The sequence below is a fragment of the Capricornis sumatraensis genome, unplaced genomic scaffold (genome assembly GCF_032405125.1).
Source record: "Capricornis sumatraensis isolate serow.1 unplaced genomic scaffold, serow.2 scaffold13, whole genome shotgun sequence".
NCBI lineage: Eukaryota > Metazoa > Chordata > Mammalia > Artiodactyla > Bovidae > Capricornis > Capricornis sumatraensis.
This window is the reverse complement of record NW_027184624.1, coordinates 1,579,764-1,648,613: the sequence shown is the minus strand read 5'-3', so window position 1 is coordinate 1,648,613 and position 68,850 is coordinate 1,579,764. Positions and strand designations below refer to the sequence as shown.

The 68,850-nt window shown below is 39.4% G+C and overlaps 1 protein-coding gene across 1 annotated transcript; it reads left to right on the top strand.

Moving 5' to 3' along the window:
- Window positions 1–8,535: 8,535 nt before the first annotated feature.
- LOC138072371 (ubiquitin-conjugating enzyme E2 D1) lies at window positions 8,536–45,956 on the top strand. The gene is made up of 7 exons (XM_068963467.1): window positions 8,536–8,586; window positions 35,969–36,032; window positions 36,127–36,158; window positions 38,235–38,312; window positions 39,731–39,836; window positions 44,409–44,502; window positions 45,244–45,956. The coding sequence occupies exons 1-7, from the start codon at window positions 8,563–8,565 to the stop codon at window positions 45,287–45,289; spliced, it is 444 nt and encodes a 147-aa protein (XP_068819568.1). The 5' UTR covers window positions 8,536–8,562; the 3' UTR covers window positions 45,290–45,956.
- Window positions 45,957–68,850: the final 22,894 nt, after the last annotated feature.

The following is a 68,850-nucleotide window of genomic DNA, read 5'->3' as shown; positions in this document are numbered from 1 at the left end:
CAACCACCAAACTCCCTTAGGAAGTCAGAAGTAATCCCCTTTCTGCCTTTCAGAAGGCAGAAATATATATTTATATATAGAAAGGTCTTCCAGGCCAGACTGATTTTTGGAGTCCTTGCAGTTTTGAATTGATTATGCAGTTGGGTTTGCATTAACTGTGCATAATTAGATCCTATTAGACTTTGCAGAAAAGCACATCCTGCCATGATTCAGGGCACCTGGAAATGACTTTGTTTGTTAAAGGGCTATATCATGTAGACTTGTTTAACAACTATTTAAAAATTCATTATTTATTCATTTAGTTAATTTTGGCTGGCTGGGTCTTCATTGCCACGTGCCAGCTTTCTCTAGTTGTGAGCGGGGGCAACTCTCTAGTTGTGGCACATGGGCTTCTCATTGCAGCGGCTTCTCTTGTTGCAGAACTCCAGCAATGGGTGGAGTTCTCTCACAAGTAAAAGTCTCGGTTTTTTTCTCCTGGACAAATATGTTTTCCCTTCACTGTTTGCCAAGCAGCTGACTTCTTTTTACTTTTAAATTTTGCAATAGTTGCAGCTCTAGGCACACGGGCTTCAGTAGTTGCAGCACTTGGGCTCAGTAGTTGTGGCACATGGGCTTAGTTGCCCCGTGGCATGTGAAATCTTCCTGGACCAGGGATCAAACTGGTGTCTCCTGCAATGGCAGATGGATTCTGAACCACTGGACCACCAGGGAAGTCCATGTTAAATAGCTTTTATAGCATTGACATGCTTAATATTGTTTAAACTGGGGAGAAAAGTTACTAGCATCCCTTTCTCAGTAAATTGTCATTAATTGTCCTGGATTACTTGGAGAATTTACAGTGGGGCAGTCATATATTGCCTCTAAAGAATAATCTTTACCACCACATGGCAATATAAAATGGAAAAGGAACAACTGTTGTAAAATAGAACGAAAATTCTCAGAGCAATGAAATGTGGGGGTGAAGATGAAAGGCTGCATCCATAATATTTATATCATAGCCTAATATAACAAGTTGTATCAAAGAATGAAAAAAACTAAGTTAATGAAAATACTTGTGGAGAGGCAAGAGATGTCCTGGCATAGGGAGAGAATTGGTAAATGGAATTGCAAAAAAGAGAGAGAGATCTGAGAAGGAAGAATTCTTCAAAAGAGTAGACCACGTCTAATCAGGGAATAAAATTCTCTCTACATATAGCTTTCCACTCTAGGACTATCACTGCCTTAATCTGTTTTACATTAAAAATTTGAACTGAGTTAATTCATGACATTTTCTTACAGAGATTTTTTTTTTTTCCCCCTCATTTTAGAGAAGAAAACATGAGGGGAGACTGCTGTATGGTCATTGTTGCTTCTTTAAAAAAATTTATACAAATGAATTCATGTACTAGTTATATAATTTATCAAAACAGTTTTTTAATGAGGGCCACATCAATGAGTCCCAAACCCATTTTTCAAGTACATAGAAGCTAACCTTCTAACCAAGTCTAAAGTAGAATCCAAACACAATAGCAGTTAACATTTTTCTGAAAAGTGCCATGATCCCCTCACTGTGCTTGCGCATCACATGCATTACCTCATTTTACTATATGAGGTAGGTGCTATTAAACCCATGTTTATATGAGGAAACTTACCCACGTCCACTAAGATAGTTTAGAAAAACAGCTACATACTGAACTGCTCCAGTTCCTTTTGAGGTTGAGAGAAGCCAGGCCTAGAGCCTCATCTACTCATCTGCCCTCTCCCCTGTTTTGTCCTGCCTTCCACAATCCTAGTCCTAGCTTCGGGGACTTCAGTGAAACACTGCTCTGCCTCAGAGAAAACAGTCTGTAGCCTGTTTGCTGGACACTGTGCTAAAGAATGAGGTGACTCAGCTGCTCTGTTTAAGAAGAGTTCTAGCTACCCAGATGTGCTTAACTTTATGTGTCCACTTGATTGAACTAATGGATGTCAAGACAGCTGGGGCAGTGTGAGACAGTGACCACTAGACTGAGTAAATAAGAGCCACCCTCACATATATACACTGTGTGTGTGTGTATGCTCAGTTACTCAGTCATGTCTGACTCTTTCAGTTCAGTTCAGTTCAGTCGCTCAGTCGTGTCCGACTCTTTGCAACCCCATGAATCGCAGCACGCCAGGCTTCCCTGTCAATCACCAACTCCTGGAGTTCACTCAGACTCACGTCCATCCAGTCAGTGATGCCATCCAGACATCTCATCCTCTGTCATGCCCTTCTCCTCCTGCTCCCAATCCCTCCCAGCAACAGAGCCTTTTCCAGTGAGTCAACACTTCACATGAGGTGGCCAAAGTACTGGAATTTCAGCTTTAGCATCATTCCTTCCAAAGAAATCCCAGGGCTGATCTCCTTCAGAATGGACTGGTTGGATCTCCCTGCAGTCCAAGGGACTCTCAAGAGTCTTCTCTAACACCACAGTTCAAAAGCATCAATTTTTCCGTGCTCAGCCTTCTTCACAGTCCAACTCTCACATGCATACGTGACCACAGGAAAAACCATAGCCTTGACTAGATGGACCTTTGTTGGCAAAGTTATGTCTCTGCTTTTCAATATGCTATCTAGGTTGGTCATAACTTTCCTTCCAAGGAGTAAGTGTCTTTTAATTTCATGGCTGCAGTCACCATCTGCAGTGATTTTGGAGCCCGAAAAAATAAAGTCTGACACTGTTTCCACTGTTTCCCCATCTATTTGCCATGAAGTGATGAGACCAGATGCCATGATCTTCGTTTTCTGAATGTTGAGCTTTAAGCCAACTTTTTCACTCTCCACTTTCACTTTCATCAAGAGGCTTTTTAGTTCCTCTTCACTTTCTGCCATAAGGGTGGTGTCATCTGCATATCTGAGGTTATTGATATTTCTCCCAGGAATCTTGATTCCAGCTTGTGCTTCTTCCAGCCCAGCGTTTCTTATGATGTACTCTGCGTAAAGGTTAAATAAGCAGGGTGACAATATACAGCCTTGACGTACTCCTTTTCCTGTTTGGAACCAGTCTGTTATTCCATGGCCAGTTCTAACTGCAATGACCCCATAGACTATAGCCCACCAGGCTCCTCTGTCCATGGGATTTTCCAGACAGAATACTGGCGTGGGTTGCTATTTCTTTCTCTGGAGAAGCTTCCTGACCCAGGGGATCAAACCCATATCTCTTGCATCTCCTGCATTAGCAGGAGGGTTCTTTACCACTGTACCACCTGGGAAGTCCTGTATATATACACTACTATGTATAAAATAGATAACTAATGAGAACTGGGGTGGGGAGGGGGGAGCTTTCCTGATAGCTCAGTTGGTTAAGAAGCCACCTGCAAAGCAGGAGATCATGGTTCGATTCCTGGGTCTGGAACATCCCCTGGAGAAAGGATAGGCTACCCACTCCAGTATTCTTGGGGTTCTCTTGTGGCTCTGCTGGTAAAGAATCCACGGGCAATGTGGGAGACCTGGGTTCCATCCCTGGGTTGGGAAGATCCCCTAGAGAAGGATACAGCTATCCACTCCAATATTCTGGCCTGGAGAATTCCATGGACTGTATAGTCCATGGGGTAACAAAGAGTCAGTCGGACACAACTGAGCTAGTTCCACTTTCACTTTTCACTTAATGAGAGCTGACTGGACAGCACAGAGAACTCCACCCAGTGCTCTGCAGTGACCTAAGTGGAAAGCAAATCCATAAAAGAGGGGATATATATATATATATATATATATATGCAAAGCTGATTCATTTTGCTGTACAGAAGAAACTAACAGAGCATTGTAAAGCAATTATACTCCAATAAAATAAAATATAGAAGATCCACCCTCACCAATGTGAGCAGGTGTCATCTAATCCTTTGAGGGGTGAATAGAAGAAAAAAAACTGAGAAAGGGCAAATTGTCTCTCTCTCTTCTTGAATTCAGACATCCATTTCCTCCTGCCCTTGGACATAGGAGGACACAAGAGTCCCTGATGTGGGACTTTTAGACTCCAGAGTTTACACCAATACCCCTCTCTTTTCTTCCTCAGTCTCAGGCATTTGGCCTAAGTTTGAAAATTACATTATAGGCTACTTTGATTTTTAGACCTTCAGACTTGGACACCACTGGATTTCCTGGTTCTATAACTTACAGACAGCATATCATGGCATATCTCAGCCCCCATAATCATGTAAGAAAATCCCTATGAAAAATCTCCTCTTATATATTTATGTACCATATACCCTATTGGTTCTGTTTCTCCTGAGAGTCCTGCCTAATACACAGGGCTGATTCAAACTTTATTAAAATAGATTATGACTGGAACCACAGAACATTTTCCTTCTCAGACGTCATCAAACAGAAAACAAAAAATACTTAAACATTCTTGTGCTTGCTGTTCAGCACTCAGTTGGTTTTAATTAACCATTTAAAAAATATGTTAAAAAATGGACAAAAACAGTTTTGAAGGACACATAGGCCCTAGAAGGTTACACGTAACAGAAAATACCCAAGGAAGTACCTGCCTGTCACTCCTGAAAAGTTTACGGTTGACCTCACAACTTTTGAGGCTGTCTGCACGGTGCCCTTCTTAATACCCTTCTAGGTTCTGGCCTAGTTTCAAGCAGACACTCAGACAACACTGGGTTCTGACCCTATGGAGATTTACTTGCGCACAAGGAAGTTCATGCTTCAAGCCCAAGCCCCAGCTGGGGAATGGTCGCCTTGAATCTTCTGGCCTATAGCTAGAGAGAGTTAGTGAGGGGGGTGTAAGGATAGAATCTGTGAGTGAACAAGCAGACAGATATTCTGGAAATACTTTTAAAGGTATTCAAGAGAGAATGCTTGAATTATATGTGTGCCAAACACCTGTTCTGAGCCATCCCAACTCTCCTGACTGAGTTTCGCCTCCTGATAACTCTGGTTTTCAGTTATGGGACAATAGACTCATAAGGGAAAAAGGTCCTGCTGTGTCTGAAGACCATACCGTGGGTTGACTGTTCTAGGACAAATGAGAGGTCTCATCAGCCGAAAAGAGCATGCAGAGGTCAAAAGAAAGGGGAGCACTTGAGTGGGGAGGTCTTTCACGCAGACTTTTATTTATTCACTTATTGTTGGCTGCACTGCTGCATGGGCTTTTCTCTGCAGACAGCTGAGGCTACTCTTCATTGCAGTGCTTCAGCTTCTCATCCTGGTGGCTTCTCCTGTTGCAGAGCACAGGCTCTAGGTGCTCCAGATTCAGTAATTGTGGTGTGTGGGCTCAGTAGTTTTGGTGCACAGGCTTCATTGCTCCACAGCATGTGGGATCTTCCCACACCAGGGACTGAAACCATGTCCCCTGCATTGGCAGATGGATTCTTAACCATTAGTCCACCAGAGAAGCCCTACAAAGACTTTTGAAAGCACAGCCACAAAGAGGCACAAAGAAGAAACCAAAAGGAGCTCTTATATTTGCAGAGACAAATGTGTTTTCATGGAGAACAGGTGGAAGAGAAGCAAAATTGGCAATCAGTAACTGCTCCCAGAAGTACCTAGGAAACAAGTAACTTCTGTTCCAAAGAGGCAGAGCTGGTGGTGGTATTCCTAGCAGGGCAGACACTCTGCTTGCCCCAGTTATCCATGGTTAAGTTCAGAAACTATGGACTCTGGACTCCTGACTCATGCCCTGTTCCATCATGCCACAGTCATCAGGAACGCCTGAATCTTTTCATCAAACCCTTCCTTTTCACTCTACTCTGAAAATTTCTGATGAGAACAATGTGTTAGTTTCTCTAGGGTCTTCATTAAACTGCCCAGATTGTTGCTTTGATTCTATCAAAGAGTCAGCACTCTCCTCCTGGTCCCAAGAAGCTCTTTTACTCAATGAGCAAACCTCTCCAGAAACTTCTCCAAATGGTTTAATTCCTTATTTCAGTTTCTTCCCCAGGATCATGCTTTTCCCCAATAAACAGCATTTGGCAACCATTCCATATTCCAAGTGCTAAGAATGACTGTTTCATATCCTGAAATATGAGCTTCTGAAAGTGAGCACAATCCCTCTTATAAAGTCTGTATCATTTGAGTTGGGTCATGAAGGATGTGTTTGTCAGGTGCATGGTGGGAGGTCATTCTATGCAAAGAGACTATATTGTGCATAGATACATGACCATGTGTGAGCTAAAAGATGAAAATGAGGCCTCTAAGGACAAATTGGGATAAGTGTTTTTCAGTACACAGAGGCATTGAACTTCTAATAGAAATTTTTAAGCAGTGGAGTGATATGAATCGTATGTCTTTTAGTAGTATGTATAGTAACCTAGAAACCAACTCTGGAAAAGACCCTGATGCTGGGAAAGATTGAAGGGAAAAGGAGAAGGGGGCAGCAAAGGATGAGATGGTTAGATAGCATCACCAACTCAATGGTAATGAATTTGAGCAAATTCTGGGAGACAGTGAAGGACAGGGAAGCTTGGCATGCTGAAGTTCATGGGGTTGCAATGAGTCAGATATGACTTAGCAACTGAACACACACACACACACAATAGCCTTGAAAAGGGAGAAATTAATGCCAGTGTCTTAGACTCTCAGTGTCTTTTGAATGAAACTGCCCTGATTGTCATCTCTGACTGTTTGTTTTTATCTATAGAGTGGTGACAGACTGACTTATCAGGACTGTCCATTTAACAACACTGGAAGTTTTTTTCCTGGGCTTCCTGGTAATGAGCACTTACTTGGAATTAGTGCTTCCCCATAGTGCGAGTGGCTGGGGATGGCCTCACTTGCTGCATTATATCCAGATACTATCAGTTTGGGAATGTAACTCTCCAACGCAGCTGGTGCCCAAACCCAGACTGTTTCTCCCCTATTTACAAGGACACTCTCACACTTGCCCTATGAAAAGGAAGAGCAATGTTTTGTAGGGTCCCACTTTCAGGAGCCCAAAGATGGCGCATCAAGCTAGCCCCAGTACACCTCTCTGCAGGATCATACGACCTTGCTGGTGTGTTTCAGAAACCTATTTGCCCCAAAGTACTTCAAATTTCCCACAGCTGATTGGACCATGGTTGGCAAACTAATCCAAGAGTAGTCAATCTATTCTTTGCTCACTAACTGAAAATGTATAGCCTGAAGTAAAAAGATGAATTGTGTCAAAGGGATTCTTCCCTTTAGGGAGATAAATAGGGAGTACCAAAAGGCTTGGCCATTTAGCAGCAGAAACAGTAGCTTGAAGAGTGTCAGAAAGTGGAGTAAGGATGGTGGGAGCTCATACCCTGTACAAGAGAAGTTAAGGGGGAGCTGGAAAAATGAGGGTGGGCCAGCATGCAGAGAGAACCAAGATCTCAGGAAAAGGAAAATAAGAGAGTACTCAGACTCCAGACTGGTTTTAGTTTTTATGTTTATTTTGGATGTAGAGGGTGGTGAGAAGGTAGAATGAGAGGCTTCTAAATTAAATTTCAGATTCTATTAATATTTCTATCATTCTTTCACTATCTTATTTCCCTGAACATTTTCTTTTAAGTTACCTGAGTGGATTTTTGTTCCTTGCTCTTTGTAAGCATTTAGAATGGTATGGTGGCTATTGTTTAGGGTTTCCAGGAAAGCTTTCTTCCAACCCTCACCTTGTAACACAATCTGATTCCTGGCCACAGGGAAGAAGGCTGGACATGTCCAGGAAGTTTTTGGACATGAAATGCTGAAACTGGGGTGAGAGTTTGGCTGGAAAGAGAGATCTTAAAATCATCATCATATACATAAAAACAAGGAAATAATTTTTATAGAGCATTTTCAACATATTAGGTAGTGTGTTTGGCACATTATATTAATATCAGTTAATTCTTACAATAATATATGGAGATTATTTTTCTTTGGACACGCAGAAACTGAGGCTTAGAGAATTTAAGTGCTACAAGGTCATACAGTGGATAGGGATCAGAGCTTGGATTCCATCCCAAGAGAGGGGTCAGTCCACAAAGCCCACGCTTCTCCGGCTATGTTGGGTGGCCTTCCAGTTTACGGGAGGACAGTAGGTCTGTCGTCTAGGACGATATTAATGGCGAGAGGTCTGAGATTGGAACTCTAGGGCACTCTAACTCTTGATAAGAGGATTTGGTAACAGAAAAAGGGAAGATGAAAAAAAAAATTACAAGATGTAGCACACATTAGAATCCGGTACATGTTTTTCGAGCTAATTTGTTATTCTCATTTTAGAGGTTGGGAACTCCAGTTTCAGTTACTTGATCGAAATCCATCTGCAGAGACTAACCCAGACCTGGCAGTGGGTGAAGGTCTCCGAACCGGGCAGCGGCCGAGTAGGATGCAGGAACTACATTTCCCAGTACGCTTGGCGGGAGGGGGCGGGGCCGGGCGGCCGCAGATTCCTTCCCAGAAGCAAAAGCGGAAACAAAAGAGTCTCGCCGGCGTCCCCGCCCGCACACTCGCACACTAGCGCTCGGGCTCACTCAGAGCAGGCACCCGCGCCCAGAGCTAGCCAGACAGCCAGCGACCCGGGAACCCACCCGGCTGAGCCAGCCGAACAGCCGGCGATCCGAGCCCGCACTACCCCACACCCCCGAGCCCTGCAGCCGTCCCCCGCCTGCCAGTGTCCCAGCCGCCCTCCGTGACCGATGGCGCTGAAGCGGATTCAGAAAGTGAGTGCCGGGGCCGGGCCTGGGGCAGCGGGGCGGGCTTCGGCTCGCTGCCCACGCTGACCCCAGTGGTGGTCCCGAGAGACGCGCCGGGAGGGAGCGTGCAGGGAAGATGGGCTAGGGCGGGGACCGGGGGCCAGAGACGCCGGCGGGCCAGCGGGCACCCGACAGGTGAGGTGGGAGCAGCGACAGGTCCCGGGTGCTGGAGGTGCTTGGAGGCAGGGGGCCCGATGTGGTTTCACGCTGGAGCTGCGCCTGGGGATCCCTGGCAGGAGAGCTTCTTCTGTCTCCAGACCTCCAGACCTATGTGGCGCTGGGTCACTGGATTTTGCCTTACACCCGGCTAGCTTTGGCCCTTGTCATGCTGCTTTCTTCATGCTGTTTCTGAAACCTGTCCTCTTTTATGATTTTGCCTTCCCGTGCTCCCGGGAGGGCATGGAAGGTGTGATGGGCCTGCAACCTTCCTCCGCGGAGCTGTTGGGTTTGTTCTTTCTCTCCTCTGCGGTTGGCTCTTGCTCAGATGCCCGAATGGGCTGGAAAAGCCCATCTGGGGCCGAGAAACCAGGAGAAGCCTCCTGCCCCTTCTATTTTGGTGCCTCTGCTGCTGCCACTTGAGGTCACATAGCTGTAGTGAAAACATAGTTGCTGATACACAGCAAGATGACCTCCTGGCTGTGATTCATGGTGAGTCAAGCCAAGCAAGTTTTTTTTTTTTTTCTCGCCATGATAAACTTATATGTAAAGTTTGAGACACAACAGAAACTGTCACAAATTAAATAGTTACATGCTTTGACACATGGGTATAGAATGAGGAAGAAATGTGTATATACATTAAACAAATATGTTTCCGTCCCAACTCAGTGTAAGGAATTGTTTTCTCATGAATGTTTTTTGCTACCGTCTCTAATGTGAACATGTTACAGACCTGAGATTGGGGCGTTTTCTTTCTGTTCACTTTTGTTTCTTGTTGGGTTATTTAGTCTGTTCCCTTTCACAAGTTTTAGGCTTTACTGTTATGGTTCATGTGGAGAACATTGAGAATTTGTTTTTTTTAATGAGAAATGCTTTCAGCAAGTTAAGCCAGAGATGGACAGCATGTTTTGTAAAGGATTTCAGAAGAAATACTACCGAAAAAAATGTTTATCAACTTTTTCTGGCACGAATCAATAGGGCAGTGATAGGGAAGTATACATTGTATTCTCAGTTACCATTGATGTCATCTTCTGGTACAGAGGACAGCAACTTTCTGACCCAGCCAATTTGGTGGTGGTGGTGATGGGGAGGGCTCAAATGATCTGAGATCTGAGAAATAGTGTTATTTTTGTGCCTGTTAAGGTTACTCTCACTGTAAAGCACATAGCTAAAATCAGCATGTGTTGATTAATATGTTTTCTGATTTGAAGATAATGCAGTTACACACTTTTTTTCATATACATGATTCTAATTTTGAAACCCCACTCAGCATCTTTGCCATGCCTTGTGTACTTTTAAATGATGATGTAATGTTGGCTCACATTTGAGGTAAACACACATTTTCCAAGGAAGTCTTAAAATTCCATTTCCTTCTTCCCTAGTTGTGAGAGTTTTTTGCAAGACTACATGTATAGTAGCTTCAAATAGTGTAAAATATGTTGACAGTAAGTGAACATTCAAAGAAAATGGACACTGTTAAGTGTCCTGGGCAGTTTATCAGTCTTCTTGCTGAGCCAATGTATTTGGCTTATATTTATAATATGGCATATACCCAAATCATATTTTTAGTCATTATTAGTTATTATTAGTTTATAACAGTGTTGTCTGGTTAAAAAAAAATTGGATATGACATAGCATCCCATCTCTGTATGTCAATCTTTGGCTCCCCTTCTCTGTTACCAAAAAAAAGTGATTTGTACAGATCTCTTTTCCATTAATCACTTGTTCAGACCAGTCTCAACTTTAGGAAGTATTTTGTTTGATTCTCCACATTTTCTCTTTCTTTACTACCTTCTTGATGAGAAGTGAATTCCAGGGGAGGTATGCTATTTGCCATATGAACAGTTAAGTTACAGAGCCCTCTTTGATATCATCAGTATATAAATTCTTTTTGAATCTTCCATGCTTCAACGAAAGAATCCATGTTATTAACTTTTGGCCTCTCTTTTAAAATGTGTTAAAGTAACACTGTCAGATAAGGTCATTGGGTTGCGATTTTCCTGGGCCTACAGTGGCAGGCTTTGGAACTGTGCAGAACCTTAAAGTACTTTCAGGAGTGAAAAGCAGGGGAACAGCTTCTAGGGTAGTACATCAGAATCAACCATGGGACATTTCAGACCATCCCCACTGCTGTAGTCCATGGGGTTGCAAAGAGTTGGACACGATTGAGCCACTGAACTGAATGAACCATTGCTGTAAACGGAGAGATGCTGGTGAGTCCCTCAGATGGGCTGCTGTGGAAAAAAGGTCGTGAACCGCTGACTGACATTCTAGTCTACTCACTGTTGTTCAGAGAAGGAGCTTGAGGTTTGGAGTGGAGTGCTTTGTCCAAATTAATCTCTTAAGAAGTGATTTGGCATGTTTTAAAAAGGTCATGACTTCACAGTTTTTCACTTCATAGGAAAAGGTGAAAGATGGTTGAATTCAATGTTTATTTGTATGAATATACAAAGCATGCGGATATGAGTGCTTAAAATATATTTCTATGCTAAGAGTATGCTAAGTTATTTAATACTCTAATTTAGACATCCAGTGCCAGTTTTGCATGTCAGCTTATAAATTCACACACTCTTTCTCTATTTTTAGATACAGTGGAAGATGTCACAGTCACTTAAATCACTAAAGGGAAAAAATTCGAACAAAGTCTGAGGAAAGATACCCTCAAACATGTCTGAAAAAAGAGTATAGTTTTTCAGGTGGACATTTATTATTTTCTAGAATTAATTCTGAAGTGTTTCTTCTTCTTTTTTGTTTTGTTTTCTTTTTTTTGAAGTATTTCTTCTATCAGTGGGGCTTCCCTGGTGGCTCAGATGGTAAAACGGCTGCTTGCAATGCGAGAGACCAGAGTTCGGTCCCTGGGTTGGGAAGATCCCCTGGAGAAGGAAATGGCCACCCACTCCAGTACTCTTGCCTGGAAAACCCATGGACAGAGGAGCCTGGCAGGGTACATTCCATGGGGTCACAAAGAATTGGACACAACTGAGTGACTTCACTCTCTCTATGAATACCAACTTCTGTAAACATATTTTGGAAATCATTTTTTAAATTGCAAATATCATAGTCCTAAATGTCTTGAAAACCAGAAAAAAAAAAAAAAAGGAAATTCTAACACAGTTATCATCTTAGTATTTTCCTTCTAGATTTGAGTTTTGCTTTGCAAATATAGCAACACAGATGACTGTTCCTCAGTTTATACTTCTGTCAACAAAATGGAATATTTATATTTTTAATTTAATTTCAGTTTAACTTAAAATGTATATATATAATATAGATTAAAATACAACTTTGTAAGTGTTTTGAGCTGTTGAATTTTTTGATTTGTACAATTTCACATTACACTACTTTTTGTCAGTCTGGAAAACCTTCTGATACTTCAAAATTGCAACAACAACAAAACCCCAACAACAGCAAAACCCCAGCCTTTTGTGGATGAAACATCAAATGGGAGAAGAAGCTATGGTTTCTATTCCTGGCTCTGTGACTTACTAGCTTGTTTCCCTATCCATACAATTATGCTGCTGATAAGTAAAATTGGCATGTATGACATACAACGGTTACTCTTTGCTAAACACTGGATTAAGTGCTTGACATATATTATTTGATTTAATCATTAGTGGACCCACGAAGTAGAAATGATTATTATCCCTATTTTACAGATGATGAAACTAAGGCCCAAAGATTTTGAGTAATGTACTCAAAATCACATTCTGTAATTGTAAGTGGCAGCTCTAGGAGTCCAAACCAGGCAGTTGGCTCCAGAATCCCTGCTCTTAACTATTTCGGTATATCCAGATGGACTCACATCTTCTATCTGTTGTACTTAAATTGAAGGACATAGAGTCAAATGAATTTATGGGCATGTTTTGCAAACTGAAACATTCTATACAAATGTAAAGTGGTATTATAATTAATACCTTGGCATATTTAATCATCTTCATAGACACATCATTCAGTGTGTTGACTATGCATTGTAAATTTCTGCTTTAAAGTGATGTGCACTAGATCAGTTAACATGGTAAAAGAATAATAAAACTTTGTTTATCTTTGTTCTATCACTTTAAATTTTTCCCCTCTGAAAGGATTTAGGAAAAAATGGTTGTAATTCATAAATGTTCTGTCAAAAGAAAATTTCTTTGTGAAGTTTTTTTTGAGAAAATAGTTTATGAATTAATCTAGCTATTAGTTCCTGTAATGACTTTTAAAAGTAGTCAACAGTTCAGATATGTTAGAAAGATTTTCAGATTATAAGATTAAGACTCCAGGTTTTTTCCATTAAAAAGGATATGACTGAAAAAGTTTTAAAAAGAAGGAACACATTATTTGTGCTTGTTGGTAGATAAATGCTTTGCCTTGAGAAGAAAGGAAGAAAATGTTCTTTTTCTAAAAGGACACTATGAATTTTTCTGCTTTTAAATCTTTGTAATTAAGTTCAGTCTTTCTTTTGCCTCCAGGATCATGTATTTTTCTTCTTATATCACAACAAACGTGTAAAAAGATTAGATAACCTATCCTACTTTAAAAGTTCTGAGGTTCCTTCTCTGTGGAAATAAATAGCATAGATCTAAATATGGCAGTTTATGCCTATTTTAGGAAGCCAGGCCCATATAAAAACTAAACCTAGCAGGATGTGGGATTGCCTCCAGCAAAGCAAAGTAGCCTCCTTATTCATTTTAGTTCCCTGAAATACATGTAGAAAACATATTTAATGAACCCCACTAATCAGAATGATCAGTTAGTAATACTTTCCATCAAACTGAGCTAATGGTTGTCTATAATGAATTGGCTCCTCCTCCCCCTTTTTAAACACTGGATAAATTGAGAATATGTTTAATTAAAAATAAGTATTTAAATACTTATCCTGTCTCCTCTTAACCCTGTATGCTGGCTTCAACAATACTGAAATAGGGTTTCCCTGGTGGCCCAGTGATTAAGAATCTGTCTAGTCCAGGAAGATCCCACATGCCTTGGAGCAACTAAGCCCATTTGCCACAACTACTGAAGCCCATGCACCTAGAGCCAGTGCCCGCAACAGAAGAAACCACCATAATGAGAAGCCCATGCACCACAATGAAGAGTAGCTCCTACTCACTGCCACTGGAGAAAGCCCACTCACAACAACAAAGACCCACCACAGCCAAAATAAATAAATCTTAAAAAAAAAAAAAAAAACTGGAATATTTAATATAATCCAGATTTGTAGGTTTGGGTATTGAGGGACCCTCAGGGCACCTCAGAACAATTGACGGCAAGACAGTTTCTATTTTTGTTGGTCTTTATGGCCTCTGAGAAGCTGAGGGTTTTCCCCCCAAATTTAACTTGGTTCTGGGCAGAATCTGAAGGTTCAGTTACTTACATTAGACAGTAGTGATAGATAGGCTCCTGTGTTCCAGGAGCTGTCCTCGGTATGGGGAGGAAACCACCATGACACACTTCATCTACCACTGTGGGTCGGATCACCACCATGCTCTGGAGCTTCCTGTCTTGCCTTTTCCTGGATGTTGTCCCCACTCTTCTGTATTCATATTATCCTGTTTGCATGGTTCTTCTCCTTCACTGACAGCTTATTAGATTCCTACTTTCTTTTCAGATTTAGGAAAGCCTTTCTATCTGGGGCGAGGTGGGGGTTGATTCCTTCTCCTTTGTTAGCAGTGAAATTAACCCAATGGTTTTCCCTCCAGGTTGCCACCCTCCTTCTGTGAGCAGTTTGGATTGCTCTAGGGCATCACTGACTCAGTGGACATGAGTTTGAGTAAGCTCGGGAGCTGGTGATGGACAGGGAAGCCTGGCATGCCGCAGTCCATGGGGTCACAAAGAGTCAGACACGACTGAGCGACTGAACTGAACTGAGAGGGAACCCAGCTGAGGTGGTGACCTGGGCCTGTTCTTCTCTAAACCCGTAAAACTCTTGAGGGTGTTTTTTTGCTTCCCCCAAGTTTTAATGTGTTGTATTTTCATTTAGTAAAAAATACTTTCTAATTTACCTTTTGATTTCCTTTTTGGTCCTTGAGTTATTTGAAAAACATGATTTATTTTCCAAATAATTGGAATGTTACAGAGCTTTCTGTTACTGATTTCTAACTTAATTCCATTGTGATCATAATATGTGTTATTATTTGATGCCTTTAAAATTTTTGACCTGTTTCATGGTCAAGAATACGGTCTTTAATTTTTACTTACACAGTAATAACATCCTTCTGGCATTCAACATAGATTTTGGAATGAATAGTGTTTAGTGATTTCTAGTCTTAATTTTGCCCATCTCTGGTTGGCATCTTTTGTTTAGTTGCTCAGTTGTGTCTGACTCTGTGACCCTATGGACTATAGCCCACTAGGTTCCTCTGTCCATGGGATTCTCCAGGCAAGAATACTGGAGTGGGGTGTTGCTATTTCCTTCTCCAGGGAATCTTCCTGATGACCCAGGGATTGAACCCCTGTCTCCTGCATTGCAGACGGGCTCTTTACTGTCTGAGCTACCAGGGATTTCTAGTCTTCATTTTGCCAGTGTCTGGTTGGCTTCTAGGCTATGGTCTAAGGATTGAATGCACCTTGCTGATATTTTACTGTTTTCTTGCACTTTTATGAGCTTTCAGAACAGGGATGACAAAATCAGTTTAGTGGATCACAAACAGCAGTTTTAAAAATAGGATAGATAATATTAGTGCTTTGGATATAGTAATGGTGTTTCATGAGACCTTAGTTTTAGTTATTTATATGTGTTCCTGTGCATGTGTGTTATGTGTACTAGCTTGTGGTGTATAATCCTTTTTTTTTTAATAAGTAATTGCTGTAATGAAAGTTTCAAAATCACTGTCCCATAGCATAAGATCTTTAGGTAAGATCACTGTTGTCAGAAATACATGCCATATATTTATGCATGCATGCATGCTCAGTTGCTCAGTCTTTGTGACCCCTTGGACTTTAGCCTGTCAGACTCCTCTGTCCATGGCATTATGCAGGTGAGAATAATGGCGTGGATTGCTGTTATTTCCTTCTCCAGGGGATCTTCTTGACCCAGGGATTGAACCTGTATCTCCTGTCTCCTGCACTGGCAGGCTGATTCTTTACCACTGGACCACCTGGGAAGCCTACCATATGTTTATACATATACCTATATGTGTACATATATATAGAGAGAAAGCAAATGAGCCTATATACATACATACAAGCACACATACAGACATACATGTACACAACATGTAAAATGTTCTAGTCTTGGAACATTTCTGTTTGATACAAACTGTCAATGCATACAGCTGCAGTATTCAAGAATAGTACTGGGTGATACTAAGAGAGATTACTTACCTTATTATGAAAATGCTTATTAAGTCCCTACTATGTGCCAGTCATTAGGGATGAAACCAAAAATGTAAATATTGGTAGATAGGTTTGTGTTTTAAGTAGGCTTTGAGAAATAGGCTGCTGCCTTTTTTCTTTTTCCCTGAAGCATATCTTTCTTGGTTACTATGAAATAAATGATAACTTTTGATAATGAGGCATTTAAAATGCTCTGTGTTGCATGTTCCATCATGTGTCAAAATTCTGTTATGTATGTAATTTCCTATCATGTTTTTCTTGCTTTTCAGAGTGTCTGAACACAGACGCTCTCAAAGCTTGTGAAGTAGTGTTCATTTCTATCCGTTTATAAGGGAGAAGCCTCCTGGGAAAAGATAATAAGAATTCCTTTTCATTCCTTCATTTGTCACACTTAGGTTTCTCTTAAGCATGACTGAAAATGTGCAAATGGCCTTAATTCAGTACTGGAGCATTGTTGGCTTCAGTGTCAAATGAAAATAATATGCTCTAGTTATTACAGCCTTGAGATAAGTATTGTTTTGCAGTAGGAAGAGTGCTGATGTGGAAGTCAGATGGTCTGAGCCTTTGTCCTGGCTTTGGCTTTGTGACCTTGGCCAAGAAACTCATAGTCCTTATTTTCTTTATCTAGAAATTTAATGGGTTGAACTAGGTAACTACTGTGGCCTTTTCTGACTTATAATTTTCAGCACATTTAACTAATGTCATGTGCTGTTTTCCTTTTGTCCTGTAAACAGCAAAAATGGTCATAAAAATAAATATGAAGCAGTGGTACTGTTTTGCTGCTACATGAAACTTGAATTAAAATTCTGTTTTAAATTGTCAGAATTGAAATAAATGTGGGTATCTTCAGTTCAGTTCAGTTCAGTTGCTCAGTCGTGTCTGACTTTGAAACCCCATGAATCACAGCACACCAGGCCTCCCTGTCCATCACCAACTCTTGGAGTTCACTCACACTCAGGTCCATCGAGTCGGTAATGCCTTCCAGCCATCTCATCCTTTGTCATCCCCTTCTCCTCCTGCCCCCAATCCCTCCCAGCATCAGGGTCTTTTCCAATGAGTCAACTCTTCACATGAGGTGGCCAAAGTATTGGCGTTTCAGCTTCAGCATCAGTCCCTCCAATGAACACCCAGGACTGATCTCCTTTAGGATGGACTGGTTGGCTCTCCTTGCAGTCCAAGGGACTCTCAAGAGTTTTCTCAAACACCACAGTTCAAAAGCATCAATTCTTCGGCGCTCAGCTTTCTTCACAGTCCAACCCTCACATCCATACATGACCACTGGAAAAACCATAGCCTTGACTAGACGGACCTTTGTTGGAAAACTAATGTCTCTGCTTTTGAATATGCTATCTAGGTTGGTCATAACTTTCCTTCCAAGGAGTAAGTGTCTTTTAATTTCATGGCTGCAGTCACCATCTGCAGTGATTTTGGAGCCCCCCAAAATAAAGTCTGACACTGTTTCCACTGTTTCCCCATCTATTTCCCATGAAGTGATGAGACCAGATGCCATGATCTTAGTTTTCTGAATGTTTAGCTTTGTGTATAATATAAAATTAATGTATCTCTAAAGATATATTACCTTTTGATTAAAGAGCATTTATTTGAGATGCAAATAAGATTTATTTCTCTTTTTATACTGGTAACATAATGTGATTTTCTCATTCCATTTAGCATCCATCTGTTTCACAGGTATCTTTTGTACTTTAAAGATAATTTTAGGAGTTCCCTGGTGGTACAGTGGATAAGAATCCTCCTACTAATGCAAGGGACATGGATTCAATCCCTGGTCTGGAAAGATTTCATATGCCACAGAGCAGCTAAGCCTGAGCTGCAACCACTGAAGCCCCTGTACCTAGAGCGTGTGATCCACAGGAAGAGAAGCCACTGCAATGAGGAGCCCATCATGCACTGCAAGTAGAGAGTAGTCCCTGCTCACTGCAACTGGAGAAAGCCTGTGAACAGCAACAAAGACCCAGTACAACCAAAAAAAAAAAAAGATTATCCATATATTTAGACAACTGCCTTAGACAACTGCTTTACATATAGTAGATTTTTTAGATTCAAACTAATGCATTTATGGAGCACCTTATGTATTGGAGAAGGAAATGGCAACCCACTCCAGTATTCTTGCCTGGAGAATGGACGGAGGAGCTTGGCGGGCTACAGTCCATGGGTCGCAAAGAGTCGGACATGACTGAGCGACTTCACTTTCACTTATGTATATAAGGCATATGCAAAATATGATAAGAAGATGTATGGGAAAGCAAGGTATAAGCAGCATTATCTGAGAACTTTTAAACTAATAAAGATATGAGATGTAACACAACAACTTGGATACTAAGGAAAATACACCATACTTGAGCATGAAGGGAGTCAAAGGTGGGAGAGGCCGAATTTATTTGGGGGAAATCAGGAAAAAGTCTATGGAGAAGATGGAATTAGATATAGGTTTGGAAGATTGGGTAGCATTTTTTTTTTTTTCTATCATAAAAGAAATCCATGTTTATTATAGAAAATTCAGAAACTGCAGACCAAAAAAGAGTAGAATGGGATTTCCCTGGTGGTCCAGTGGCTAAGAATCCATGTTCCCAATGCATGGGACCCAGGTTCATTCCCTGGTCAGGGAACTAGATCCCACATGCCACAACTAAGACTGAGAAGAGCCAGATAAATAAGTAAATATTAAAAAAAAAAAAAAAAAAAAAAGAATGGGATGATGGTGTTGGGTAGCAAAGACATGGAAACCAGGTTCGTAGAGGAAGTTACAGAAATGCAAGCACTAGAAAGTACATGACTTATTTGGAAAGGAACAGATAATCCTGTTTTGTGGGGTCAGAAAATAGTACGAACTTAACACTTCATACTGTGGAGGGCCTTGAATACCTGTATTGACAAGTGTTAGTTGCTCAGTTGTGCCTGACTCTGCAATCCCATGGGCTGTAGCCCACTAGGCTCCTCTGCCCATGGGATTCTCCAGGCCAGAATACTGGAATGGATGCCATTCCCTTCTCCAGGGGATCTTCCTGACACAGGGATCGAACCCAGGTCTCCTGCATTGCAGGTGGATTCTTTACTGTCTGAGCCACCATGCTGACAAATGTGTTCTTAATGCAGAAGTTGGGGGATACCATTGAAGGTTTTTAAGTAAGGAAGTAACATTCTTAATCCTATTGCTAGATATACATTCTTTCCCTCATAGAACACAAGATTCTTTACCGTTTATAGATTTGTCACAAAAAGGGATGTATAGAGTGCCATACAAATACAGCAGGGACTCTTTGAAGGGTTCAGGGAAAGCCCCCTTAAGGAAATGGTATTTAAGATGCGACAAAGTGATTGCATGTGTGTGTGGTGGGGGGCATGATTAAGAGTCTTCTGTCTAAAAGGAAATCATGTTTGAAACTAGAGACAAGACAACATTTTGGGGAAGTGAAAGTCATTATCACTGATACAGAGAATGGTTGGGGGAAAGTGGTTGCACATGTGGGGCTAGAGAGGGGACAGATCCTCAAAGTCATTTTAAGGATTTATAAATCTTCTATTAAGGCTAATGAAAAACATTGAAAAGGTTGACAAGGTACTTTAAGATACTTTGACCACAGAGTGTTAATAGAAAAATAGGTTAGTTAAGACATTGTTGCACTTGTTCATGTGAGGTCCAGGAGGGTCTGAGCTAGCCTGATGGCAGAGGACATTTGGAAAGAGGGATATATGCGAAAAGTTGTAGGCTGATTGTACTACCCGGCCTTTTTGAGTTGGTCTGACCCACCACACCTCCCTGTGCTTGGCCCTTCTAGTCACATCTCAGGCTCTGGGCCTTAGAGTCTCTACAGACTCTTTGGTCTACTGCCCAGTCTGATCCCAGATTCTTTAATAGTGTCTCCCTTGGCTTTAATAGTGTCTCTCCTTGGCTTGTTTTTCTGAAATGTCTCTCTGACTTTTCTCAGACTCTTCTGCCCTTTGGAACTCAGTTTTTCTACATGATGGGTCTCCTCCTGGGACCCTTTCATTGGGAGGATTTGGACTAAAGGGGAATCTGAACAACCTGGTACTGGTTAGTGTAGAGGGGGATGGGGCATGCAGGAAGGAAGGAATCATGGTGATCCCAAGGTTTAGAGTTCAAGTTACTGGAATAAGTGCATTTTTACCATAATCTTCATAAGGTGGACTCACAGTTTTTACTGGGATACCTTGAATATGTCAAGATATATTTTTATATATGTAAGTCCTATAGTGGAAATATTATGTATGGTGGTGGTTTAGTCACTAAGGTGTGTCTGATTCTTGGGACCCCATGGACTGTAGCCTGCTAGGTTCCTCTGTCCATTGGATTTCCCAGTTGAGAATGCTGGAGTGGGTTGCCATTCCCTTCTCCAGGAGATTTTCCTGAGGAAATATTATGTATGAAGTGAAATTCGCTCAGTCATGTCCCACTTTTGCGGCCCCGTGGACTGGAGCCTGCAAGGCTCCGCTGTCTGTGGAATTCTTCAGGCCAGAATACTGGAGTGGGTAGCTGTTCCCTTCAGGGGATCTTCCCAACCCAGGTCTCCCACATTGCAGGCGGATTCTTTACCAGCTGAGCCACCAGGGAAGCCCAAGAATACTGGAGTGGGTAGCCTATCCCTACTCCAGTGGATCTTCCTGACCCAGGAATTGAACTGAGGTCTTCTCATTGCAGGTGGATTCTTTACCAGCTGAGCTACCAGGGAAATATTATGTATAACAGGAGATCATTAAGTCTTTTCTTTAAATGGAAGTCATGTTTTAAACTAGAGGCAAAATAACATTTTGGGAAATTGAAAGCCATCATATTGTGGTACTGTAGAGAGCACTGGGGGAAAGTGGTTACAGATCTGAGACACTGGCTAGATAATGTCCCTAAGTGACCTCCAACATTTATTCTAAATTGTGCTCTTTATAGTTCAGACTCAGTAAATATTACTTTGATGCAGCAAAGTCAATAGTGTCATTTCTTTCTTCATCATCTTTTTGTGTGGGATTTGGCTGTGATATCATTTTTAATAGACAGTCTTTGCCAGAGATACCTTATCCAAAGAGACAGTGAAGCAGCCAGGACCTTTTTATTGAATTGAATTTGGTTCCTCTAACTTAATTAGTTGGGTGTCATCATCATTTTGAAGTCTTCCAGAAGGAATCTTCATGGTCTAAAATACTTTTTTTTTCTTTTCTTTTAAATTCAAGGGCTTAGAGAAGTTCTGTATTCAGAGACATTTCTGAGAATTGTTTGACATCTCCTTATTGAAATAGCTCTAGTCAGCTGGATAAGGAGATCAGAGTCTGAACTGTAAGCCCATGAATTGTTTATTTACAGACAAACCAAATATAGCTCATATATCCTTTTAGAGACAACATAAAAAATGCAATCCAGTAAGAATTGCTGTCTTGTTTTAGGAGTTTTGAGATAAAGATGGTTGTCACCTTAATTAATTGCCTGTTGAGCCAGGATTTTTTAAATAACAGTTTCATATGCTTTGGATTCAGTAATTTAGATTTTGGACTGTAAATCAGTTCCTGTGCGTGGGCTGCTAATGTCTTTTACGCATACCCATTGGGATATATATTTTATCTATTATGGAGAGTGAGACCTTCTGAATGTTGAGACTAGAGAACAACAAAGCATTTTCAGTCTGGTCAGCACAATTTGTTGGAGAATATTTACTGCATCCTGTCATATTAAGGATGATGGTAAATAAGGAAACTCTGACTCGTCAGCTTTCCTTCTCCACTGTTCAGATTGGGCTCTTAGCCTCCTGGGAGCTGAGAGATTAATGAGGCTTCTCTTCTCTTACATTCCCTTCTTTGTTTCCTTTTATTTGTTTACTCTCTTTGAATTAGGCTGCCTCATCTACTTTTAGATTTTAAGTCCCCTCGAGGCAGGGACTGTGTCTAGGTTGGTTTTATGGAGAACACTCAGCATATTGTAGGGATGTTATAAACATGCCATCTGTGCCAATTTAAAATTCAGTTTCAGGCCTCTCAGTACTTTTCTTTGTGTCTGGTTGGATGTACAAATCTGAAATAAAGTAGAGGTGCTTAGCCATGTAAAGCTATATAAATTGATTAAGTACATGTTTTTGTGGATTCATAGTGCTTTTATAGTGCTAGTCATAGTACAGGAACAGTATCTTGTAATCTGCTCTTCATTACTGTATCTTGTATTTTTTTGTGAAATTTAAATACCCTAATTATTATTATTATTATTTTTTTAATTTGAGTGTCAGATTGGAATAGAAAACTGCTTCATTGACATGGACTATTTTGGGGGTATGCATTCACCCCTTTGATATTTATTGCATAGTCTCTGTTTAAATATAACATTAGTTTGTTTTAAGCTTACTTTGTCTCAAAGAAGACAAAAGTTGAAACTATGTATCAGTTTTCAATTTGAAAAGCCACCAGAAATGAAATTGAAAGATACACACACAAAATATATGTATACACAATGTGTTAACTATAACAAGTTCTTTTCATATATAGACTTACAGCTGTATATATAGTCTCATTATTTGATCTTTTATACCATCTTTTACATTATATGATTTCTCTCTGTGTAACTAGCAGTAGAATTCTGGATCATTGGTGTATTCCTGTGTTCACCTTTAATGGTCACTGTCAGACATTTTTACTAGTGGCGTGTGAGAGTTCCAGTTGCTTCACATCTTTACTATCACTTGTACTTTTCTTATAGTTTCACCATCCTTTGAGGGTTATAGTGACATAGAATTTTGGCTTTAATTTGCATTTCCTCGATGACAAATGAAGCTGGTGCATGTCGGCCAGTTGGTACTCTCTTTTGTAACGTGCTTATTTGTCTGACTTTGAAAAATTGATCTGTAGGAATATATATATTTTTTAACATGTTCTAGATTCAAGCCTTTTTTCAGATATATGTATTACAAATATCTTTTATTGCATGGTTTACCTTTTCACACTTTTAATGTGTCTTTTCTCTGAACAGATAGATGTTCTTTATTTTAATCAAGTTCACGTTTTTCTCTTTTTCTCTTATAGTTAATGCTCTATGTGTCTTATTTAAGAAATCTCTGTCTCCCCCAAGGTCATGAATACATTTTATGTTTTCTTTTTAAAGCACTACTACTTTACCTTCCATATTTAAATCTATGATCTATGTAGAATTGGTTGACTTTTTTTGATAAGTTTAAAGTGGAGGAGATCAAGTTTTGTTTTGTTTTGTTTTTCTCCTGCATTTTTTTCCCCCAGTTGACCTGGCAGCACTTATCAAAAAAAAAACTTTTCCCTCCACTAGAATGTGACTGTCTTCACTTTAACTTTTTGAATTCCAAGCTTGCTATTTTCTTTCCATTTTCAGTACATTGTTGAAGTTAAAGTAAGTGCTAGTAGTACCACTCAGATGTCAAACACCATCCCTTTTTCTTCTACATCAAAAGTGTTATTTGTTTATTCAAAATAGATCATATCCTAAGTTGGGTTTAAAAGATATGCTTTCCATTTTTTAAACATGCAGCTTTCTGTAGTGAAGTTTTGTAGAGCCCTGGGGAACATCATTCACACTGAAATCTATGTGAATGGTGCCACTTAGAGTTGGTGCACATGACCTATGGGACAAAATGCAGCAACCCTGAGTGCTGTGTTTAGTAACTGGCAAATTAAAAAAGAAAAACCATTACCTTTTTCTGTGTGCCAGCAATCCACATTTTTAACAAATGAGCATTATTTGTGTTCAAATATTGTGATGTGCCACAATTTTAAGGAAGTGGAATGACAAAAGAAAACAAAACTCTGAGGTGATTCGTGTGGCTGTTCAGAATTTCCTAGCTCTTATAACTTTTTTAATGTTTCACATTTGCATTTATTTTTTATCTAGAAAGAAGTTTGTGTCAGCCAAGATATTTTATACCAGTTCCTTTCTAGATCACACTTTCTGTCCTAGAAGAAACTTTCCAGGACTCCCTTGAGTGATCTAAACTTTAATTCACACATTGAGGAGGTGACCCTTGAGGCCTGTAGCTAGTCTTATATGTATTTTCCTGGAGACATGTAAGGTTCCAAAGGACCTCTTTCATATATCTTTTAAGCTATATCTAATGAAGTTACTTTTCTCCACAAATAAGTTCTCCTCAGATTTCATGCCCTGGTTTTAATCATCAGCAAATGTGCCTGACCAGTGACTTGGGAGGATTTTTTTTAATTAACATCATAATCTTATACCATTAAAAGAAATCTTGAAAACATTGGGAGTGGAGTTGGGACAAGAATGTAAAATCAGAATCATGACCCCTATTAGGAAGGATATGGAAGTGCTTCATTCCTGCTAGGCTTAGTTCAGCTGGTTAAATTGAACTTGGTACAAGTAAGAAAAAAAAAAAAAAAAAAAAAACCTCTGTCAGTGCCACAGACTGCAGCTCTGTCTGTGGGTATCTCCAGCACCAAGGATCGCTGGTGACTGGTAGACAGCTTAATTTTGAGATTAGTTCAGCTCAGCACAAAACCCTAACTCATCTTGGAAAGGCAGCCCAAAGCTATGTTCAGAAAGTAGGTCAGCAGCATCTTAAATAAATAATAAGGATGGAATTTTTAAACTTTTGAGGTCTTCCAAATGAGAAGAACCACAACAAACAATGTCTAACAAAAATTTTGTGTGCCTTTAGACACTTTGCTAGAATCTTATACATTCTATAAATTGAAAATAGTTGTCATGGCAGCATATGTTTTTGATACCTTAATGATGAATATTGTTTAGAGATGCACTTCTAGATGTTGTTATATATTATTTAAAAGGCTGCCCCTGCCTTTTTAAGTGACCTGCACTGTTCTCTAACACCTGTTTTTAAGATTTTTTTTTTTATTATTATTATATGCAGTCTACATAAGGGAGTATTGATTCTGGTTCTGTTGTCAAATCTAATTATTTGCATTTTGAAAAAAAATAGAAAATTGAGAGATCTATGCTCTGCTGATCACACTGTTTCTTCAACTGTATTAACTCAAACAATATCAAGCACATTATATGAAAGGCATTGTGCTATGTATAGTGGAGGAGATCATGAATAAATGCAAAAAAATTCCTAGTTTTAAAATGAGATTCTGGTAGAAGAGAAGAGGGAAGGAGAAAATTAGTATTTCTTGAGGTTCTATTATACATGCTAGGCATTAAGCTACTTCACTTACATGTTTTCATTTAATTCTCAATATGGCAACCCACTCCAGTACTCTTGCCTGGAAAATCCCATGGACGGAGGAGCCTGGGAGGCTGTAGTCCACGGGGTTGCAAAGAGTCGGACACGACTGAGAGACTTTACTTTCACCTTTCACTTTCATGCATTGGAGAAGGAAATGGCAACCCACTCCAGTGTTCTTGCCTGGAGACTCCCAGGGACGGTGGAGCCTGGTGGGCTGCTGTCTGTGGAGTCGCACAGAGTCAGATACGACTGAAGTGACTTAGCAGCAGCAGCAGCGTAGTTCTTCCAGTGATGTCCTCATATGAGGCCTTTGAGCAAGGGATTAAGGGAGTTGCCCAAGGTCACATAGCTAGTAAGGGTCAGTAGTAAGGCCAGATCTGATTCTAAATCTCTTGTTTTTAAAGTGCCCATTGAGAAGACAGGACTGTTACTGTTAAGAAGAAGGGGTCAAATTTGGGCATAGGGAGATAGACGGAAGGTTGTTTTAGGAGAGGGAAAACTTTTGAAGGCCAGAAAACTTCGCCATGTTCAGCAAACATCCAGGTACTCAGGCCAGACGTGACTACATGATTCTCAAATTTTTGGTCTCAGGACCCCCTTATATTAAAAGCATTGAGTGCCTCAATGAGCTTTTGTTTGTATAGGCTGTATCTATTACTATTTACCATGTGAGAAATTAAAACAGAAATACAAAAATATTTAACAATTTTAAAATAACAATAAAGTCATCCAGTTAGAACTGGACATGGAACAATAGACTGGTTCCAAATAGGAAAAGGAGTATGCCAAGGCTGTATATTGTCACCCTGCTTATTTAACTTATATGCAGAGTACATCATGAGAAACACTGGGCTGGAGGAAGCACAAGCTGGAAGCAAGATTGCCGGGAGAAATATCATTAACCTCAGATATGCAGATGACAGCACCCTTATGGCAGAAAGTGAAGAAGAACTAAAGAGCCTCTTGAGGAAAGTGAAACAGGAGAGTGAAAAAGTTTGCTTAAAGCTCAACATTCAGAAAACGAAGATCATGGCATCTGGTCCCATCACTTCATGGCAAATAGATGGGGAAACAGTGTTAGACTTTTTTTTTTTTTTGGCTCAAAAATCACTGCAGATGGTGATTGCAGCCATGAAATTAAAAGATACTTACTCCTTGGAAAGGAAAGTTATGACCAACCTAGACAGCATATTAAAAAGCAGAGACATTACTTTGCCAACAAAAGTCTGTCTAGTCAAGGCTATGGTTTTTCCAGTGGTCATGTATGGATGTGAGAATTAGACCATAAAGAAAGCTTAGTGCCGAAGAATTGATGCTTTTGAACTGTGGTGTTGGAGGACTCTTGAGAGTCTCTTGGATGGCAAGGAGATCCAACCAGTCCATCCTAAGGAAATCAGTCCTGAATGTTCACTGGAAAGACTGATGTTGAAGCTGAAACTTCAGTACTTTGGCCACCTGATGTGAAGAGCTGACTCATTTGAAAAGACTCTGATGCTGGGAAAGATTGAGGGCAGGAGGAGAAGGGGACAACAGAAGATGAGATGGTTGGATGGCATCGCCGACTCAGTGGACATGAGTTTGGGTAAACTTTGGGAGTTGGTGATGGACAGGGAGGCCTGGCGTGCTGCGGTTCATGGGGTCATGAAGAGTTGGACATGACTGAGTGACTGAACTGAACTGAGGATTATGTATTAACATAAATAACATTTTTATTAAAACAACTATATATTCCAAAACAGCAACAACAAAAATAAAGTGCCACTGTTTTATACATGTTCAGATCTCATTATAGTCAGGCTTATAAATGATAGTTGAATTCTCACATCTCATGCATTCAGTCTGTCACAGTATTACTTATCTTTAACCTGGAAAATTCTACTGTATACCCATGAGATAATTGAGAGTGAAAAATACAAATATTTTAGTCTTATTATGAAATTACTTTTGACTTCACAGATCTCCCGAACATGTTTTAGAAAACCCAAGGGCATTCTTTGGAGAATTATTGGACATGTTTGTGAATGGGAGCCCTATTGAAAGAGTAGGGTTAGGACTAGAAAATGAAGACCTTCATTGGTTGAATTTGGTCTTTAATAAGTAATAAGGAGCCACTGACATTTTCTAAACAGAAAAATGAAATAAATCAAACTGTGCTTTTAGAAGACTGTTACGCAAGTAATTCGTAGAGTATTAGGAAGCGGTTATAGTTGAACTGTAATAGGTTTCTGAGGTAATAGTTACTGGGGGCTTCCTAGGTGACTCAGTGGTAAAGAATCTGTCTGCCAAGCAGGGTTCAATCCTTGGGTCAGAAAGATCCCCTGGAGAAGGAAACGGCCATCTACTTCAGAATTCTTGCCTGGGAAATCCCACAGACAGAGAAGGCTTGCAGGCCATAGTCCATGGAGTCACAAAATAGTCAGCCACAACTTAGTGACTACACAACAACAACAAATAGGTATTGGGGTAGAATATATTATTTTGTTTGTCTGATGAGGTGAACAAGAAAAAGGGGAGTCAGAATGAGCCTGGTGACTAGGAGACTAATAATTCCATTAATAAATAAAGGGGACACAAAAAGAAGGAAGCTTGGGAAGGAAAATTGTGAATTAAGTTTTAGAATATGTAAAAAATATTTTTCATTATTTTTTAGTCTGAAATAATTTAGTCTTATAGAAAATTTGCCAAATTAGTACAGAAAGTTCTCATAAATCCTTCACTTAATTTCCCCTATTATTTACAATTTACATAACCATAGTTATAGCTCATTTGGTAAAGAATCTGCTTGCAATGCAGGAGGCCCCAGTTTGATCCCTGGGTTGGGAAGATCCCCTGGAGAAGGGAAAGGCTACCCACTCCAGTATTCTGGCCTGGAGAATTCCATGGACTGTATAGTCCATGGGGTCGCAAAGAGTTGGACATGACTAAGCGACTTTCACTTTAATTATAGTACAGTTCAGTTCAGTTCAGTCACTCAGTCGTGTCCGACTCTTTACAGTTATCAAAATAAGGAAAGGAACATTGATATAATATTGTAAACTAAGCTACTGACCTAATTTAGATTTTACCATTCAGTTTTTCACTGTTGTTTTCCTGCCCAAGGGTCCAGTCTGGGATCCTTTCCTGTCCAAGGATCCAATCTGGGATCCCAGATTTAGTTGTTGTACCCCCTTTGTGTGTGTGTGTGTACTTCAATCTGTGACAGTTCCTCAGCCTTTCCTTGTCTTGTAAAAATTTTTAATTAAAAAAAAAAAAAAAACAAAAAACAGAAGAACTTTCCTTGTGGTGCAGTGAATAAGAATCTGCTTGACAATGCAGGGGACACAGGTTTGGTCCCTGATCCAGGAAGAGGACATCTAAACCCATGCACCACAACTACTGAGCCCACATGTTGCAACTACTGAACGCTGTGTGCCTAGAGCCTGTGCTCCATGACAAGAAAAACCAGTGCAATGAGAAGCCCATGCATCTCAACAAAGAGTAGCCCTGCCTCACCGCAATTAGAGAAAGCTGGTGCACAGCACTGAAGACCCAGGGCAACCAAAAATAAATAAGTTAAAATGACCTTTAAAAAAAGAAGATGCTTATATGTAATGGGGGAGAAAAGTGTCGTTTAATCTCTCTTAAAATGCATAAGAAGCTGAGTAAAACAGCATTTTTTTCCTCTAAAAAGTTGAAAAATGAGGGAGAGTGGGAGGGGAGGGTCAAGAGGGAGGGGATATATATGTAAATATATATATATATATATATATATAAAATTATGACTGATTCATGTTGTATGGCAGAAACCAATACAACATTGTAAAGCAGTTATCTTTAAAATTAAAAAAAAGTTGAAAAATTATTGTAAAAATTTAGAACAATGTTAAAAAAAAAAAAAAAAAAGGTGACAACCTACCCCTAGAGATAACTACTATTAAGAGCTTGGTGTGTATTCTTTTAGTTTATTTTCTATGCATATATAGTATTATGGGATCTCTTGGACATACTTCTGCCACATATATTTTTCACTCAAAAACTGTTATTATTTTCACACAACATTGTTTGATGTCAGCATACGTCATACATATGTCATTCTTTTTTTTCTTTTTCTTTTTTTTTAGCCTTATAGTATGTGGAATCTTAGCTCCCTGGCCAGGATTTTGAAAGCACAGAGCCTTAACCACTGGACCACCAGGGAAGTCCTCTCATTCTTTTTTTTTTTTTTTTAAACATTTATTTATTTGGGTGCATCAGGTCTTAGTTGTGACACTCAAGTCATTTGAGATCTTTCCTTGAGGCATGTGGGCTTAGTTGCTCCACACATGGGATCTTAGTTCTCCAACCAGGTATTAAACTCATGTTCCCTGCATGGCAAGGCATATTCTTCACCACTGGACCACCAGGGAAATCCCTCTCTCATTCTTTTTAACAGCTATAGTATCTGATAACATGGCTGTATCATTCCAAGGAACCATTCCTTTTGTGATGGGCCTTTAGGTTATCTCTGTTTTTCATAATTATGCAAAATGCCTGACTCAACATCTTTATATGTGTATCTTTGTCTGTTTGGATGATTATTACTATGAGGTGAAGCTCCTGGATCAAACTATGCATTTTGCACTTTGATAATTATTGCTAAATTTCCCTCCAGAAAGTACTATCTCAACTTATACTCACTCCAACAGCAAGTAACATGCTTTCCTGCCAGAGTCATAATGGAGGTATTCTAATAGGGTGATAGTGGTTTGATTTGGGTAATAACCTTATGGGTATCTTACAGTTTATGCATTGCTTTATCTTATTTTTCCCTACAAAGCACTATTTTGCTTTGTTTTGCTTTTGTATACACACACACAATAATTACAGTGAATGATTCTAGATGCTTTGTCTTTGAGATCTTTTGCTTTTGATCAGGATGGAATACATTGGATCTTATGAGGATCTTATGGACTTGAGCAACTTGTATAATTCACAAGACAGTAGTTCGGCATTAATTCTTAAAGAATGGAGAGAAGAGCAAAGGAAGAGATTACTGACCCTGGCATTTCTTTTTAAAATAAGAATCATTAAATTATTTTTAATACTCCATATGTGGCTGTGATGCTTGAAGTAGATACATAAGAATTCCAGTTATGGTAGAGAAAGCATAAATCAGATAAGAGGGCAGTTTCTGGAAAACTTTGAGTAAATTAAATCAAAAGGGAGAAGTATAAGTAGTCTTTGATTTTTTGTGTTTAAAAGTACACTGGCCTCTGAATAGACTTAGAGCAAAAAGGTACAGTTTTGATATGTCTGGTTATAGTATTTTGTTTTATATTTTCACCTCCTTAGGATATCTCAGAATTTTTCCTTTTTCAAATTTGAGGTCTGTCTTTTTCCAGGCAGGGGAGGGTATATATTGTGTTTTTTGTTGGTCACTCTGTCTGTGCGTATATACCATAGTTTCAGTCACATATTTCCAAACAATGTAATAAGGCATATTTCCAGATACATATTTTTTAAATATAAATTTATTTATTTTAATTGGAGGTTAGTTACTTTGCAATATTATATTGGTTTTGCCATACATCAACATGAATCTGCCACAGGTGTACATGTGTTCCCCATCCTGAACCCCACTCCCACCTCCCTCCCAGTACCTTCCCTCTGGGTCATCCCAGTGCACCAGCCCCAAGCATCCTGTAACCTGCATTGAACCTGGACTGGCGATTCATTTCATATATGATATTATACATGTTTAAATACCATTCTCCCAAATTATCCCACCCTCTCCCTCTCCCACAGAGTCCAAAAGACTGTTCGATACATTTGTGTTTCTTTTGCTGTCTCGCATACAGGATTATCGTTACCATCTTTTAAAATTCCATATATATGCGTTAGTATACTGTATTGGTGTTTTTCTTTCTGGCTTACTTCACTCTGTATAATAGGCTCCAGTTTCATCCACCTCATTAGAACTGATTCAAATGTATTCTTTTTAATGACTGAGTAATACTCCATTGTATATATGTACCACAGCTTTCGTATCCATTCATCTGCTGATGGACATCTAGGGTGGTTCCATGTCCTGGGTATTATAAACAGTGCTACGATGAACACTGGGGTACACGTGTCTCTTTCAATTCTGGTTTCCTCTGTGTGTATGCCCAGTAGTGGGATTGCTGGGTCATAAGGCAGTTCTATTTCCAGTTTTTTAAGGAATCTCCACACTGTTCTCCATAGTGGCTGTACTAGTTTGCATTCCCACCAGCAGTGTAAGAGGGTTCCCTTTTCTCCACATCCTCTCCAGCATTTATTGCTTGTATCTACAGTCAGAATGGCTATAGAGAGCAGCCATTCTGACTGGCATGAAGTGGTACCTCATTGTGGTTTTGATTTGCATTTCTCTGATAATGAGTGATGTTGAGCATCTTTTCATGTGTTTGTTAGCCACCAGATATATATTTTGATAAAGGGATAGAACATTAGAAATTTCAGTTCAGTTCAGTCACTCAGTTGTGTCTGACTCTTTGCAACCCCATGAACTGCAGCACACCAGACCTCCCTGTCCATCAACAACTCCTGGAGCCTACCCAAACTTATGTCCATTGAGTCAGTGATGCCATCCAACCATCTCATACTCTGTCATCCCCTTCTCTTCCTCCTCCCCTCAATCTTTCCCAGCATCAGGGTCTTTTCAAATGAGTCAGCTCTTCACATCAGGTGGCCAAAGTATTGGAGTTTCAGCTTCAATATGAGTTCTTCCAATGAACACCCAGGACTAATCTCCTTTAGGATGGACTGGTTGGATCTCCTTGCAGTCTAAGGGACTCTCAAGACCCTCCTAAAAATTCTAGGATGTGTAAGTCTTCTCACCAAAGCACTTGTGTCATTTTTAGTAGTAACTAATGATTGATGTGAATGTAGAGAGTGAAGAAGTTGGCTTAAAGTTCAACATTCAGAAAACGAAGATCATGGCATCTGGTCCCATCACTTCATGACAAATAGATGGGGAAACAGTGAAAACAGTGTCAGCCTTTACGTTTTTGGGCTCCAAAATCACTGCAGATGGTGACTGCAGCCATGAAATTAAAAGATGCTTGCTTCTTGGAAGGAAAGTTGTGACCAACCTAGATAGCACGTTGAAAAGCAGAGATATTAGTTTGCCAAAAAAGGTCCGTCTAGTCAAGGCTATGGTTTTTCCTGTGGTCATGTATGGATGTGAGAGTTGTACTGTGAAGAAAGCTGAGTGCCGAAGAATTGATGCTTTTGAACTGTGGTGTTAGAGAAGACTCTTGAGAGTCCCTTGGACTGCAAGGAGATCCAACCAGTCCATTCTGAAAGAGATCAGCCCTGGGATTTCTTTGGAGGGAATGATGCTAAAGCTGAAACTGCAGTACTTTGGCCACCTCATGCGAAGAGTTGACTCATTGGAAAAGACTCTGATGCTGGGAGGGATTGGACAGGAGGAGAAGGGGATGACAGAGGATGAGATGGCTGGATGGCATCCCTGACTCGATGGACGTGAGTCTGAGTGAACTCCGGGAAATGGTGATGGACAGGGAGGCCTGGCATGCTGTGATTCATGGGGTTGCAAAGAGTCGGACACGACTGAGCGACTGAATGAACTGAATGATTGATGTGACTATTAAGAATGTTTGATGTACCATCAGCTGCCTCTTTTCTATAATAAGTGAGCTTTCCTAAAATGTCAGCTTAAATAGACAGCTTAAGAACCTGGCCTTTGCAGGAGTTCTCTTGTTAGAGTTTATCTTTCTCATCCTTAGCTCTAACTTCCAACAGGAGGTAGAATCAGGGCACAAAAATTTAAGAACATGATAATGAGTATTTTTCTATACTATTTTGAAGGGATTTGAAAGAACAGTCTGACATTTGAAATTTGAATGCTCTTCAAGGCTATTCCAAGTAAAATATGATTTGGGGTTTTTTGTTAGTAAAATTAATTTTGTATGTATTTATGTATGATTTACTCACATATGCATCACTCTGTAAAATATATACATGCAAATCATTAACAGTTTTTTAAATCTCAGAGACTTTTTCTCTTTTTAAAATTATTTTTAAATTAAAGTATGGTTGATTTACAATGTTGTTAATTACTGCTATATAGCAAAGTGATTCAGTTATACATGTATATATACATATACACTCACACACATTCTTATGTATATTTTCTTTTCCATTATGGTTTATCATAGCAATATTGAATATAGTTCTCTATGGTGTACAGTAGGGCCTTGTTGTTTATCCATTCTATATTTAAAAGCTTACATCTGCTAACCCTAACCTCCCATGCCACCCCTCCTCCAGCTATGTGTGTGATTCTGTTTCAGTTTCATAAGACATTGTCATTTTTTAACTAGTTTTCTAGTTAAAATATGGGCCAAGAAGTTCCATTTATTCATTTACACTAATGTTTAGAAAACTTAACGTGATGAATCTTTTTAAAAGCAATTTCCTAAAAGCCCAAATTAGAAAATGGTTAAATAAAACAGTCATTCTAAAATGAGGCTATGGGGAATTCCCTGGCAGTTCAGTGGTAAGGACTCTGTGCTTCTACTTTTGGGGCCCCAAGTTTGATCCCTGGTTGGGGAACTGATTCCTCAAGCCACTTGTAGAGGGAAAAAGATTTTGCCCAAGATCATGTGGCAAATAACTGATGGTACTTGGACTTAAACTTCAAAGCCTTGCTTTTTTAACACTATCAGTGAAATCTTCTACTTTATCGTTGAACTATACTGGGACCAAAGAAGCTGCTAACTCTGTTAGTTAATTCCTGTTAGGAAGAGAAGCACAGCACAAGCTGTGGGGAAGAAACAACAAAAAGGAAAGTACCAAGTTACTCTGGAAGGGACTAGAAAACTTGGAAGGAGACCTCAGTTTGCACTTAGCTTGGTTACTTACCTCATGTATCAGATTCTTAGGAAAGCTTTTCCCTACCACATCCTCTTTCTTGTTTGTCTCTGTTAGAGCACTAAACTCATTGCAATGATGCTAAGATGCCCATCTTTTTCATTTTAACATTTCTAAAATCTGGATGTGCCTTGTAATTGATGGTGTCTTAAAATTAATCAGCAACATTTGTGCTCAATTATTGATACATAAGGATGTGATTTGCCATTGACAGCATCTTAGATTTGATGAATGCAATATTTGTTTACATGCGTTCCCATGAAATTGTTCATATCATCCCCACAATTTTCAAATACAGAGTATATACAATGATTTTCTAATTTATAGTATCATTCTCTTTTAAGGTCTAGCCTTGTATGCTGAATACATTTTTCTTTGATATCACAGGGATCATAGGTTTGGTGTATCTACTTTCCAGGTCAACATCATCTAGTGTATTCCCACTTCTCAGTAAATGGTATCTACACCTGTAGAAGGCCGACTGCCAGGGTCTGAATCCCAGTTCTACACTATACTAGTTCTGTGAGCACATAATGAACCATGCCACTTTTATTCTTTGTTTATAAAATGGGAAGCATAATAACACCTACCTGACAGGATTATTAAGATGATAAAACATTGAGTAAATATTAGCTGCTGCCTGTTTTCATCATGTATATTTGTGACTTTTGTCCTTCCTCTATACGTGTAATTCATCATCAATCCTGTCATAAGCAGTCTTTTCACAATATCCCAAATCCATCCTCTTTTATCTCCCTCTTCTCTAGTCCAAGCCTCTATTATTGCCTGTAGCAATTAATTTTGTAGCTTCCCCTCTTTCCCATCTCTGATCCATTCAGTACATAGTCAGAGCCATCTTTTAAATCAGATTATGCTACTTCTTAAAACCCCTCCCAATGTACTTGGTATAAAGCCCCAAATCCTGAATATGGTGTATATTGTTATCAGTTTTCTGCCTGGCCTCTGCCTGTTCTTTCAACCTCATCTTATGCTGCCATACCTGACAGTATCAGTTCTTCCAAAACTAACTTCTACTCATCCTTTTAGATTTAAGCTGAAATGTCACTTCCTCAAAGACATTCCCTAACTGATTGCCTAAGTAAATTAGGTTCTTCAGTCCTAATTTACAGTCTTTTATATTGAAATTACGCCTTTCATAGTTGGTGGTGGTCATTTCCTTCCCAACTGAAGGTAAATTACTTCCCCGCAGTCATAGCGTTAGTTATGGTAGGACTGGAATGCCAACCTAGGACTGACCAACTACAGCTGTGCCTTTTCCATGATCTTTTGCTTCCTTGAAAGTAGAAAAGAGCATATGAATCAGTGTGCTAGGCTTTAAGATATGGCCCAGCTACTCTCCTTTCTTTCCATTTAACCTTCATGTTGTTCCTTAAATATCCATCTGTCCGTGAGCCTTCACTCTCCCAAATTAGATTATAAACTGGTTGAAGTAGGATCTGTGTGTTTTGTTTTTTTTTTTTAATCTATAAGGGATCTATGAGGGAAAAAAAAATCCTCAGTTACCCTGCATACAAAAGATACTCAAAAATATTTTGTGTTAGGGATCCTAAAGAAAAACAATATTTTAATTCATTTAATTTTTTAAAATTTGGAGCTGTCTCATGAAGGAATTTAATCTTATTCCATATTCTTCTGTCCATCAATGACATAGTACATTTTATGTGTTCATATTTTGAGTAGAACTGCCTAAAATGATATTTAAATGAATTGTTTGTGTCTTCATGGATTATTGCACTTGTTTCACTGGAAAAGAATTAATCTGAAGTATTTTTGCTTTGCTTCAGGAGTTAAGTGATCTACAGCGTGACCCACCTGCCCACTGTTCGGCTGGACCTGTGGGAGATGACTGTAAGCTTTACTCTCTTGCTAGGATTTTGCTACCATTAATAGTACAGGTTTGAACTCTTATTAATGACTCCAAAACTCCCTTTGTTTGTTTCAGTGTTCCACTGGCAAGCAACTATTATGGGGCCTGTAAGTATGATTCATATATATGAAATTAATCCCTTCAGCCATCCTTCATTCTTATCATTTCATCTTTGATTAGATGTTTGTGGCTAGGGTTGAATTTTCTTGTACTCTGACTCACTCAGAAAGCAAAATATGAGTAAAGGATTTATGATGATTTTCTAGATCCCTGGTGGCAAATACTTGCTCGGAACGCATTTACAGTGCTTTGCCAAATCCCTGATCATTATGCTTAGTAATGGAACACACACAATTTGCAACCAGGCTTCTTGTTTGCTTTATCTTTCTTTAAATACAGAAAGTTGTTTGGAACTAAGCATAATTACTCTCAACGTTTTAGTAGGTTAGATATAAGTCTAATTAACCCAATAATGGAATTCCTACAAGTAACGAGCAGTAAGTTTCACTGCAGTGTTTCATCACTGTGTGAAAGATCAGATACAATTTCGCAGTGGCTCTGTTGCCATCTCATGAGCTTGCCTCTTTTGTTGCATTGTCCTGAATTCAAAATCACCTGCTGTTCTGTAACTGACTTCTTATTATACTTATTGCCTTTGTTAAGATTATTTCTTTCTACACCTGAGAAGCAATTGTGACTTTTCTTTTTGTGGGCAAAAATCTGATTGCGTGAGAATGGGCACTGACACCTCAGGTCTGCATCTGGATAAGAGTGTGTTAGGAACAGGTCTGGCTTTGAGAATCCCAGGGACGGGGGAGTCTGGTGAGCTGCCGTCCATGGGGTCGCACAGAGTCGGACATGACTGAAGCGACTTAGCAGCAGCAGCAGTAACATGTTTCCATGAACATCATTCTGTCCTCCCTCCTTTGAAAGAGCTTTAGCCAGGAAGCCATAGAGTTTTTAATCATAATTGCCTCATGCTTAACTTTTAAAAGATACACCAGTTACTGACTTTTCAGAGCAGGAGTCCTGGGCAAATGTTTTAAATCACTAAATTGTTACATTAAATTCGTTTTTTAAAGGGTGAAGTACAACATATTTATTTAACTACTTGGATAGGAATCTTTTTTCATTGCTTACCAAGAACTTTCAAAATATCACCTCTCACCTTTATGAATTATAGCCCTCCACAAATATTTCTCAGGTGAATCACATGTAGCAATTTATGTTACTCATACCCTCATTTATTTTAGTAATGTAAATATGCCACTGTATAGTTTAATTGAGTATCTAAGAAGATCATATCTTGATTGTAATTAACTTATATTTTCTACATTCCTTATAATTTTTGCTAAACTAGAATTAAACAATATATAGTAAGAATAATTATTCAATATGGTCCTCTAATATCTATGTAGAAACTTAAGTAGGAAGTATTGATAGCCTTCTGTTCTTACCAACATATTGACAGAGTATAACATTATACATTTAAGTAAAATAAATGAATTAAAATAAAATTTAAAAGTATTTTTGCTACTTTTTTTCCCTTTCCCCCTTTTTAAAATCATCCTTTTTTTTTTTTTTTTGCTTGTAACAAGTATTTCCTAATTGCTATAAAGGCATATGGCCAAATTTAAATTTCTCTTGTAAAGTTGATTCCTAATTTGATAATTCTATAGAACTGAATTTCTCTGGTTTCATTTGTGGCTTTTTCCCACTTTCCACATTATTTTGTAAACTGTTACTAAGTGAAGATTTGATTCTTGCGCCTTTAAGGAAGGAGCACGGAAACTTAGTTTTTATAATTAAGAAGAAATATACTAGCCTCAGCCCTTTTCTTTTATACTGATTACTGCTGCAAATCATCATTCTTTTCTCACAGAGTCTTGTGTGTATACTTATCTTTAACAACCTATACTCACAAACAGGTTTATTTGGGCAAGTCACACCACTCTACTGTGTGTGTCCTATTTTTGTTTTGTTTTAAACTATGATTTTGGCATGATTGCCGGAAAATCCTCCTTCATGCCTACAAAGAGAAACCTGTTTTCAAGGTAAATGATTTGAACTTAAGACAAAAGGATGGCATTTTCTTTTTCAAACCATTATATTTGGAGGGAATCATCTTGGATTGCTAATGAATACAGCAGTCAGACACTGATGTAATTATTTTGTAATTTCAGCCTGATAGCGCATATCAAGGTGGAGTCTTCTTTCTCACTGTACATTTTCCGACAGACTATCCTTTTAAACCACCAAAGGTATTTTTATTTTTATCATTGATGTCACCCCTATGTCAGGGAATTTACTCTCTATCCAGAGATATTTTCATGATGTCAAAAGACTGTGGGTGGGTTGGTGTGTCCAAACTTTTATATAAAGCCACAGAATCTAAAATATGTTTCCTCATCAAATATTTTACTATGTCTGTAAACAAAAAGCAGTATCCGTTAGGTTAGAAATTAGCTTCCCGAACCTGTCTTACCTTCCTCATTACATATGTGTAGTTTGGAAGTTGTTATGGTCAAGAATTAGACTTTTCCATTCAGGGGATTTTCTTTCCAAGGCTGATCCTTCTTTCTCAATTTTTAAGTATTCAACCAATATTTATTGAGCACCTACCATATTCTGTTGCACTGGGGAATACAAAATATAATAAATAAGATACAGTCCTTTTATTATATTTAGCATAGGAAAGATTAAGGGCTTCCCTGGTAGCTAGCTAAGCTAGTAAAGAATCTGCCTGCAATACAAGAGACCGTGGTTTGATTCCTGGGCTGGGAAGTTCCCCTGGAAAAGGGATAGACTACCCACTCCAGTATTCTTGGGCTTCCCTGGTGGCTCTGTGGTAAAAAATCCACCTGCAATGTTGGAGACCTGGGTTTGATCCGTGGGTTGGGAAAATCCCCTAGAGGAGGGCATGGCAACCCACTCAAGTATTTTTGCCTAGAGAATCCCCAGAGACAGAGGAGCCTGGAGAGCTGCAGTTCATCAGGTCACAAACAGTTGGACACAACTGAGCAACTAAGCACAAAAATAGGAAAGATTAAAACACATTCTTATTAAATTTAGCTTAGCTCTAAAGAGGAAACCAACAAATGATGGGGTGTCAGTTAGGGAGCGAATCATTAACAAATTCTGTCACTCAAGAGATAATTACTTTAGATTTTTAAAAACATCTGATTAACTTTATATATGAAATGATATAACAATTTTTGTGAAAGATTAGAATTCTTGGTAGATTTCTTAGGACAGGCAATAAGCTGGGGCCCCTTAACTTTCCTCCAGAATAGGGTCAGCATTCTATTTCTAGACCCAGTTGTCAATTGATCATTAAATTAAGGGAAGGATCGGTTTGAGGGGTAATGAAAGCCATGGTTAATATCTCAGGTACTACTCAACTAGTCATACCAGCTATTACAGACTTATTTATTACAGTTTCTAAAATACTTCTCAATTGCTTGGCATTAGGAAGAGCAGGAAACTGAATTTACTTGCTTTCACATTATCAGTAGCTAAAGCTACATTCGGATAAAGTAGATGTTCATCCAGTTTGTGTTGAATACATTTCTCCTCTAAGGTCATATGAAATTGAGGACATTTTACCCTAGAGCAAATTGGTTCTGTTTGCTTTCATAGTTCATGGATTATCAACAATTTTGTTTTGTTTTATGTTTAGATTGCTTTCACAACAAAAATTTACCATCCAAACATAAACAGTAATGGAAGTATTTGTCTTGATATCCTGAGGTCACAGTGGTCACCAGCTCTGACTGTGTCAAAAGGTAATTTCATTTATCAGATTTAAAACAGTTAATAACAGTGAGACAGAAAAAATACAGTGAAAAGGTCTTAGAGACTAAAGTTTGAAACAAAACACCAATCGTGTTTTCTTCTGCTTTGCTTTTGCTTTCCTTTCATAGCTTTTATATTACTCATGCTTGGGGGGTTGATGGGCTGATCTAAATGATGAAATGAGAGAAATTTAAAATGGTAGAACTAGAAATTTGGGAATAAACCTGTTGACAGTTCATTCCTTTAGTTTAGGCTTTATCTTTAAAAACAGACAGGAATACAGAAAGAGATACACACATAGAAGTGAAAATAAGATTTTAGGACCAGTTGTCCCGTTCATTAAATGGAATTATTTATTGACATAATAAAGCTTTACCTCTCTTTTACTTCATCTAAGAAGTAATGGCAAACTAGGCAGATAAAGTAAATGATTTAAAAAGACAGGAATTTGCTTGTAGTCCAATGGGTAGGACTCTAGACTTTCACTGCCAAGAGCCCCAGGTTCAATCTCTGATCTGGGAACAAGCCTCATGGTATAGCCAAAAAAAAAGAAAGACATATTTACACTTTAGAATAATGCAATACATATAGCATGTTAGTCTAAACTTCAGGCAATTAATAGCATCATTTTAAGGACTGATATATACTCCATGCAGATTCTCAACTTTCACAGTTATATAGCATTATTCTTTGCTAAATTATGAGATGTGTATATAGGGCATCTGAAACTGTTTGTTTAATTCACTAATGCTGTTTGCTTTGCCACTCTCTTAATTTTGTCTTGTTTCTAACAGAAGAGAGCCTGAGTTACTATTTTGATATAGAAACATCTGCGCCTCAAAGTAACTTGGTAGTTTTCCCTGTTTATAAAATTTAAGGATACTGTTTCTCTTGAAGAATTTCGAGGAAGAATTGATGATCATTAAAAATTTTTTTAAAGTAAATGCTACCTGATTATATAACTTGTATAAAAATTGATAAGCTTTATAGGAAGCAGTATCCACAGCCATGATTATTTCAAGTATTAGATAAGTAACAGTGCTTCAGATCAGTTAGTTATTTATGAATAGCAATTTTTCTGACCTAAAATGTCCCTATAAAATGTTTGTGTAGATGCTAGTGTTTTTAAAAAAATCTTTCACATAACTGTTACATACTAGATATAGGAAAGATAACTGTCATAAGGTTATTCAAATTAATAAACTTTGCTGCAATAGTATCACAAAATGAAATTCAGTTAGCTTATGCAGGAGGAGAAGGGGACCACAGAGGATGAGATGGTTGGATGGCATCACCAACTCAATGGACGTGAGTTTGAGCAAGCTCCAGGAGTTGGTAAAGGACAGGGAAGCCTGGTATGCTGCAGTCCATGGAGCGGCAAAGGGTTGGACACAACTGAATGACTGAACTGACTGAAGTATGCAGCTAAATAATTACAAGAGAAAGTGCAGACTGCCAGGTGTTAAATACTTCTGATATTGGTAGCTTTTTATAAAAAACAATTCATTTTGTCAACTTCTAGAAACTTAAAAAAAAATTGTTGGAGTATATTTGCTTTACAATATTGTGTTAGTTTCTGCTGTATAGCAAAGTGAATCAGCTTTACATATATATGTATCCCCTCTTTTATGGATTGCCTTCTCATTTAGGTCACCACAGAGCATTGAGTAGAATCCCTTGTGCTGTACAGTCAATTCTCTTTAGCTAGCTTAGAAGTGGTCCTTTAAGAACAGTTTCACATAACCTTAGTTTCCTCATATGTCAAATAAGAAATTATAATAGTATTGCCACATATGGTCACTATACAACTAGCACATAGTAAAGCACTCAGTTCAGTTCAGTTCAGTTCAGTCGCTCAATCATGTCCGACTCTTTGCAACCCCATGGACTGCAGTGCTCCAGGCCTCCCTGTCCATCACCAACTCCCGGAGTTTACCCAAACTCATGCCCTTTGAGTCGGCGATGCCATCCAACCATCTCTTCCTCTGTCGTCCCCTTCTCCTCTTGCCTTCAATCTTTCCCAGCATCAGTGTCTTTTCCAGTGAGTCAGCTCTTTGCATCAGGTGGCCAAAGTATTGGAGTTTCAGCTTCAGCATCAGTCCTTCCAATGAACACTCAGGACTGATCTCCTTTAGGATGGACTGGTTGGATCTCCTTGCAGTCCATGGGACTCTCAAGAGTCTTCTCCAACACCACAATTCAAAAGCATTAATTCTGCGCTCAGCTTTCTTTATAGTCCAACTGCCACATCCATACTGGAAAATCCCATGGACGGAGGAGCCTGGTGGGCTGCAGTCCATGGGATCACTAAGAGTCGGACACGACTGAGCGACTTCACTTTCACTTTTCACTTTCATGCATTGGAGAAGGAAATGGCAACCCACTCCTGTGTTCTTGCCTGGAAAATCCCAGGGACGGGGGAGCCTGGTGGGCTGCCATCTATGGGGTTGCACAGAGTCGGACACGACTGAAGTGACTTAGCAAAACCATAGCCTTGACTAGACAGACCTTTGTTGGTAAAGTAATATCTCTGCTTTTTAATATGCTGTCTAGATTGGTCATAACTTTCCTTCCAAGGAGTAAGCGTCTTTTAATTTCATGGCTGCAGTCACCATCTGAAATGATTTTAGAGCCCCCCAAAATAAAGTCAGCCACTGTTTCCACTGTTTCCCCATCTGTTTGCCATGAAGTGATGGGACCAGATGCCATGATCTTCATTTTCTGAATGCTGAGTTTTAAGCCAACTTTTTCACTCTCCTCTTTCACTTTCCTCAAGAGGCTCTTTAGTTCTTCTTCACTTTCTGCCATAAGGGTGGTGTCGTCTGCATATCTGAGATTATTGATATTTCTCCCAGGAATCTTGATTCCAGCTTGTATTTCATCCAGCCCAGCATTTCTCATGATGTACTCTGCATATAAGTTAAATAAGCAGGGTAACAATATACAGCCTTGATGTACTCCTTTTCCTATTTGGAACCAGTCTGTTGTTCCATGTCCAGGTCTAACTGTTGCTTCCTGACCTGCATATAGGTTTCTCAAGAGGCAGGTCAGGTGGTCTGGTATTCCCATCTCTTTCAGAATTTTCCACAGTTTATTGTGATCCACACAGTCAAAGGCTTTGGCATAGTCATGAAAGCAGAAATACATGTTTTTCTGGAACTCTCTTGCTTTTTTGATGATTCATCAGATGTTCTCAATTTGATCTCTGGTTCCTCTGCCTTTTCAAAATCCAGCTTGAACATCTGAAAGTTCATGGTTCATGTATTGCTGAAACCTGGCTTGGAGAATTTTGAGCTTTACCTTACTAGTGTGTGAGATGAGTGCAATTGTGTGGTAGTTTGAGCATTCTTTGGCATTGCCTTTCTTTGGGATCGGAATGAAAACTGACCTTTTCCAGTACTGTGGCCTCAAATGAACGTTAACTATTGTTACCTTTTCCCTCAAAACATTTGTTTTGTGCGCATAATAGTGAAATCAGGGTACAGGTCTCTTGGTAGCAGGAGCGGGGAGATGAGGAACCTCCCTCTTGCTTAGTTTATAAAGTAGCTTGTATTTTCCTTATATGTGTTCATTTTTCACTGTTTAATATTTTAAATGTTTTATTTCACTTTTTATCATGAGTTAAGTTTAGAAACTTTCTGGAGACATGAGCCCAGATAATTTACCCTGTTCGTTTAATATACCGACTTAAAATTTCTTTGGGTAGATGGAAGATAATAGAGGAATGAAATGTTAGTTTTTCTTAGCCCTTATTGCCCCCTTTCCAGGTCATTTAAGGATCACATCTGCCTAATAAATTTACCTTTGGATGTGTAACGGTAGGAAAAATGAACATAGTAGAGGAAGGTGAAGATGGAAGATTGTTCCAAAGACTCCATGTATCCCCTTGGAAGTGGTGGCATGGAAGCAGACAATGAGGAACCAGAGTCCTTGTTCCCTTCTTTTTCAGATACTTAGTTTTCTTGTTTGTTTGTTTTGCTTTTTAAAGTATAGATATTTGCACTGATATTTGGATTCAACATGGCAAGAAACAACTACTATAGTTTTTCAATTTTAATTTACGTTGTAAAATATAAAAGTTATGTAATGATAGCTGTGCATATTATTTTCAAATGCATTTGATACAAATACTGTACATGTAATAAAAAATTTCATTGAAAGTAATTTACAAATCTTCCCTCTTCAGCTCTAAGCCCAAATAAAGAGTGCATGAGCTCAGTCTCCCAAAATAGTTTGGACTATTAACTATAATTTGATTGCTTTACCTTGAATTGATTAGAACAGAGATTTGTTTGCATTAAAATAGAATAAAAAGTGGACAGTTTTCTTGTTAAAGTAAAAAAGTATCTCTAAGAAACATCTGAGGTTAGGATGCTATTCTAATATTTTCCAACTGTGTATTTGGAGTCTGTGTGTTTTAATCTCAAATGTAATTTAATGTGTTCCTTTTGCTTTTTTTCTTTATAAGTTTATTGTCTATTCATTAAAATTATTTTTACATATGTACTTTTGTATAAAGTAGAAAACTCACTACCTAATATGGTGTTCTCTTTTAAATCTAGTTTTATTGTCCATATGTTCTCTGCTTTGTGACCCTAATCCAGATGATCCCTTAGTACCAGATATTGCACAAATCTATAAATCAGACAAAGAAAAGTAAGTGTTTGCTTATATTGGTTTCTATGCATTTCTATGTAGTCTGCCAAAACATAAGTATTATCAGTGTATTTAAGTACATTTAGTTACGCTCATTATTTTTGTTAAGTTTATCTTTCCAAAGGAGTAAATCTTTCTTTTTAAACTGTTACTTTTTTTACAAAAAATCTCACCCCTTCCCACTTATTGTTTCATCCTTTACTATTTAATAGTATTTATTTTGCCTTTGCATAATATGCATGTTTTTTGATAGTAACTGTCAAGCTATATAATTCTAAGTAGTAAATCTAAAATTTAAGAAGTTGGTAATTGGAAAGTACTGAATGTCATATTCTTTACTTTCTCCCAGGAAGAGAAGTTATCCCTAACTACCCCTAAACTGACCTACACCTTGCTGGTACCATTGATTCATTTGTTTTTTACATATAATGACCATTCAGGGTTGGCTTTTATGGATTTGTATTAGAAATTGACTTCTTTATTTTGTTATTTATGACTTCTTTATTTTGTTATTTATAACTTAGGTACATTTTCATATAGGTTGTAAAGAGATCTATTAGTTTAAGAAATCCCTATGTTTTCTGTTTTATTTATGTATGAACCAAAGTCACATTGACCCAATAATTGGTATGTGTATGATTATTGTGATTAAATGTAAAAAGTTAGACAGTTTTGCATAGACAGATCTTCTAAAACATTTAATTTGTATGTTTTTACTGTATCCCTTTTGTATATCTACAGATACAACAGACACGCAAGAGAATGGACTCAGAAATATGCAATGTAAAATCAAAAAAAAATTTCATATATACCAGAGTACTGTAAAATCTAGGTTTTTTTCAACAATTAGCAGTAAATTGAGCACTGTTTACTGTTTCATTGTACCATGAAATCCTTATTTTTACCCATTTTAAATGTATTTCTGAAGCAAGACAAACTTCCAAAAATATTCTTGAGACTGTGATGAGAGCATTTATCATTTTGTATGCATGGAGAAAGACATTTATTATGGTTTTTAAGATACTTGGACATCTGCATCTTCAGCTTACAAGATCTACAATGCATCTGAAAAGCAACCAAATTATTTTTTGCTGAAACTAGATGTTTTTACATGAGAAATACTGTATGTGTTATCTAAGATGTTGTCAGTTTTATAAATCTGTATTCAGATTTCATTCTTTGTTAGCTCACTTTATAATTTTTATTTTTTTATTGTATAGACTAAATATATTCTATTTACATGTATGTCAACTTGTTACTTCTTCCCTGTGAACAGTATTGAAAAAACCCAACAGCTGATAATGAAATGAATTAACTGTCCCCCTTGTCTTGGGGTATTCTGTAGATTGATTGCAGGTTTCTTAAACCTGAAATGATCTTTACACTGTAATTCTCAGTATACTGATTATGGAGAAACGTTTTGATTTTGTTATACTTGACTTAACTTTATTACAATGTGAATTAATTGCACTGCTAAGTAGAAAGATGTATAACTTTTATTTGTTGCTATTCACATCTGAATTTTTTCTGTATAGGCAATATTATATTGACACCTTTTACAGATCTTAATGTAGCTTTTTCCATTTAAATAAAATGCTTTTTCTACTATTTGTCCTGGTTACTTTGAAAGATGAAAATCTGCCTTATCTACCAGTAAGGATCAATACTCTATATAAAATTTTGCATGAAAATTAATTCCAAATTGTAAGGATGAAGTGTGTTGTACTTGGCATTGAGTGCGTGCTTAGTCTCTCAGTTGTGTCCAACTTAAGCACTGTTAATTATATAAATTTTGCTTTAGATTTGTATCTGTCTACTAAATTGTCAATCTAAAGGATGATATACATTAGTCCTTTGTTACAGAAGAGAATTTAGAATATGATGGGATTTATCTTGGATCCCATATAAAATGAATTATTTTCTAGAGTAGTGAGATGAATGTGGATGAGTGTGGCACTGTCACCCACATTGAAGAAAAATCTTTATAGACCTGAAGAATAATTAGGTTAATTCATTAAAATACCCCTCTAGATGTAACTAGCATTGTATTTCTTAACATTTTAAAATCTAGAATTTCAAAAATAGAATTTTACTGCTATCATAGTTTAAAAGAGGACATCCATGTTTTAACCATAGAAATTATAAAGAAAATTCTAAAATGACACTTTTCCTCTTTTTTATAATTTGTCAGTTTAAAGTGACTTAAATGAGCAGATTTTCTTTGCAGATTAAAAAAAAGAAAACTAGAAAATCCTGATGATCTAACTTAGAAAAAAATGCATCTCTAATTATTAGCATGTTTACCAAACATGAGTATCATTTTTAAGAAGAGTTGTAGGTCTTCTGATTATTGCAGTAGCTGTATAAGTGTCCAAAAATTCTGTAATGGATATAGTCATTAGCAAAGATTTTAAATCACTGAAGTATTTTACCATGGTTCATTATTATTAAAGCACAAAATAACCCAGTGATATAAAATGTGTTTTTACAAATGAATGTAAAATAAATAAATGAATTGTGAAATGGATGTTTAAGAAAATATAGGTTTAAAAAATAACTATATTAAGTGATGTCTTAAAACAGCCTTATCATGAAAAACACTACTTTACTATGTTATTAATAAGCTACGTTGGCCCAGAATTTGAACACTCAACATCATTAAAGTATTTAGTATATTTTGATAATAAAGGGTTTTGTTCCATGAATATCTTTCACTTTTTAAAAACCTTTTATGTGTGTGACATTTATTTTTGGAAGTGTCTGTTTTTCTGTATTAAAGTTTAGAAGCTTGCCTAACTCTTGTTTGCCTTTGCTTACATATGAAATGTACAGCCACTCTCTTGAAGAGTGAGCACAAATTCTCATCATTAATTAAAAGTCAGAAGCAGCATAATGATCAGTCAGATCACTATTTTGGGTTTATTGATGTGTTTAATTCTAAGAAAGAGTACGTCAGTACCTAACTAAATGAAGACAAGGACCTTCTTTCGTAGATTAGCCATTAATTTAAGGACCTCTTGGGAGTGAGGAAAATAGGTAGTCTTTTGAATCCCACCTTTTAAGGTCCTCAGTGCTTTGAGACAGTTAAAAACCATATTGAAATTGGATTCTGGACACTGTCAACTGCCATATATAATAAGTCATGGATTTATTGTATATTTATCAGGCTATGCAGGATAACCTAACCCTTATTCCCCAACTATCTCAAAAGCATATAATTCCTGAACAAGATTTACGCATGCCTATGTAAACCATATATGATTATTCATTTTTGCTACTCCATGAATTCTCTTAGGGGAATTTTTAAAGTTACTTTTTCAATTTCAAAAGAATCAAAATGGGTTAGGTGAGAAACACAAACAGCACAAGGGTAACTTGTGCTGAGTTAGTATTCAAAACAGTAACTTTTTAAAAAATGATAAAAACATGACCATATGTAGTTTTTCATTTCCTTTATTGTTTTATCACAATGACCTGCTTTGTACATGATTTACTCATTGATGTTTTACAGAATCCTGCTCTGTCACAGTTCTGTATTTTTAATTTGGAAAGATTAGGGACATTTATTTTCCCCTTGGATTAAGAGAGATTCTTGGTGAAGCTATTGAAGTGACTATTAATATAATAAAATAAATGACAAATCCAGATTTTAAAAGTTTATTTCCATCACTCTATCAACTGTTAACTATGACTTCCAAAAATTTTTCTTGAAGCAGAAGTTTAATTGCAGTTTAATGGCCCTAAAATGTGATGCCGATTATTTGTGACAGTTCTCATTTTTTATGGTACTTCTCTGACTGCTCTGATGGTTGTGTTTTACAGACAAGATAGCAGGTAGAGATTCATCTGATTTCACTAGTAGAAACTGCTATGTATAGATAACTGCTGCTGCTGCTTAGTCTCTCAGTCATGTGTGACTCTGTGACCTTATGGACTGTAGCCCACCAGGCTCCTCTGTCCATGGGTTCTCTAGGTAAGAATACTGGAGTGCATTGCCATTCCCTTCTCTAGGGGATCTTCCTGACCTAGGGATCGAACCCAGCTCTCCTGCATTGCAGGCAGGTTCCTTACCATCTGAGCCACCAAGGAAGCCCATAACTAGTCATTTCTAAAAATTTTTTTTTGTAATGAGATCTGCAAACCCCTAAACTGCATATTGATACAGTTTGATAAGGAGTTTTTTCATTAATAGTAATAACTTTGCAGTAGAAATTAGCAGAAAGTTTGTGGACAGCTGACATTTTTGTTTCTAGAAATATTTTGTGATGCAATAGTGTCTTGGTGATAACCTAAAATAGTGTTCTATCACTTATTTGTATCATGTTACATTTAAATTTCTGCTCTCATTGTATATGTAAGAACGTGGTTTTGTATTAATAGGAAGAGGGAATAGTCACCTAAAAGTTCTAGCAGTTGAAGGCATTTTCATATAATAGGATACATTTCTTTAAAAACTTACTTTCAGCACTCTTAGGTTTTGTGGTTGCAGAGGGAGGGGCATGCCTTTCTCACCCCAGGAGGAAGTTGTTTTTATTATGCTGGCATGTGTCCAAGTTCTGAGCTATGCTTTCCTCATATCTTTTGCTTGCTTTTGTTGAAATCTTTTTAGTGCAAAAGAACACTGAGTTGTGTGTACAGTATTTTATTGTAAACTCAATATACATTGTGGGGAACAGTTGTGATGCCATTTGTGTAAGCACTTCCAATACACTCGTCTTGGTCCTATGACCATCCACACGTTCAATGTGCCAGTAGAAGAATTCACAAGATGAAGCATATGCTCATACTCACAGCTAAGATTTCTTGATTTGTTTCAGCAACACAGAAGAGGTATGCAGCTGCATCTGTAAGGGGAAAAGAGATCAGAGTCTAGAAGAAACCATGAAGCTCCCTCTGAAGGGGCCACACAGAATGGAGTCTTCCTCCAGCAGTGGATGCAGGAACACGGGCACAGTGTTCAGGGGCTTTACTGGGGGCTAAACCATGTAGGCATACGTGGCCCAACAAAATTGTAGGCTCCCAGAAGGTAAGCAGGTGTTCACTGAAATGATGCCAGCACAGCAGATAACCTCACATTGTATAGGAAGAGTTTCAAAAGCAATGTTCCTAGATGCCAGCTGAGGGCCAACTTGGTGCACAATTTATTGACAAGACTGTTCTTTCTTCTTGAAAGTTCAAGTTTGTTAATTGTGCTTATGATATTTGTTTTCACAGCCATTATGGGTGATGTGTGCAAGTTTCCCCCCTCTTTTTAAAAAATTATTTGTCTGCATCAGGTTTTGGTTTCTTCTCTCTAGTTGTGGAGTGAAGGCTTAGTTGTCCCGTGCAAGGTGGGATCTTAGTTCATCTACCAGGGATCGAACCCACATCTCCTGAGTTTGAAGGCAGAATCTTAACCAGGGAAGTCCCAAGTTTCCCCTTTATGACTGTGAAATTGTCTATATTTTAGTTTATATTTGCTGTAAAGATTTTGAAGTCATGTTGTTGGAAACACACACACACACACTACACTCACAGGTGAAATCATGATATTTTACTGGCAGAATGATCCCTTTCTCATTAAGAAATGTCTTTATCTCTAATAATGCTTTTAGCTTAAAGTCTAATATTAATACAGCTTTCTTTTTGGTTAGTATTGTAGTGTATCTCTGTGTTTAATTTTGGGCCTTTCTGTGTCTTTTTAAAAAACGTGTGTCTCCTGTACTAATTATAGTTTGGTTTTCTCTGATTTTTAATCCAACATGACAATTTTAGTATTTTAATTGAAGTATTTAGTCCTTTGCACTTAATGGAATTACTGATATAGTTTGGTTTCTACCTACTATGTTACTGATTTTTTAAAATTAATAATTAATATTTTGGCCATGCTGTTCAGTTTGTGGGATCTTAGCTTCCCCACCAGGGGCTGAACCCTGGCCACAGCAGTGAAAGCACCCAGCCACTGGATGGCCAGAGAATTCCCATGTTCCTGATATGTTTAAAATCATGTTTTATTTTTTCTTCTTTTCTTGTCCTCTTTTGTTTTAGGTTTTATAATAGTCTCAGTTTTCCCTAATACCTTATTAGACATCCTTTTATTTTTTTGTAATTACCCTAAATTAAAAGATCCATCTTTGTCATATCTCAGTTTAATGTAAATTATTACTTATACCATTTTCCCATAATGTAAGAATTATTTGGGCCCTGTTAACTCCTTTCCCACATTTTGCATTATCATTGTGAAGGTTGATTCTGCATATATGTTAAATTCCACAAGATAGTCTTATTGTGTGTGTTATTGCCAGTATACTGATCTCTATATATACTTTTCCAGTGGTCCTCATTGCATCTTGAATTTTCATGTTTCTATCTGAGATCATTTGCCTTCTGACTAAAGAACTTCATTTAGTATTGCTTTCAGTGCAAGTCTTCTGGTGACAATTACTCTTTTTCTTTTTTTGTTTTGCTATCATTTATATAGTATATTTTCTTTGGAAGTAGGATTTAGCTTGCTATTTTCTTTCAGCACTTTAAAGATATCATTCCATTGTCTTTGGATCCCACAATTCTGTTGAGAAATCTGCTATTAGGTTTATTGTTGCTGATTTAAAAAGTATCTAGTTTCTCTGCTTTTAAGGTTATATATATATTTTTTTTTATTGAAGTGTTTTATTGTGATGTTACAACATATAATTTTCTTCATCTTATTCTGCTTGAGGTTCACAGAGCTTCTTTATCTATAGGTTGATACATTTTCATAAGTTTTGGAAAATCTTGGCTCTTATTTCATCAAATATTGCCTCTGTCTCATTCTATTTTTCCCCTTTAGGACTCCAGTATAAAATGTACTAGATCTGTTTCCTAACCTTTTCCCTATATTTTCTCTTTTTTTCCTTTGAGTTTCTGTTTGGAAATTTTGTATTCATCTTTTCTTTTCCAGTTCACTAATCCTGTCTCCTGCATATAAATCTGCTCTTAAAACTGTCCCCTCAATTTCAGATATTGTAGTTAACTGCAGATTGTCTTTCTCAGTTCTAGAACTATCATTTGATTTTTTAACATATTTTAGTTTTCTATTTTGTTCCAAAATTGCTTATTTTGTCCATGTTTCTTTCTATTTTTGAAGTCCTTAATTACCATTATTTTAAGTCTTTGTTAACTTCAAAGAAATGAATCACCTGTGTGAATGTGCTTTCATGCTGTTATTGAAAGCCATATACTGTGTATAGAAACTGTAGAATCTCTAGACGCTGTTCTCTCCCACAAGAGAGGGCTCACCCTCTCCTCTGCCAGACAAATAATGTGCAGATGATCACTCTAAGGCAATCAGGGTCTGTGCTTAGTTGAAGCTGGTTGCAGTTTTATGAGATTCAGTCTATGTCTGGTTTACCCTTGTGCACAGTGCACAACCCTCTAGGATTCTCTTGGTTTCCTCAGACCAGAGAAATTACAAGAAATTTCATTCTGCTTTTCAATGGTATTTTTGATTCACAGGTTTAGGCTCTTGCTTCTTAGAGTTACACAATATGGCAAATATCTTGATGGAGGACTAACCATACGTTTGAAGTCTTTCAAGTCCACCATTTTGTCACTTCTGCTCAGTACAATCATCAAAAGTACTACTAGCTTTTCTGTTATGAACAGCCGCTCTCAGAGATCAAGCCTGAATTCTCGGCCTTATGCCACATCCAGATTAAGTGCCCCAGGTTAAAAGGGAGGCTGTAGATCATTAGTGTTAGATCTCCACATCAGTCTTTTAACTCCTAGTACATTCTTTAGGGACTGGAATGCAAAAGTAGGAAGTCAAGAAACACCTGGAGTAACAGGCAAATTTGGCCTTGGAATATGGAATGAAGCAGGGCAAAGAGTAATAAAGTTTTGTCAAGAGAACACACCAGTAATAGCAAACACACTCTTCCAACAACACAAGAGAAGACTCTACACATGGACATCACCAGATGGTCAACACCAAAATCAGATTGATTATACTCTTTGCAGCCAAAGATGGAGAAGCTCTATACAGTCAGCAAAAACAAGACCAGGAGCTGACTGTGGCTCAGATCATGAGCTCCTTATTGCCAAATTTGGACTTAAATTGAAGAAAGTAGGGAAAACCACTAGGCCATTCAGGTATGTCCTAAATCAAATCCTTTATGATTATACAGTGGAAGTGAGAAATAGATTTAAGGGACTAGATCTGATAGATAGAGTGTCTGATGAACTATGGACAGAAGTTTGTGACATTGTACAGGAGACAGGGATCAAGACCATCCCCATGGAAAAGAAATGCAAAAAAAACAAAATGGCTGTCTGGGGAGGCCTTAAATAGCTATGAAAAGAAGAGAAACAAAAAGCAAAGGAGACAAGGAAATATATAATCATCTGAATGGAGAATTCCAAAGAATAGCAAGAAGAGATAAGAAAGCCTTCCTCAGCGATCAATGCAAAGAAATAAACAACAGAATGGGAAAGACTAGAGATCTCTTCAAGAAAATTAAAGATATCAAGGGAACATTTCATGCAAAGATGGGCTTGATAAAGGACAGAAATGGTATGGCTCTAACAGAAGCAGAAGATATTAAGAAGAGGTGGCAAGAATACACAGAAGAACTGTACAAAAAAGAGCTTCACAACCAAGATAATAATGATGGTGTGATCACTCACCTAGAGCCAGACATGTTGGAATGTGAAGTCAAGTGGGCCTTAGAAAGAATCACTACAAACAAAGCTAGTGCAAGTGATGGAATTCCAGTTGAGCTATTTCACATCCTGAAAGATGATGCTGTGAAAGTGCTGCACTCAATGTGCCAGCAAATTTGGAAAACTCAGCAGTGGCCACAGGACTGGAAAAGGTCAGTTTTCATTCCAATTCCAAAGAAAGGCAATGCCAAAGAATGCTCAAACTACCGCACAATTGCACTCATCTCACACGCTAGTAAAGTAATGCTAAAAATTCTCCAAGCCAGACTTCTGCAATACATGAACCATGAACTTTCAGATGTTCAAGCTGGTTTTAGAAAAGGCAGAGGAACCAGAGGTCAAATTACGAACATCTGATGGATCATTGAAAAACAAGAGAGTTCCAGGAGAACATCTTTTTCTGCTTTATTGACTATGCCAAAGGCTTTGACTGTGTGGATCACAATAAACTGTGAAAAATTCTGAAAGAGATGGGAATACCAGACCACCTGACCTGCCTCTTGAGAAACTATATGCAGGTCAGGAAGCAACAGTTAGAACTGGACATGGAACAACAGGCTGGTTCCAAATAGGAAAAGGAATATGTCAAGGCTGTATATTGTCACCCTGCTTATTTAACTTATATGCAGAGTACATCATGAGAAACGCTGGACTGGAAGAAACACAAGCTGGAATCAAGATTGCTGGGAGAAATATCAGTAACCTCAGATATGCAGATGACACCACCCTTATGGCAGAAAGTGAAGAGGAACTAAAAAGCCTCTTGATGAAAGTGAAAGTGGAGAGTGAAAAAGTTGGCTTAAAGCTCAACATTCAGAAAACTAAGATTATGGCATCCGGTCCCATCACTTCATGGGAAAGAGATGAGGAAACAGTGGAAACAGTGGCTGACTTTATTTTGGGGGGCTCCAAAATCACTGCAGATGGTGACTGTAGCCATGAAATTAAAAAATGCCTACTCCTTGGAAGGAAAGTTATGACCAACCTAGATAGCATATTGAAAAGCAGAGACATTACTTTGCCAACAAACGGCTGTCTAGTCAAGGCTATGGTTTTTCCAGTGGTCATGTATGGATGTAAGAGTTGGACTGCGAAGAAAGCTGAGCACCAAATAATTGATGCTTTTGAACTGTGGTGTTGGAGAAAACTCTTGAGAGTCCCTTGGACTGCAAGGAGATCCAACCAGTCCATCCTAAAGGAGATCAGTCCTGGGTATTCATTGAAGGACTGGTGCTAAAGCTGAAACTCCAGTACTTTGGTCACGTCATGTGAAGAGTTGACTTATTGGAAAAGACTCTGATGCTGGAATGGATTGGGGGCAGAAGGAGAAGGGGACGACAGAGGGTGAGATGGCTGGATGGCATCACTGACTCAATGGATTTGAGTTTGAGTGAACTCTGAGAGTTCGTGATGGACAGGGAGGCCTGTTGTGCTGCAATTCATGGGGTCGCGAAGAGTCAGACACAACTGAGCGACTGAACTGAACATTCGTTGAGGCCCCTGTCCTCTGGCAAGTATTTGTCTTCTCAACGCTATGAGACTGCAAAAATTTATAACATGGTTTCAAAAGTTTATTTCTTTAGCCTCTGGACCAACATAGCTCAAGATTCTGAGAAAACAAGTTGCATGTTGAGGTCCTTTAATTTTCTAGCTTTGTTATTCTAGCACTGTGCCACCACAGAAAGCTCTGTTAGCTTCTCTGCCCCAGCAGTGGCCTGCTGCCTGTGCTAAGGCCAAATTCTCAGCTCTAGCCTGTACTCCAGGAGAAGAATGACTACACAAATTTAGATATTACTTTTGATATATTTCATTTCATTCAGGTTTTCAGTAGGACCACCTATCTGGAGACCACCACCCTATTTCTGCACTCTTTAAAGGCACTACTGATACAACCTCCTATCTTTCCCCCATCCTCAGATTAACCACCCTCAGAAAGTCAAAAGTATTCCATCTATTAATAACTGAAATTTAATCTTGTGGGTCATCATTTTGAAAAATGTTGAGAAACTTCCCTGGCAGTTCGATGGTAAGACTCTGTGCTTTCACTGCTTGTTGAGGGTTCAGTCCCTAGTGGAGTAGCTACGATCCTCCATGCTGCATGGTGCAGCCAAAAAAAAAAGAAGTTTAATAATAGTTCCCCACAGCCTCAGAGGTTTTGGAGAGGAGTCTGGGAAAGAGAGAATGGAGATACTAATGGGTTAGCCTGTGAATTACACTTTTGCTTTGAAGCTCATTTTTATCACATTCATTTCCAATTTCAACCAGCAGAATTAAAGTACTAAGCCCTTAAAACTGGACTGTCATGATCTGATGTGGCTTGCATCTCCAGACTCATTTTCCACTCCCTGCCTCCCACCAAATTTCCTGCATTTCCCATTAGCCACCAACCTCTTCCACTTCCAGTAGAGTGGTGCTTCTCAATCTCACACTTTGGTCAATCTGTTCATGGTGCCTAAAATGCCATCTTCAAACCTTTAACTACCTTGCCAAGTGCTGATAGTTTCCCTTTTGTTTTCCCAAAGGTGGTGCTAAAGCTATGGTTTTCTTTCTGGCCTGCAGATTCTGGCTAGTTTTCTGTGTATGCTCAGTTGTGTCTGAGTCTTTGTGACCCCATGGATTGTAACCCACTATGCTCCTCTGTGTATGGAATTTTCCAGGCAAGAATCCTGGTGTGGGTTGTTATTTCTTACTCCAGGGTATCTCCCTGATCCAGTTATCGAACCTGTGTCTCCTGCATCACCTGCATTGGCAGGAGGATTCTTTACTGCTATGTAATCATTAAGTAGAATGAGGGGTATCTACATGCACTAACATGGGTGTGTTTGAAACTGCCCTTCAGAATTCAGGGAAGGTCATGAAGGCTGGAATCTTACCTAAAGAAGTAGGATCAAAATGAGGTCTCTGTGCCCGGGGGCCCCACTCAGTTTCATCGCTACTGTTTTCAGAAATGCACACGGGGAGCTGGACACAGGGTGGGGGCATGTGTGTATATCGGGTTGTGCCAAGAACTGGGGGTGCTTGTGCACCAGTTATGGGTATCATGAGTGATGCATCCCCAGCAGCTTATGGTTTCTTGATGAAGTCCACAGCACAGTATGAACCGTGTTCTTTCAACACTCTCCAAGAATTCTATCTGGTGTCCTCCCAGACTCTTCCCACTCCCCAATCCTGAAGTTTGTGATTCAGTTCATGGATGGGCTGAAATGAGCTCCTTTCTATGTTCCACACAGCTGGGGAGGCCAGGTGGTCACTCAGACACTCACTTTCCCTTGTTGGAGGTATCACAGGCTCAGAAGATAGCTCTTGGCCCTAAGCTGTGTTGTGTTGGGGGAGGGTTGATGTGGTAAAATCATGTGTGTGTGTGTGTGTGTGTGTGTGTGTTTTAACCCTTTCCAATATGTCCAAACTTATAATTCTTTTGCTTCAATATTGTCCTGGAATTTCTCTGCTGGAAACCTGGAGTTCCACAATGGCTCTTTCGTCTATAAGTGATTGTCTAAGACAGTGTTTTACAGGAGTTCCTGAGCTGAGGACATGAGAGGCTGGAGCCAGTTCATGGGCCACTACAGGGTCCAAAGCCAGGACCAAGATCATGGTTTGTATGTCTATTACCCAGTGCACATTTGGGCAAGATTCCTCCCAGATCCCTCATCATAGACTCTTATAGCTCCCACAAAGGCACTTTTGTCTGTGGAGAGATGCCAAATTTTTCTTAGGGGTGGGGCACAAACAAGGGTCAACTTATACAGCTATAGTGCTGACATCATTCTATCACCAGTGTGTGTCTTTATCAGTACCCTCACCATGCTGTATTATCAGTTTCATTAACCATGAGATTCTTAGTGTTTCTCATTTTTGATTCCTTGGGACCTAGCACAGTATCTGGCACACAAGAGCTCAAACATTTATTGAGTAAACAAATGAATGAATTGGGTCTCAGATGATACTTAGGATTTTAAATGGCATATTTTAGTGGGCTGGAAGAAGCACAAGCTTGAATCAAGATTGCTGGGAGAAATATCAATAACCTCAGATATGCAGATGACATCACCCTTAGGGCTTCCCAGGTGGCTCAGATGGTAAAGTGTCTGCCTGCAATGCGGGAGACCTGGATTTAATCCCTGGGTCGGGAAGATTCCCTGGAGAAGGAAATGGCAACCCACGCAAGTACTCTTGCCTGGAAGATTCCATGGACAGAGGAGCCTGGTAGAGCTACAGTCCATAGGGTTGCAAAGAGTCGGACACGACTGAGTGACTTCACTTTCACTTTATGGCAGAAAGTGAAGAGGAACTAAAAAGCGTCTTGAAAGTGAAAGTGGAGAGTGAAAAAGTTGGTTTAAAGCTCAATATTCAGAAAATTAAGATCATGGCTTCTGGTCCCATCACTTCATGACAAATAGATAGAAACACTGTCACACTTTATTTTGGGGGGCTCCAAAATCACTGCAGATGGTGACTGCCACCATGAAATTAAAAGATGCTTACTACTTGGAAGGAAAGTTATGACCAATTTAGATAGTATATTGAAAAGCAGAGACATTACTTTGCCAATGAAGGTCCGTCTAGTCAAGGCAATGGTTTCTCCAGTGGTCATGTATGGATGTGAGAGTTGGACTGTGAAGAAAGCTGAGCACCAAAGAATTGATGCTTTTGAACTGTGGTGTTGGAGAAGATTCTTGAGCGTCCCTTGGACTGCAAGGAGATCCAACCAGTCCATTCTAAAGCAGATCAGTCCTGGGTGTTCATTGCAAGGACTGATGCTGAAGCTGAAACTCCAATACTTTGGCCACCTCATGCGAAGAGTTGACTCATTGGAAAAGACCCTGATGCTTGGAGGGATTGGAGGCAGAAGGAGACGGGGATGACAAAGGATGAGATGGCTAGATGGCATCACCGACTCAATGGACATGAGTTTGAGTGAACTCTGGGAGTTGGTGATGGACAGGGAGGCTAGTACTCTTGCCTGGAAAATCCCATGGACGGAGGAGCCTGGTGGGCTGCGGTCTGTGGAGTCTCAAAGAGTTGGACATGACTAAGCAACTTCACTTTCACTTTTCACTTTCATGCATCGGAGAAGGAAATGGCAACCCATTCCAGTATTCTTGCCTGGAGAATCCCAGGGATGGGGGAGCCCAGTGGGCTGCTGTTTATGGGGTCACACAGAGTCGGACATGACTGAAGCAACTTAGCAACAGCAGCAGCAGGGAGGCCTGGCATGCTGTGATTCATGTGGATGCAAAGAGTCAGACACGACTGAGTGGCTGAACTGACTTTAGTGGGGAAGACATTCATTCAAATAAGAGAAACCAAACAGAGATAATACAGTAAAAACAAGTAAAAATGGCCTTGGTAAATCTGTGTGCAATTAATGAGAGAAAAGCTTAGGTGGAGAAGGCAGATTACCTCAAAGTGAAACCTTGATTTGATGGCCTGTAATCTAGATAGCATATTGAAAAGCAGAGATATGAGTTTGCCAAGAAAAGTCCGTTTAGTCAAGGCTATGATTTCTCCAGTGGCCATGTATGGATGTGAGAATTGGACTGCGAAGAAGGCTGGGCACCGAAGAATTGATGCTTTTGAACTGTGGTGTTAGAGAAGACTCTTGAGAGTCCCTTGGACTGCAAGGAGATCCAACAAGTCCATTCTGAAGGAGATCAGCCCTGGGATTTCTTTGGAAGGAATGATGCGAAAGCTGAAACTCCAGTACTTTGGCCACCTCATCCGAAGAGTTGACTCATTGGAAAAGACTCTGATGCTGGGAGGGATTGGGGGCAGGAGGAGAAGGGGACGGCAGAGGATGAGATGGCTGAATGGCATCACTGACTCGATGGATGTGAGTTTGAGTGAACTCCAGGAGATGGTGATGGACAGCGAGGCCTGGTGTGCTGCGATTCATGAGGTTGCAAAGAGTCAGACACGACTGAGTGACTGAACTGAACTGAACTGAACTGAAGAGATCAATGGGGCTTCCCAGGTAAAGAACTCAGACCTGTCAATGCAGGAGACAGACACAAGAGGCCTGGGCTCAATCCCTGGGTTGGGAAGATCCCCTGGAGGAGGGTATGGCAACCCACACCAGTATTCTTGCCTGGAAGCTCCCATAGACAATGGAGTCTGGTAGTGTACAGTCTGTGGGGTCACAAAGAGTCAGACATGACTGACGTACTTAGCACACATGCACAAGAAATCATTGTAAGATTTTAATCAGCAAAATGATGTAATAAAAGTGTTTGTTTAGGATACTTACTTAGCAGAGTACAGAACTGGAATTAGATTAGTCTGTCATACTAGCATCCTCAGAATAATTCTTGGCATCCACGTATTAATGAAAGCCTGCTGATTGTACTTAGAAATGCCTTTGAAGTGTGAGCCATGGCAGAATCTTATCTCAGGATCTTAACCCCTTTCCTAGGTTATGGCAATAGCCTCCTAATTCATCCCCTTCTTTACAGTCTCATTTTCATCACTTTCCATGTGCCTGCTACTGCTACTGCTGCTAAGTCACTTCAGTCGTGTCCGACTCTTTGCGACCCCATAGATGGCAGCCCACGAGGCTCCCCTGTCCCTCGGATTCTCCAGGCAAGAACACTGGAGTAGGTTGCCATTTCCTTCTCCAATGCATGAAAGTGAAAAGTGAAAGTGAAGTCGCTCAATTGTATCCCACTCTTAGCAAACCCCATGGACTGCAGCTTACCAGGCTCTTCCGTCCATGGGCTTTTCCAGACAAGAGTACTGGTGTGGGTTGCCATTGGAAGAGATATTTCTAAAAATGAATTTAAGCTGCCTAAAAAGCTATTTGTCCATCTTTTGCTAACAAATTCCTTAACATATCACACACAGACTTTCACAAACTAATGCCACCCAATCTCTTTGGTTGTTTCAGACCACTCCTTTTCACATATATTTTATCTTTCTGAGGACACCATATCCTTGTGCATCTGTGACTTGCACATGCTGTTTCCCTTTTCTGGAAAACACTTCTACCCTTTCTTGCTTGAAAAAAAATAATTCAAATGTCACCTACTCTATGTAGCCATTCCCTACTCTCCCAGGAGATTTAAACAGATAGATCATGCCTTAGTCACCTTTGTATTTTTAGAACTCATTGCAGTATTTAGCATAGCAGTGGCTTCTACTAGAAACAAGGTTTTAAAAATATTTAATGATAAATATTATTGCTGTATTCTGGAAAAAATGAAAAACAATACAGATCTATATAAGGTAAAAAGTGAGTAAAGTAAAAACCATCTACTCACACCTGCAATACTGAGCTATCTATTCAGTTCAGTTCAGTTCAATTCAGTCACTCAGTTTTGTCCGACTCTTTGCAACCCCATGAATCACAGCATGCCAGGCCACCCTGTCCATCACCAACTCCCAGAGTTCACTCAAACTCATGTCCACTGAGTTGGTGATGCCATCCAGCCATCTCATCCTCTGTTGTCCCCTTCTCCTGCCCGCAATCCCTCCAAACATCTGGGCCTTTTCCAATGAATCAACTCTTCTCATGAGGTGGCCAAATTATTGGAGTTTCAGCTTCAGCATCAGTCCTTCCAATGAACACCCAGGACTGATCTCCTTTAAGATGGACTGGTTGAATCTCCTTGCAGTCCAAGGGACTCTCAGGAGTCTTCTCCAACATCACAGTTCAAAAGCATCAATTCTTCAGTGCTTAGCTTTCTTCACAGTCCAACTCTTACATCCATACATGACCACTGGAAAAACCTTAGCCTTGACTAGACGGACCTTTGTTGGCAAAGTAATATCTCTGCTTTTAAATATACTATCTAGGTTGGTCATAACTTTCCTTCCAAGGAGTAAATGTCTTTTAATTTCATGGCTACAATCACCGTCTGTGGTGATTTTTGAGCCCCCCAAAATAAAGTCTGACACTGTTTCCACTGTTTCCCCATCTATTTGCCATGAATTGATGGGACCAGATGCCATGATCTTCTTTTTCTGAATGCTGAGTTTTAAGCCAACTTTTTCACTCTCCTCTTTCACTTTCATCAAGAGGCTTTTTAGTTCCTCTTCACTTTCTGCCATAAGGGTGGTGTCATCTGCATATCTGAGGTTACTGATATTTCTCCCGGCAATCTTGATTCCAGCTTGTGTTTCTTCCAGTCCAGCGTTTCTCATGATGTACTCTGCATATAAGTTAAGTAAGCAGGGTAACAATATACAGCCTTGATGTACTCCTTTTCTTATTTGGAACCAGTCTGTTGTTCCATGTCCAGTTCTAACTGTTGCTTCCTGACCTGCATATAGGTTTCTCAAGAGGCAGGTCAGGTGGTCTGGTATTCCCATCTCTTTCAGAATTTTCCACAGTTTATTGTGATCCACACAGTCAAAGGCTTTGGCATATAATCACCATTAAATCAGATCTTGTGTGTACTATTTGACACACTTGTTGGTATATAGTTTTTAAAAATTCAAACCTGTTTTTGAATGACTGAATGAGTGAATAAAGGAAATCCAGATGTTATTCATAACAATCCACTAATTAGTTGAAGTCAGGAAATAATTTTTATGAGGTTAGAAAAGAAACAATAGATTGTGAAGGAGTATTGAAAGAAACGAAAACCAAAAAACAGGGAATTCCCTGGTGGTCCAGTGGTTAGGACTCCACACTTCCACTGCAGGGGATGCAAGTTCCATCTCTTGTCTGGGAACTCAGATCCTGCAAGCCACAAAGAGTGGCCAAAACACCAAAAACAAAAAAATAAAAAAACTACTGCAACTTCATGACTGAGTTACCTGTGTTATGCTTAACATAGAATCAAATATAATTTCAAAGCTGCAAATTTTGGATACATAGGTGGAAAGTTTTAACGAGATGCAAGAAGGAAGATAACCCTTCTTATATATCTGTCTGAATACCAGTTTTTATACTTGTACAACACAAGTAATCCCAATTTGTAGGGTTTATGAAAGGATTAAGGATAAAATATATTAACATGTTTGCCATGCAGTCAAGCAATAAATTATAATTATTATCATTTGTATTGATAGAGTGTTTTACAATAACGTCAGAGCAGAAAATGTAGGTTATCTTGTTTACTAATAAGCATGCTGAATTTCTTCTACTCTTTAAATTGGCTTTTAGCAATATCCAAAGATATGAATTTTGGTTCAAAATTGGGAAAAGAGTATGTCAAAGATGCATAATTGTCACCCTGCTTGTTTAACTTATATGCATAATGCATCATGTGAAATACTAGGCTGGTTGAAGCACAAGCTGGAATCAAGATTGCTGGGAGTAATGTCAATAACCTTAGATATGGAGATGACACCACCCTCATGTCAGAAAGTGAAGAGAAACTAAAGAGCCTCTTGATGAAGGTGAAAGAAGAGAGTGAAAAAGCTGGCTTAAACTCAACACTCAATAAACTAAGATCATGGCATCCCATACCATCACTTCATGGCAAATAAATGGGGAAAAAGTGGAAACAGTGACAGACTTTATTTTCTTGGACTCCAAAATCACTGTAGATGGAGACTGCAGCCATAAAATCAGAAGACACTTACTCCTTGGAAAAAAAGCTATGACAAACCTAGACAGCATATTAAAAAGCAGCAACATTGCTTTACCAACAAAGGTCCATCTAGTCAAAGCTATGGTTTTTTCAGTGGTCATGTATGGATGTGAGAGTTGAACCATAAAGAAGGCTGAACACCAAAGAATTGATACTTTTGAACTGTGGTGTTGGAGAAGACTCTTAAGAGTCCCTTGGATTGTTAGGAGATCCAACCAGTCCATCATAAAGGAAATCACTCATGAAAATTCATTGAAAGGACTGATGCTGAAGCTGAAGTTCCAATACTTTGGCCACCTGATACAAACAGCTGGCTCATTAGAAAAGACTTTGATGCTGAGAAAGACTGAAGGCAGGAGGAGAAGAGGACAAGAGAGAATGAAATGGTTGGATGGCATCTCCAGCTCAATCGACATGAGTTTGAGCTAGGTCCAGGAGATGGTGAAGGATGGGGAAGCCTGGTATGCTGTATTCCATGACTTTACAAAGAGTTGAACATGACTGAGTGACTGCACAGCAACAACATTTACAAATTAACCTCAGCAATATTATCCAAAGACAGAAACACATACTGAGACTTACATATATACCCAGAAAGACAGAGATCTCATAGTTTCTGCTTTATATTTAAAATGTCTCTTGCCACCGCCCCCCCCCCTTTTTTTTTCCCCTTGGCTTGAAGTTGTACTATTAATAATTAACCTGAGGTTGAAGTCTCAGGAAAGTAGGCTGTGTATCTCATGGACATGATAACTTCAAGTTTTCTCTAGGCATTAAAAAAATTAATAAACTAGTTGTTTTTAATCTCATGTGCAAAAAAAAAAAACCAGTTTCACAAATTCAAAAGAAATTTTGTCTTAGCCAATTTTTTCTAGAGTCTAAAGAATATTGTTTTCACACTGTCTTTTTTCTTTCTGTGGTCATGGTCTCTAGCTAAAATGTAAACCAGAGAGAGCTCCAACTGACTCTGATAACAAAGGCATATTGGCTGATAAAATCTTGTCCCAGAGGGGTTGTCTCTCTGGCTAGGTGAGGTCTTAGTCCCATCAGAAGAATCTGAACAGTAAGGGAAATTGTAGGAGTATGGGAAGCTTGATTCTTTCCTCTCCCCCATCCGCTCCACACCAAGAGAGAAGAGAAATTAGAAGGGAATTCTTTAGAATGTTAGGAGTGTTTTTCTGAATCCTCAGGCTTTTGATTATAAGAGACAGTCCTAGACATAAGGGAACCTCAGTCCATTTTCCCATCCTGTGGCAATAAGATAGAGACTCACTTTCAGGCCCCTCCTCCCACTTTTTTTTTTTTTTTTTCATGTGAAGTGAAAGTCGTTCAGTTGTGTCTGACTCTTTGTGACCCCGTGGACTGTAGCCTGTCAGGCTCCTCTGTCCATGGAATTCTCCAGGCCATGGAGTGGGTAGCTATTACCTTCTCCAGGAGATCTTCCCAACTCTGGGATCAAATCCAGGTCTTCCGCACTGCAGGTGGATTCTTTACTGTCTGAGCCACCAGGGAAATAAAGACCAGGCACTGCCACAGTAAGACTTAATTTTTCCCCCTTTCTTACCCCTTACAGGGGTTTTCTTCTAGCTTAGAAAGGGATCCTCCCATGTTGAATAGCCTACAACCAAGAACTGAGTGCTCCTAGAAATGCAGTCCAGTGTCCCAGATACATTTGGGAGGTACCAGAAGGGGATTCAGAGCATCTCCTGAATTCCCTTGAATCTTTTTCTCTGATGGAGTTTTGGGCATCCTCTACTTCCCTATCGAATAATAGCCAGACATCTCTGGGCCCCCTTTGATACCCTGTGCAGAGAACCCACCCCAGCATGCCTGGAGAAGGGCTTTTCTTCTCCAGTGCATTGCCAGAGCTCTCCTTGAGAGACGTCTGTTGCACCATCATGGTCTATACTACAGTGGCCAACTCAATAGGCTATTCATTTCAGTGTATGGGTTGCCAAGGCCTGGAGTGAAGGGGGAACTCATGGAGGAACTGGAATTTGCCACAGTGGGAAATGTCACAGGGATCAGGATTTGAGGGCTGAGAATATTCCCATAGAGGGTTTTTGGTCACAGAGCAAGATGGAAGAATATACAGCAGAAGAACCACAAGTCTATTACCCTGATGGTTGGTGTCCAAGATAAAATTGAAGGGGATGTAAGTGTTAGGTGAAAAAGAAACCTTACTTTCTGGGTAGAGTAGGTAAGAAAATTGCAGGAGAAAAAGTGAAGGACAGTGCATGTGCAGGCGAGCCTCTCAGGGGAAAAGATGCTGGAAGGCAGAGGAGCCTGGGAGATATAATTTTTCTACCCCAGGAAACAAACTGTATCATGTAGCAGGGTGCAATTTATTGGCAAGCAGTGGCAGGTGCAGAGCTCTGATTTCCCAGTGCACTGCTCGCAAAGTTGATGAAGATACAGCCCTTGGGCATGGGGCATGCTGGGAGTTGTAGTTTAGGCAAAGTGAGAGAAAGAAGGAGAGAGAAAAGAGAAAAACTCCTAGGCTCCTTCACTGAGGTGATTAGGACTAAGCCTTGAGGGTCTTGGAAAGAGGGAGAGTGAGAGCAACCAAAATCTCATGGTGGAGAGACAGACAGCAAAAGTCAGAAGTCTCCAGCCAGCAGATTGGGTGAAACTCGCAGTTTACCTTAAATCTCCGTTTGGTAAACATCTGATCCCAGCGAGACAGAAGTGAGCAGTGGTATGAAGTGAGATCTTAATTCTCTGCCTAGAAATTGAACCTGGGTAACCTGGGTAGCCTGGATGAAAACCAGTGATCCTACCCAGCAAATGAGAAAGGCCTAGAGGCTGTTTTTCCCTGGATCTTTTCCCCAATGAAAAATGCAGTATCAAGGAGGCAGAGACTGTAAATGCAGGTACAAAGTTTCTTATTAGAGACATAGCACAACAGCAAGTGGGAAAGCACATAGAGAAATGGTTTGTTTAGCTGAGACAGAAGCAAGGCAGAGATGCACACCCAGAGAGAAGGGTGTGGGTGTCCCGTTAGTGAGGAGGAACTCCGTAAAAAAGCAGTTAAGTCATTTGTATAGGTCAGTTCTTCCAGGTCTTTGTCTTCCTTCAGGCCAATTATCTAGTTTCTTTTCCCACATCTCACCTACCCTGGAGCCCTCCCCTGGGGTGCACATGCACCCCTCAGCCAAAGTTTCTGGAAGGTGCAAGACTCATTATGGTCTGGCATTATCCCTTGACTTTTAACCCACAAGGAGCCTCTCCAAGCATGTGTAGTGTCTCCCTTGTCCCAAAAGAGAGGGGAGGGAGATTCCTTAATATTTTACTCTTTGTAAAAGATTTTGCCTCTCTTTGTCCTTGCCATGATTATTTTCTTGAGATGTTTATAAGAGACAAAGAATGGCTATTTACCCTGTTTCTGTTATCTCCATTCAAAGGGCAAACAGGAGGATGATTGTAAATGCCTCAACTGGAGCCCAACTAACCCTTATCTCAGGAAATGCAAACAGGAGGCTAGTTGTAAATGTCTAACCTAGAGTCCATCTATCTCCTCCTTCACTGGGACCTGGTTTCTAGGGCAGGAGGACAGAGCTGGGGATAAAGGAAGCTCTTCAGGGAGGAACATGTGGGTACATCTTTCTTCTCCTGTCTTGGGGAGGGGGACAGGAACACTCACACCGTTCCCTCCCTCTGTCCCCATCCTGCCCTCCTCCAGCTGCCTAAGAGCACATAGAGGATTCTGGCCATCACAAACTCCATCACCATTGTGCAGGCTCCACAAACCATGCCTGTCCTCTTCTTGACCCCCTCTCAGTCTGGAATCAGGAATGAGGAGGCAGGATGATTCTGCACACACTTCTAAGCAATATTTTGAACATTTCCAGGAAATGTTCACTTTTCCAGGAAAGTGAGCATGCGGGCTAAAATGAAAAAGGGTAGTGCTGGTTAGAATGGAAGCATCATGTGTGGAATCTATGAGGAGTTTTGCCTTCTCTAAACCCCTCATTCGACCAATGAACAAAGTCTAGAGAAGGGAAACAAAGCATCCAGGCTCAGGTTCGCACTCCATCATGGGCATGTTGATGAATCCAGCATGAGGTTTCTCACAGATGGAAGCAGCATCCACTATGAGAAATTTGGTCTCTAGAGACTCCCAATGCCTCTGGGTTAACATACCCATGAGAAATACCAACTTAATGTGGTTCTTCTCCAGTAAGTCAGGGCACGTAGTCAAGGCAGTGTCCAGGCAGGTCAGAAGCAAGGTCAGAGGCCTGCTCTTCTGTCTTTGTCTCTGAAGCCTGATTAATACTACTTCCATTTGACTCCCTTAACACACTGTCACACTGCCTTCAAGCCAAGGACAATAGGTGGACTCTGGCTCCCTTCATGAGTCTACCCTTGGGCAAACTGTTGCTCCCAAAGATGCCCCTTGGCAGGACTCAGCCAGGTGGCCGTACCTCCTCTCTCTTCCCACAGGCTTCCAGCTCAGCAAGCCCCTTCTGCAGCTGATTGTCCTCAGGTATGCAGACCAGGAACTCCAACTGGGCTTTGATGACTTCCTCAACTGCCTGGTCCGGCTGGAGAATGCAAGCCGTAAGTGTCCAGAAGGGCTGTGTGTTCTTGGGCTCCAGGGCTAGCCCAGTTCCTCCAGTCTCCTTCCAGGAGCACGTAAGAAGCAACCTGCTGGGAATTCCAGCAAAGGCAGGCTGAGCCACCCCCCACTCCACCCACATCCTTGTGATTTGTGTGGTTAGCCTGAGGGTGGGAGTGCATGTATCTTCTCTTCAGTGAATTTTTGAAAGTCATTCTCCATTCATTCAGTGTCTTTGTGGGAGGGTAACTGAGTGAGGAGGGAGTTTCCACGTTATAACTGAGAGAAGGCCAAATCTCATTACAGCACACAGAATTGAAAGAATTTCTCTCTCTCTCTCTCTCTCCCTCCCCCACTCTCCACCGTTCTGTGTTTTGTAAGCCCTAGACACTGACCCAGTTGTCTCAAAGAATATCTGTTACCCCAGGAAGAGAAAGAGATTATGTGTAGGTGGTCCTTAGCATTTGCAGTTTATATCCAGCTACCCCTCACTGGGTGGATACACAGTTGAACTGAATAAAGCCCTTCCAGGGCCTGTAACTCAATATTAGGGTGGCTGCTGTGGGGGTGCCATCTGTGCAAATGCACCCCAGATGCCCACATTTGTGTAAATGCTCTGGGGTCACCATTTTGAATCTTAACAATATTTTTTAACAAGGGTTCCCACATTTCCATTTTGCATTGTGCCCCACAGATTATGGAGCCAGTCCTGTTTGGCACTTTCTAAAGGAGTAAGCGTCTTTTAATTTCATGGCTGCAATCACCATCTGCAGTGATTTTGGAGCCCCCAAAAATAAAGTCTGACACTGTTTCCACTGTTTCCCCATCTATTTGCCATGAAGTGATGGGACCAGATGCCATGATCTTCGTTTTCTGAATGTTGAGCTTTAAGCCAAATTTTTCACTCTCCTCTTTCACTTTCATCAAGAGGCTCTTTAACTCCTCTTCACTTTCTGCCATAAGAAAGTGTCATCTGCATATCTGAGGTTATTGATATTTCTCCCAGCAATCTTGATTCCAGCTTGTGTTTCTTCCAGTCCAGCGTTTCTCATGATGTACTCTGCATAAAAGTTAAGTAAGCAGGATGACAATATACAGCCTTGATGTACTCCTTTTCCTATTTGGAACCAGTCTGTTGTTCTATGTCCAGTTCTAACTGTTGCTTCCTGACCTGCATACAGATTTCTCAAGAGGCAGGTTAGGTGGTCTGGTATTCCCATCTCTTTCAGAATTTTCCACAGTTTATTGTGATCCACACAGTCAAAGCCTTTGGCATAGTCAATAAAGCAGAAGTAGGTGTTTTTCTGGAACTCTCTTGCTATTTCCATGATCCAGAAGATGTTGGCAATTTGATCTCTGGTTCCTCTGCCTTTTCTAAAACCAGCTTGAACATCAGGAAGTTCACGGTTCACGTATTGCTGAAGCCTGGCTTGAAGAATTTTGAGCATTACTTTACTAGCATGTGAGATGAGTGCAATTGTGCGATAGTTTGAGCATTCTTTGGCATTGCGTTTCTTTGGGGTTGGAATGAAAACTGACCTTTTCCAGTCCTGTGGCCGCTGATGAGTTTTCCAA

Bases quoted from the DNA above. Each gene is read 5' to 3' on its own strand.
- LOC138072371 (XM_068963467.1), top strand. From the start codon at position 8,563: ATGGCGCTGAAGCGGATTCAGAAA. The intron at 8,587-35,968 runs GTGAGTGCCGGG...GCTTTGCTTCAG, and splicing joins CGCTGAAGCGGATTCAGAAA to GAGTTAAGTGATCTACAGCG. The intron at 44,503-45,243 runs GTAAGTGTTTGC...GTATATCTACAG, and splicing joins TATAAATCAGACAAAGAAAA to ATACAACAGACACGCAAGAG.